This window comes from Magnolia sinica, chromosome 14 (genome assembly GCF_029962835.1).
Source record: "Magnolia sinica isolate HGM2019 chromosome 14, MsV1, whole genome shotgun sequence".
Lineage (NCBI taxonomy): Eukaryota > Viridiplantae > Streptophyta > Magnoliopsida > Magnoliales > Magnoliaceae > Magnolia > Magnolia sinica.
The window spans coordinates 25028057-25100145 of record NC_080586.1 but is presented as its reverse complement, the minus strand read 5'-3'; the positions used below and the strand labels follow the sequence as shown (position 1 = coordinate 25100145).

General features: G+C 39.7%; 1 protein-coding gene across 2 annotated transcripts; it reads right to left on the bottom strand.

The window, feature by feature from the left end:
* Positions 1-27847: 27847 nt before the first annotated feature.
* On the bottom strand, positions 27848-49522 carry LOC131225312 (vesicle transport v-SNARE 11-like). 2 transcript variants are annotated; one of them, XM_058220829.1, is made up of 6 exons: positions 49369-49522; positions 37682-37805; positions 34147-34205; positions 33854-34042; positions 30157-30327; positions 27848-28268 (listed from the first exon to the last, which is right to left on the bottom strand). In XM_058220829.1, the coding sequence occupies exons 2-6, from the start codon at positions 37773-37775 to the stop codon at positions 28047-28049; spliced, it is 735 nt and encodes a 244-aa protein (XP_058076812.1). In that variant the 5' UTR covers positions 37776-37805; positions 49369-49522; the 3' UTR covers positions 27848-28046. The 2 variants fall into 2 exon arrangements, with proteins under 2 accessions (XP_058076812.1, XP_058076813.1); XM_058220830.1 differs by having other exon boundaries at positions 27848-28199; positions 49369-49521.
* Positions 49523-72089: the final 22567 nt, after the last annotated feature.

Here is a 72089-nt window from a genome sequence, read left to right as displayed (position 1 = left end):
TGGATGGTAAGGATAAAACATATATACCATGGCGAACCGCAGCCCATGGACAGCATGCATATAAAACATACTTCAGGTGGGTCTCATCCCAACTGGACGGTGCCGATAAAATATATACACCACGGTAGGGCCCACCGTCCTACAAACGGTATAAATAATACACATACATCATATTGTGGCCCAACAAATGGGTGGCGTGGACATACAATACATACATCAATATGGGCCCCACACCACCCTGGACAGATGGATAGAGTAGATTTAGAATAAATACATCAAAGTGGGGTCCACGTCCCCAAACGGATGGACGTTGAGGATACAACACATACCTCATATGTGGGCCCCACCTGTCCAAGCAGTCCAGCACCGTCCCGCACATCTGGACGGTGTGGATGGAACAAATATATCACGGTGTGGCTCACATGGTAGGTAAAACACATACATATGCTAAGGTGGCCCCACCCTCACACGTGCCACACGTGTGAGGTGGCCCCACATCCAAGGAAATCTGGACAGAAGGTGTGGATGTACACATACATCTTGCTGGCCCACACATCAATTGGATGGCCGGTGTATATAAAGCGCATACATCAGGGTGGTGTTCCACCGTCCAGTCGCTGGACGGCGTGGATACAAAATACATACATCATGTGGGTACCACATCTCACGTGTGGTCGTGCGGCCATCACACAGCAGGTAGGTCCCATGGATGCACGGCATGGATGAAGCACATACATCACGTGGTGCCCACGTGTGGAGGGATAAAATACATAGATCAAGGTAGGGTCCACGTGCTGGACAATGCGCTCCACTTGAGATTTGAATCTACCACATTCCCAGGCCCATGGGCCTGGGATGATATGAAAGGGACGGACGGTGTGGATGGCACCCTTACATCACAGTGGAGGCCCCCACAGCTCGTCCAGATGGACGGCTAGGCATAGATACAGCAAGTTGGGCTCCCACGTGGTGTGGCCCCACCAAGATATATTATATATTATATATATAATTATTTATTATTATTTACCTGGACGAGCTCACCAAATGAATGGACGGTTGGGACATAACCCATATACATTAAGGTGGGATCCACAGATCTTGTTGATGTCATCAGCAATTGACGAGTAGGACCCACCGCATCCAGGTGGATGTCGTGGATAGAGCACATACATCAAAGTGATGTCCACTGTCCAGGTCACTAGACAGTGCGGATATAAACATAAACATCATGTGGGTTGCCACCGTCCACCGTCACATACATCACTGTGGGTCCCACATGGGGCCCACCATAACGTTATCTTCCATCCAACCCATTCATAAGGTCGCCCATACCTGGATGAAAGGGAAAAACCAATTTCATTTTGATCCAAAACTCCTGTGGACCCAATAAGGGTTTCCTGTGATGTGGGCCATCTGAGCTTTGGATGGGCCTGAGTTTTGAAGGAGGCCCACGTCAAGCAGGGGGCCACCTCATGATCGGTTTAGATGTAATACACACATCATGGTGGGCCCCACGGCTAGAGCCGTGGGTGCTGTGCTACCCGTCCGTCCGCCAGGCCTACTGCTGCCGCTGCATGTTATTTTATTTATTTATTTTTTGAAGTACATCACATGTGGGGCCTGTATCAGGTGAATCCACTCCAGCCATTGGATCCTAGGAGTCGAGACGGACCAAACAAGCCCAATATTCAATATATTTTCGGTGTATAAAACCAACAGGGTGGGTTTCAATGGTAAAAACCACCATTCGCTATGCTATGGCCTGCTAGAAGCTCGAATTGACTCCATTTTTCGGCTCAACGCCTAAAACGTGCAGGAGAGTGGAATAGACGGTGTGGATTTGACTAATACATCAAGGTGGGGCCTACATGAGGGGTCCACCCAAAATTTTAAATCAACCTTATCTTTTGCTTTGACGGACAAGACACACACTGGCCGTTCACCCATCCCTGAAGTCCAGCGTCCAGGGACGCTGGACAGGTCTTGGATACAATGTATATCTAATGTATATCTAGGTGGGCCTTACTCAGGTGGGCCACCAAATACAGGAGATGGTGTAGATGAAACATACATCAAGGTGGGGTCCATCCGAGTGGGCCACACGGCCACACCATCACAAGGAAATAAGGAAGAGAGAGAGAGAGAGAGAAAGAATCACCCACCTATCCTTCTTCTTCCTCCCTAGCCTTCCAATGCTCCAAAAGTGCTCCTTCAATGGTGGAGATGATGATCCAAGGGTGGAGATGGGAGATAGGATGATAGGGAGTGGGCCACACATGGCTCTTCTCATGGAGCATTGGGCGTGAGTTGCTTTGGGAGTAAAAAATGAGAGAGAGAAAATGGAAGAGAGAGATGAGAGAGGGATTGAAAGAGAGAGAGAGTGATGGGATGAGTGATGGGAGTGTGTAAGAGATGGGATGGGAAAGTTGACTTTGGGGATGGGGGTGTGTAAGAGATGGGATGGGAAAGTTGACTTTGGGGATGGTTTTGTGTACTTAGGGATGGGATAGGGTACTTGATTTGATGAGTTGTGTACTTTGATTAATTGATGGGATTGATTTGACATTTGGTAGAGATTCTCTCGAAGTTAGTAAAATGCGGTGTTTTCCTCGAATTGAACGCAGGCCGACATCTTCTAGCCTAGGTATCGGGTCGGTGCATGAGTCACGGCGTCGGAACCATGGCGATGGCGCGGTCGCACTGGTACAAGTCTCGGGTTGAGCCGACTCGGGTTGACGGCATGTGACGCAAGGTCGTGCGCAAATACCGGATAAGGGTCGAAGGTTGCCGAAATTCGCCGGAAAAAATCGCGGAAGTCTATGGAACGGTATGGGTTGGGATACGGGTCTTACACGTGGCCTCAACATTTTTCAACGTCAAGTACTGAAAATGAGTGTAAACAATGTCTCCATGTCCCTTTGTATCGAGAGATGCGGTGGGACATTTGATATCCAAGTTTTCGGTGGCCATTTGATTTCTCGACCTGTGCAGTGTTCGCACTCAACAGTCATGTTAGCTTCTGCGTGCATCTGACCTGTAATGGTCTTGGGTAAGGACAAGCGCTCCATAAAGGGCGATAACCTGAGTGTAGTACTCGACCACTATTTATAAAATGACACGAGTTAGCCGTGGGTAATTTCTTACTTTTACCATGGTCGTTTATCAGTGTTCCTTTACTCTTGATGCTGGCCGGCTTGATCAATAGTTGTTTTTACTTTGGTTAAAATGGTCTCCCATAATGTTGGGTATCATTTCTTTAGGAATCGTCTGTTGATTAGATTTTTATTTTCCTGACCATCCATATATTATAGAAGATATGCTCCTCCACATGAGACCTTCTTTATCTTTAGTGGTCATTTCCCATGTTGCTGACCACTTCTCATATTCTTCGTCGATTAGAATATTAGTCTTTCACACGATTTCTTATTATGTAAAGCTTTTCTTTTTAACACTCTTGTTATAAGCTTTAGCTACTTTAATCTTATGAGATTTTAAATTATTAAGGGCCTGAAGGCGCATATTGTCCAGCTCTTCTAGCTCAACAAACATGGATTCGTTGAACTCTCCTGGAGTTAACTGATGTTGATACGCTACTCTCAGGGATGAAACATTAACCTCCATTAACAAGAGTGCATCGTGCCCATAGGTTAATGTAAAAGGAGTCATCCTTGTACTTGTCCTTTGTGACATTCGGTAAGCCCAAAGTACTTCAGACAACGTTGTGTGCCACTGTCATGGGTTGTTTTCTACCATCCGTTTGAGGATATTCTTTAATATTTTGTTGGTTGACCCCGCATATCCGTTGGCCTGAGCATAATATATCCTGGAGTATATGAATTTAAATTTATACGCGATCACAAATTCTTGGATTTCTTGACTTGAGAAGGCCACTCCTCTGTTGACTGTGATTATCTTAGGGATACCAAATTGATGAATGATGTGATCCTTGATGAAGTCCATAATTTCGAATTGCTTAGTCCCCTTTATTGACCGCGCCACCCATTTAGTGAAGTAACCGGTTGCTACAAAAATGAAGTTATATAGCTTTGAGGACAATGAGTATATATGGCCTATGATATCGATTGCCCATCTTCGAAAAGGCCATGACTTCATGATCAGGTAAAGTTCTGATGTTGGGACATTCTGTAATGGGCCATGCCTTTGACGTGCTTGATATTCCTTCGCATATTTTATACATACCTTCAGACCAACCATCACATCTTTTGCCCTACCTGGTGAGCTCCACAAACACCTTCGTGAACCTCTCCCATTACTAGCATCGCTTCTCCTTTTCCTAGACATCTAAGGAGGAGACCACCATCTCCCATCCTATATAGGTCATCATCTAGGATGAGGTAGTGAAGGGATAGTTATCGCACCAATCTTTCTATCTTTGGGTTAGGCAATAACAAATATTAGGTGATGCGACAACCATATATATCCTCTAATAATGTTGTTTTGGTAGTTAGAAGCCTTTGTTGTATAGATAGTAATGAATGCTTCTAAACAATATAGAATCTTTTGGATAATCCCTCTAGGAGTCTCAATCTTGCTGCGATTTGTGCTAGCCGTTCAATCTTTAATCAAGCTTCATCTAGTCCAATCATTTGCATTGTGTCACACTCATCCCATTCATTCAACATGCCTTGCACTAAATTGGCTTGGTAGTATGCTCTATAACTTACCGATATAATTGGATGATGCCCATTAGAAACTCAGCCAATTAGTTTACACTTGCTCACAAGCATTGCATTTCATATACATCATACAACATTTGCATAGAGAACTGATCCTTAACCCTTAAGAGTAATAAAAATCATGTGAAGTAGAGACTGTAATGATTCACGTCCCGAGGAATTCTTTATGTGGTACCCATCAAATATCGCTTTATGAAGCAAAATGGATGACGTAAATACCTAGGTCCTCTCTGTGATATAGTTTTTGTCTTGCACGGGGTGATCGGCCAATAAACTGCGAACGCTTGGCCTTTCACCGTCTTCGTGACACATACTTAAAAGAGAATTTTGATAAAGATAGAATCCATTTTTCGTTCCTTCCTCGTAAGATTGGTTGCATGAGCATGTATTTGATTAGGCTGGTCGAGGAGATAACATGGACTGCTTCTTATCATTAAATATGACAAAACTTAGTTGCAACAAAGTATAACGCTAGACAGAGCCGCTCAATAGCTAGATATCTCCATTCTGTATTTGAAAGAGAATTCTAGAGATGTAATAGATAACCTTCTCCTTTCTATCATCATTTTCTCGTATGAGCAACACTCGAATAGATTCGACTCTAGTTGATATATACAGAAGAAACGACTTATCTTTTCTGAGGGGAATCAACATGGGAGGTTTTGTTGGATATTTCCTTCAATTGGTTGAAACCAGCCTGATGCTCTGGTGTCCAAACGAATTCTTGGCCAACTTTTAGTTTGATTAGTGGTGAGAAAGAGTTAATCTTCCCTATAGAATTTGAAATGAATCACCGTAAAAAATTAACATGACTGATGAACTTCCATAATTCCTTCATATTTTTAGGTTGGGCTACTTCTAGGATCACTCGAACTTTGATTTGATTAACCTCGATACCCCATTGATGAATGAGAAACCCTAAAAAGTTCCCAGTTGATACTCCGAACACACACTTCAGAGGGTTCATCTTCAGCTTGTGTCTCCTCATGCATTTGAAAGATCTTCTTAAATCAGCAAAGTATTTGCCAAGATCTATTAATTTAACCATGATGTCATCAATATATACCTCCATAATCATGTTGATCATGTTGTGGAAGATGACATTCATTACTCTCTAATAGGTTGCACCTGCGTTTCTGAGCCGAAGGGCATCGCGACCCAACAATAGGTCCCAATCGCTCCTAGGCATCAGAAAGTTGTCTTCACAACGTCTTCTTCTACGATGAAAATTTAGTTATAATCAGAATGGCCATTCATAAAGGATATGATTTGATGTCTTGTGGCCCTGTCAATCAACTGATCCACCATGGGTAGGTGGTATTTATCTTTTGGGGTTGCTAGATTTAGATTCCTGAAGCTGATGCACAACCTCAACTTCCCATTTTTCTTGATGATGGGGACTATTAGAAATCCAGTCAGCGTATTGGATCGCCTTTATGAACACAACCTTTAACAACCTTTATATTTCTTCTTTGATCTTAAGGGTAATCTCAGGGGTTCATCCTTCTCATTGATTGCTTAAATGACTTGAATCCTTCCTTGATCAAGAGGTGGTGTTCAACTATTGCTCGATCTAACCTGGGCATTCCATGATGGTCCCAAGTGAAATAATTTGCATAGTCTCCATTTGTGCATACAGATCCAACCATGCACTGATGAACATAGGGCATGAGTTGTCTTTTGTCCCAAGATTCACCTCAATCAAGGCATCTTGGACGTCAACTTTAACATCGTCCATCTTGGGCAGGGGCTAGCTCGAGTTCATGGAAGGCTATTCTATCGTCAATAACGCTGTCTTCTTTTGTTAGGCATTTTGTGATGTAGACATGATTTTTGTCCTAATTGTTGGTAGTCGTGAGATACTCTTCGAGCCTACCGATCATGGCCGTCACTTTGGCCTTCTTCTCCCTATTGTGATTGTGATCCATTATGGAACTACTTTGACAAATTATTGTGGTTGTTACTCAGAAACCGGGCTCACAGAATTCCCGATCACCGAATCCAGTGCTAACAGCCTCCGTAGTGCCCCATTCTCAGCTCCCAGCGCGCATATGTTAGATTTCAATCCTAGGATCCTACAAGGAGGATTTTTCAACGTACATTTATCTTGTAAGAAGCATAATAACAAGTTTACCCAAATCACAAAGGCAACATCATCATCACATATCCACTACTATAAACATTTAAAAACAATACTGAAAGGTAAATACATATGTAAAAATTACAGAAGTCAGCTACATACACCAAGCTCCACGCTACTGCAACCTATAATCAGCTGCACACATCTATCATGCATAAGTTTATAGAAAGCTTAGAGGGTGGTGTAAGTGTGTGCACAAGATAAGTGCTAAGTATACAATACAGTCTATAAATCATATAATATCAAAATATTGGTAAGATCATGAATCATACGATACTAGAGTAATGCGAAAGCTATGTAATGCAGAGACGTAGTAAGCCAAATATCGATACCGAGTCCACGAATACCGTTAACCTTAATCAGGTTATGCAATAGTAAACAGGTAAACCAAATGCCATGTGTTGAGGATGCAATGCAATATGCGATGCGAATGAAATGACCAAGTGGAGTGTGATGTCGGGATGATAGTATGTAGTATCGCAGTTACGGGGTCCACCACAAGGGACCTCTATCCAAACCATCCCATACCTATATTTGGATAGTCGGACTCAATGTGGTAAACTCCCGATCTCAGTTAGTCACACGCCCAACCGAAATTCTCGACCATTGCGAAGGTACACGTAATAAATAGTTACGCACCACCACCGAGTGGATAGTGAATGAATAAATGAATGAGTATGCAACTCCTACTCAATAGGTCCATATATTAGTACTGTATATCTCTGGGATCATCACCGAGGTCTACTACACTCTAAACCAGATTGTCGTCCCATCGTGCGCAATAAGGTGAGTGGAAGAGACCTTATTATCCACTTGCTAATATTGGGCCCGACTCATTGATAGCGGACCCATTCCTCGAGCTAGTCAAACTCAGCCTAGCTTTGCCCCCTCCTCTCGGGTAAGGTCGCACCCCCTTCCAACTGACCATGACATAGTGGGAGATGCTACCCTAATGCGCTCATGCATCCATTCAGTCTAGACGTTGGAGTAACATCTGAAACCAAGAGAATTTAAGGACTTTCACCCAGCGATATCTATAGCACCCCATGTGGAAAAGATTTTTGGTGTCTCATTTGGCAATCCATAACATGCCTGTGGAGGCTACGACCCTGATGTTGCTAAGGCATATGGTGGTCATGTCACACAATGTGAGATGCATGAGCCACACTATCCAGTCATGAACAATCCTGCACGTACCACGCACTCATGTGGACAACTCCTCCTATCATGGAGTCCCATAATAATTACCAAATGCATGTGCTATGATCAATCACTCCTCATATCAAGCATACATATGATGCGCATGGGCATGAATCGTGAAGCTATACTAAGCATGTTATAAGATGATGGTGTACTCTCCTCATATCAAGGATGGGCCTAGACAACCTACTCATAACAAGAATGGACCTCATAATGTGCCCAAGGGAAGGTCACAATGTGGACATCTAACCAGCATTGCCCATCAATGTGGACATTTAACCAACATCGCTCCCAAGCAGTGGCCTACATAAATATCATTACATACATTATAGTGAAATCACACATTACATCGGTCCGCACATTCATCGCATTGGGCCTCACTCAAGGGCCACATATACACCACATCGGGCCTCGCCATACAGGCCACAAATACATCACAATGGGCCACATACCTGGGCCTAATACACATCACAATGGGCCGCATGACATGGGCCTAATACACATCATAATGGCCAGCATAACATGGGCCTAATACATAGCATAATATGCTGCTCACACGGGCCTAATACATATCACAATGGGCCGCAATGGGCCTTATACATCAAGTGGGCAACATCAATGGGCCAATACACATCACAATGGGCCACGACATATGGGCCAGAAATACATTATAATGGGCCTTGGCATATGGACCATAGATACATCACCTCGGGCCATAATTCATGAGCTTCAAATACACAATAGGTGGGCCCTACACATGGGCCTCATACATGCCCAAAAATGAATTATATCGAAAGATCATCTAGTCCATACCACAAATAGCAATGGAGATAATGATTTCTACTATTAAAATCTTACAGGCCCCACCACAGAAAGCCGTGGGAGTAGCCACACCCACTGTTGAAACATTTATAGGACCCACCTTGATGTATTGTTGAGGTCCAACCTATTCATCAGTTAACATAGAGATAGCTGAAGTGAAAACAAAAATATCAGCTTGATTAGAAACTACGGTGGCCCTTAAGAAGTTTTGAACAGTGGATGTCACTGTCCCCTCTATTTTCAAGGGTGGGGTCCGCTTGAACTTCAGATCAGACTCATTCTTTCTCTCAAGCCATAAAATGATCTCTCAAAATGGTTGGACGGTATGGATACAACATGTGCATCATGGTGGGTCCCACTGTCCAAGGTTTGGACGGTGTGGACCCACACATACACCATGCATGGTCTAGGGGACCTGCTGACGCTAAAACAACAGCTCGTGCAGCTGTGTAATACGCCAGCCAATCCTCGTCCAGAAAGGGGTGGGTCCCACTTAGGGCCCAGCCAATCCTCGGCCAGAAAGGGATGGGTACCACGTAGGGCCATTGAGATTTAGATCTGCCATTAAATCTCTTAGAGCAGCTGTTGTAGGACGGTCTCAACAAAAAAAAGTGGGCAGACAGTGTGCATCACATATTACAACGGGTGGGTCCCACCCACCGTCCCATGCACTGGATGGGGGGATGCGACCAATACTTCATAGCCGGTCCACACAGGTGGACAGCTGGATATAACACATGACTTGTGATTAGGCAGGTCGTCCAGGGAATTGCTGCCGTTAATATAGCAGTAAATGTTGCTGCTTGATTTCCCACCGTCCAGATGGACAGTGGGATATCACACATGCCAAATGCTCAGATCACTGAGCTTATAGATGCCATCACACAGCTACACAGCCGTCCAGGGCTGCTAGATGCCCTAGATGGTCTGGATATGATATACATATCTATCATGGTGGTCCCATGCGGGTGTGCTACACGATTTAGATCAACTCGATATTCGTGTTTTCCTTCGTCCAAGCTCACATCTAAGCGGTCAGGATGAAATATGTCTATGATAGTTGGATGGACGACGTGGAAAATACATCAAGGTGGGTCCATGTGTACGTGGCCCACTTGATTGAATCAAATCAAAATTTATGTTTTGCCTTCATCAGGGCTTGTCCAAACGGATGGGCAGCAAGGTGGGTTGAACGGTGGAGATAAAACCCATTCATCAGGGTGGGCCACAAGCTGGGAGAGAGAGAGAGAGAGAGAGAGAGAGAGAGAGAGAAACGGCGTAGTGGAGGGACCCCACCACTATGGGCCCCTCTAAAATCTACACATACATCAAGATGGGTCCCATGCAAATGACTAAATCATGTGGACCCTACATCAAAATCAAATACTATGAAACACCCACCTTATATCTCTTCTTGGACTTCTCCTTCCACCAATGAGTTGTAGAGCTCCAAGGGATGTGATTCAACGGTTGGGATGAAGCTTGGATGGTGGAATTGGGTGGTAGGAAGGTGGGCCACACCTAGCTTCTCTTGGGGAGCTTGGACGTCTCTCCTCATGGGGTTACTTGAAAATGGAGAGAGAATGAGAGAGAGAGGAGATGGGAGAGAAGTGATAGGAGAGAGGGATGGGTGAAAGGTGATGGAGTAATGGGTGTACTTGACATGTATGGGTTGTGTAAGAGAGAGAGTTAACTTTGGGGTTGTTCTTGTACTTAACATGATGACATGAGATGATTGATTGATAGGACATGTCTCTTGGGTTTGCAAATGCACGGCATTTTTCTCGAATTAACACGGCCCACATCTCCTGGCCCGGTATCACCTCGGCGTGCGAGACATGGTGTCGGAACAGTGGTCTTCAGTAGTACCGAGATATTTCTCAAGCCTACTAATTATGGTCATGATTGTGGCCTCTTTACCCTGAAATCCATCAAAGGATCTCCTTGATGAAATATTGAGGTTATCGTCGATATAGAGTAATCACTTTTGGCTCCCTATATGCATTTGAAGTTTCTTCCAACGCGGCAATAGTTGGCTCCGTAGACTGACCCTCTAATACGGTAATAACTGGTTGGTGGGGCCAATTCTGAAAGGGTGTAGGAATTGACCAAAGTGTATAATAAAGTTATCACGTTATGGACATTGACATCTAATCCGATCTTAGTTTCAAGTAGTTCAAAATTTGCAGTGAAGGAATCTCACCACCTAACTAGGCTAATTGAAATGAGTGCATTGAGATCTTACGAAGGTTCGAATGTGGCTGTTACCCTAGATGGTCAACCATTCTTATCCCAACTAATTAAACGTAATGAACCAAACCTTTCGTTATAGAACTTCGCTTTAGTCACATTCGAATTTATGGTGTATGGTTATTTTTCGGCCCACATGATTTATGCTTTGGGTCCACCCCACAATATCAAAGATTGATGCATTGATGAGGGAACACACTTGTTGGAGTGGATCCAATCTCTCCCAAGGAGTGCGATGTAGTCAATATTTGGCTCGATGATGAAAAATGCTGCCAGGACTCTCCAAGTCCTGACTTGCAAATCAACACCAAGTATCTCTTTCATGTTGGTAACCACAATTGCAAATCCTGAGACTGTAATCTTGGTAGGCAACAAGTCCTTATCCGTCTTGTGTAGTTTCCTAACTGCCGTCATTGACACGATGTTGATTACATCCCCGTTGTTGACCATGATGCAGGACATGGGATATCTATCCATGTGTGTGGTCATATAAAAAGGTTTGAGGTGCTTGGTGAGTGCATATGGCAGTCTCATAAAGATCACCTTCTCAATGCCTCTTGAATTGTCGATATAAATTGATTCTTGATCCATGTTGTCCTCCCTAGTGATTGGGTCTTCATTTCTAATCATTGAGTGACTGACTTCGTCATGTTCCCTCTCATCACCATCTTTAGAGCATTCCCGATCCTCGACTAGTGCATTGGTCTCTACATCAAATGTCACCAAGGCTTCACTTTCATCCATGATGTCTCTAGGCATCTGGTCAGGTTGGCCTGGTTGTGCTTGGAATTTCATTGGTAGGATGAATATCATGTTGTAGGTAAATGTAAGGGGAGGGATGGTCCCAAGCGTAATTGTTATCACGAGAGTTCCCCCCTGCACGAGTCTTGTCGTCCCTAGGTTAACCCCTTGCATGAAGTCTTTTGCTCTTGGTGACCCCTGGAATGACTCGTTGTCTCTAACAAGCCATCTGTGATTAGTGCAACAGTTTGTTAGGTCATTCTTCAGGGGAGATTGTCTGAGAGGATGGGTACATGTGAATGGCGGCCCAAGCCTTTCTTTGACTATATGCGGATTTTTACGCCTGATAATAACAAGAACTCTGGTTGTTGCTCTTTGCCATTGAAGTCGATGTTTTTGAGTATGCACCAGGCCTTGAGGGAGTCGTGGGAATTTGTGATGGGTAACAATAGTCCATCAGTTGGTGAATGCCTCTGTCGGCCGGACCACTCTATTAGTTGTATTCTTTATAGTCTATAATCTTAGACCCATTTAACCTTGTGGCTTAAATTGAATTAATTAGTAAATAATTTTAAGTGGTCCTATTCACCCCCTCTAGGACTTAACCATAATTCTTTGCTCCGCAAGCTTCAGCATTGTCGTATCATGTTAGATAACCACGCAATTTTACTTGGGTCTTGACATGATGTGCTAGATTAATCATCGGTTTTGTGACAACTTCACTTCTAAACCTCCTGGTGTATAGAATGCACCTAGTGGTTTGACCTTGTTGCACTCCCTACGGTTGGGATGGGAATGGATTCTATTGATCCTTAACATTTTTGGTTGGTAAATTGGCTATTTTAATATTAATTGTGATAACATTGATTAAGGTCGTCGTTGGGAACAGATCCCAGTCTATACCCATTGCCTCCTTCTCGGGGAGCTTAAGGAGGCCCTTGTTGATATTTTCTTATACTAGGTTCTGATAAATGATGCAATTCTTAGTCGAATGGGTCCTAGCGCCATGCCACTTATAATAAATACTCTTCTTGAGCTCTTCTGCCGAAGGCATCTTCTGATAGGTAGGGAGCCTAATAAACTTGTTCTCTAATAAAGTTTCAAATATCTCGTCCAACTTAGATATATCGAAAGTATACTTCATTCGAGTCCTGGTGATTCCCTTTCCTGGGTCGGTACTAACCAGGACTCTATTCTTAACCTTCTTTAGTGTTGGACACTTGAATGGTTGTATGCCGATTATCTCGGCGACAATTGCCTCAAAGTATGCATCCTATTATTCATCATTGACCATGTGGGAACTATATCCATTGCAGCTAGATCATAGTTTCGGTCCCGATAAAAAGTTCCTTTAGATGAATTATGTAACACCCCGACCCTCCAATATTCATTTGGTAGCCCTGGTTGATAGTTCGAAGAGGTCCCCATTGTACATGCCTTCGAACTTCTTGCAAAGCTCGAAAACAGTGCCTTCCAAGGCCAACCTAATGAACTAAGCCTTTGGGAGAATGACTTGGTAGAAATTTCTAATGCCCTTAAACCAGGCAATAAATTACTCAGATGACTCTTTCGGCAGTTGCCTCACCATGAACGTAAGCCATAGATACTTCCAGCTCATCTCAATGGAATTGCATGTGAAGCAATTCTTCCATCTTGGCTCAAGTTTGGAACACATTGGCTGGTAGGTTAATATACCATGTAAATGTGGTTCTCATTAACAAGTTCCCAAACAGCCGAAGCTTTAGGAAATCACTTCAAGATGCCTTGCCACATTGCATGGTAAATCGGTCTATGTGTTCAATGGTTGAGGTTTCATTATCAATCGATCCACTCAGGATATGGTTTCTATAAGTCAGACGAGGTAATCGTAGGCCATTTGGTTGGACATCGTAATCTTGAATGAGTCATATTACATCATCAGGGCCGAGCGGCCGTTGGGGGACTGACTAATGTTACAAGGCTGGATACCTTAACAGCTGGCCAAGGTGAAAGTCATGAGCCACATACGGTGCAACCATAGGGAGTGGTGTAATTGGTGGTTGTCCGCCAGGCACATTAACCCTCCGGTAGCCATTATGGGACAAAGGCCCCCAAGTGCTTTTGTCCTACAAGTTTCTTGGTATACTGGGGCCACTGTTGAGGGTTGCCCCCGAGCGTTGCAGTCTTATACGATTCATGGTAGATCAAGGCCACGATTAAGGGCTTCCTCCCAATCCATTCAATCATGTACGGTTATTGATAAACTGGGGCTGTGGTTGAGGGTTACCCCCCAAGCGTTATGGTCTTATACGATTCATGGTAAACTGGGGCCGCGATCGAGGGCTGCCCGCTAAGCATTTCAGTCATATACAGTTCTTGATAGACCGGGGCTATAATCGAGGGCTACCCTCGAGCGCTGTGGTCATGTACAGTTCATGGTAGACTAGGGCCGCGATCGAGGGTTACCAGCAAGCGTTTCGGTCCCGTATGGTTCTTGATAGATCGGGGCCATGATCGAGGGTTCCCCCCTGAACGTTGCGGTCTTGTGATGTATAACTGTCAGGCACAAGAAATATGACAACAGTTAAAGTCTTGTCTTTTCAAAATGAATAATATCATTTAAGTCCATGTACATGTGCAAGTAACTAAGATCTTACCACTTCATATTTCCATAGAGGCTTCTGTTTACCTTCACTATCGACTATATGTATATGATTTTCATTCAACTTGTCAGACTTCATGGCCTGTCAATCCTTATGGTTCCCAGCTCCATAAGTTCGCAACACGTCAAGTTGAGTTTCCATGACTTGCTATTGATATATTGTATAGTGTTAGAAACATAAATAATTAATGCAACAAAATCAATGGGGCATGTTGGGAGGATGTTCCTGCGTCAACGTTGATGACAGGCTCATAATGCTGAGTTGGGTCTTCTTGCTCTTCCGCAGCATAGGCCATAAAACTAGCATTTTTGTAACACCCCAAATTTCAGGGGCTGAGTAAGAACTCGGCTTCCGAATTCTCGGGTGTCACGTGTGCCCTAATGAGCTTCAGATTTTTAATTACATTTGGATGATCTCATAAGCAATAATGTCCAAGTGTCTTAGAAGGTGGTGAATATGACTTTTTTAAAATTATGTATTTATAAAAAATAAACAATGCCTAACTTGAGCTAATTTATCAATCAAGCTAAGTGAGGCAAAATAACTCTAAGGCTTCCAAGCCAATAGAGGGTCTAATCACATAGGCTATACATGATTTGCAAATAGAGCAACTAGCCTATATAGTTAGTGTATGTGAGTGTGTGAGATTTAATTCCTGTCAATCTTAGAAATTCATTTAGTTATGCAAACATATAATTAAGCACTCAGAATACAACATAAATAGATAAATATAGTGGTTCGACTACGTGCCTACTCCATTCCTGGCGGACGCACTCAACCCATGAGTGTTACCGGCTTTCACTATCCAATGGTTTTTAATCAGATTAACCATAAACCTTTACAACCTACACAAGGTTAAACTAAGGAACCTACACAAGGCAACCTTAGGTGCCTACACAAGGCAACTCTATGCCCACAAAAGGAAATTTTATACTTACACAAGGCACCTATATGCCTATACAAGGCAATAGGTCCTCCATAAGGACACCAATAGGGCCTACAAAAGGCAGTACGTCTTACACAAGGACACTACACGTATTCTCCTATCGGAGGCCTATGAAAGGTCTTAGCAAGTTTGTCAACTCAAACTCTGAATCCTGATCATACACAAGGAAAGGGCTTTAGACTCAATGGACTCTAGATACTTACTTGTAAGTGAGTGAGCCCCAGCTGATGACGATCTTCTTGCCAATCAAGTGTCTTCAGCTCGCTTGAACTGCAATAGGTTGTAGATGCTCCAATCGAGGTATGAGCTTATTGGGTTAGGGTTTGTTCGATCTTCTCTAATTAATGATGTGTCTTTAAGAGCTAGAGAAGATTCCCAGAAGTTAAGCATTCAAAGATCCCAACATAATGATTTTCCGTTAAAGTGTGCTTCTGAATGATCAATGAAGGCCGGAGTTCATTTTTCAATCCAAGCTATGAATATATCAATAAATGCCTTTAAGCCATGGATTGAATGATGAACTCCTATGGGAAAGACGGCTTGAGAGGAAGGGGAATAACTCAGGTAATAACTCCCTCAAAGCTCTCTTCAATGCTTACTCAAAAAGCTAAGAAGTAACCCAAGTGATAAATAAAGTCAAATCAAATCCCAATAGTAAAAAAAGGGCAGAAATTTGTCGTTGTCGATGCCATCAAAGGATCTTCGATTTCATCGAAGTTTCCTTCGATGTCATCGAACCTTCTTCGATGCCATTGACTTCCTCCACTAAGGCTTTCAAATTAGTGCAGAACAAATTTTGTTCGATGCCATTGGGATTTTCTTTGAAAAATACACTTTGGTTGCTGGACATATTGAGCTCTTTTTTGATGCCATCGAGATTTAAATCTTGATGTCATCAAAGCCATTTCGATTGCATCGAGAATAAATAGATTTTCCTATGAAAACTCACTGGATAGTTTGGTCCATATTTCGATTCCATTGAACAACCTTTCAATGCAATCGAAATTTGATTTTTCCTATCGATGCCATCGAGAATATATGATTTTTCTTGTAAGCTTGCTAGAAAAATTGGTCCTCTTTTTGATGCTATCGAACTATATTTGATGACATTAACTAACTTACTTTGATGCCATCGAAAGTGATTCGATTGCATCGAGTATACTTGGAGTATTTCAAAGCTTGCTAGAGATATTAGGCCTTATATCGATGTCATCGAAATGCGTTCGATGCCATCGAAACTTAAGTTTCGATTGCATCGAACTGCCTTTGATTCCATTAAATGTATCCAGGATTTTCTTAGTTGGTTGGTGGACTTGTAAGGCTTTATTTTGATGCAATCAAGTAGGTGTTCGATGCCATTGAAGTTGTCTCGATTGCAATCGACAAAACATGAAATTTTCTTATTTGCTTCTATCTCCATAAACTTTAAATAAAATCTAATATAAGCTTATCAAAGGTTTTACAAAGATGGTTTTGGGCACGTTTAAAGTTATTTCAGGTAGGCCTTTTACTTGATAGGGTTTGATTTGGGAAGTGAGGCTTAATATACCCGTAAAGCGCACTCGAACTTCTTTAACTTGATGAATCTTGGTCTTGAAGTCTTCATATGGGGCTCACTTGACACTAAGACTCAACATTCACGTACATTGACAAATAAGGACACTTTCATTTGTCATATTCTCTGGCTGTAATACCCCAGTTCACGAAACCCGAGTACACTTCTCATTTTTCAAAATTTCACCCGTGCTTTAACATGGCATTCCTCAATCAGAATAGAAGATGTGCACATATCAGAATAAATGCTAGCATAAACACGATTGATATTTATTAATGTATCGACCCTATTACAACCATCATGTTTTACACTCTTATTAAAGCGAGAAGTAAGATAAATACATTATGCACATATTAAAACAAACAATCAAGGAAAATGGTCAACAGGATATGACCGGGGTATGAACAATTGAATTGTAACTCAAATGGGAATGTGGATCTAGCAATTTAAGGTTGCAAATATTTAATACACTCCTACAATAAACAAACTACAATGGGAGCCATTGGCAGTAGTAAACTAGGCTAGAAAAAGTAAAATAGGCATGAATATAAAGTAGACATGTAGATATATGTGTTTAGTACGGGGCCTCGAACTCTTCTTCAGGTGTTCCTTTTATAACTTTCTTGAGGCGGTCAAAGCCTATCACTGGGATTTTAGGTCCTTCAAGATTCTTCGTGTGTGCTTTCCGAATATGCAACATTTTCCTTAGCAAACTTGGGTTTTCTTTGGAAAGATAGAGCTCCAGACGCGCTAGCTTCTCAGATCTTCTTTTACGGAGATGTTCGTAGCCCACTAAAGAATAGGCCTGGACCACCAAAGTTTCTTAATGAAGACAACCAGGCTAAAAGTCCGAGAATCTCAGTGGTTGATCTCTCTATTGAATATAGACACTCAACATCTCTTGATGGCTTACCCCGTCCACTTTGAGGTATTGATCGGTCTGGATCAAACAACCTCTTCCATCCGAATGGTTATGGTCTAGAGTGTTGAAGGGATTTGACCCCCAATATTGATTTGTCATTTGGAAAGACCAGATCTCGCCCATTCTCTTAATTCTGATCGTATAAAGCAAGACCTAATATAGATTTAGTCGTCCCTTTATAACTCGGTTCTGGGACCATATTCGGGTTAGCTTGAATGTCGATTCAACCCCTTGGTCTTCAAAATCTTCTAGATCGCTACTAGTTCTACAAACGTATTTGAGAAATCTCCCATTTTAGAAGAATTGTGAGAAACAACCTCACATACGACATCATATCCAATTGTAAGATGAGATAAGCTCGTTCGATGGATCTTCCATAGATGTGTTATGCCTATTGCCTCATTTAATGAGAACGTTAATTGTAGCTACATGGCATGCAATGATTCAACCCCTTAAAGGGCATAATAGTAGTCCATACCATTGCATTAATTGATAGGATATATAAAATCAGAAGGAAGATGAGACACAATTCTCTTCGGGTGTTAGTATGAATTATGTATATACTAAATACATAGTGTCTTCATGTGGCATCATTCTAATAGTCCATGTTATGACACTAAAAATGAATATAAATACCCACTATTATGGCATGGGACAATTCATTCCCGTGTAGGGGCTTGATAGGATCTTCATCGTCGCAATAATAACAAAATGCATAACATTGAAAAAAAATCAGATACAGATTCCTTCAAGTGTGAGTGTGACTTTGACTACACCAAATACGTATTATCTACGCATAGCATCTTCCCGTTGGTCCATATCAGGGCGCCCAAAATGGGTGTAAACACCGTCCGTTCATTTGACATCTCATTTTAGGGCATGATAAAATTTTAAAAATAAAAATAAAAAACAATTGTTGGCCTAGTGGTAATCAATGATACAGTGGCCCCACAATATATTTATGCCCAATTTTCATCCGTGATCCGAACCATTGATGTAAAGAGGTAGTTTGCAATGCTCGTGCTGAGTGGTTGTACAATACCGTTTGGATTTTCGGTTTGTAAACGTGGGGGCCATGGTTCAGTGATCCAAACTATTGATACTATAGGTCCGTCCATGATCCCCACTGTAGATGGCCGATCCCCACAACAAAATTGAAAAAAACAAAAAAAAAAAGAAAAGGAAAGGAGAGAAGAAGAAAATTAAATAAACAGTCATGTATATCTGGATCTTCCTCCAGGCCAGGCCTATCGGTTGAAACATAATTGCATGACTAACAGGTTACGCCTTGGAGGTCTGGTTGCAAGGGAAAGTTTTGGTATCTTTGTAAGTCAAAAGTTACGAGAAAGACTTGCCAGGAAGTGAAGCCATCAGTCCAGTTACAAGGATAAATTTTCACATCCTTGTAAGTCAAGAGTGACGAGAAAGACTGCGAAAAATATAGAGTTACAAGTAAACCTGAGTTTTCATTATTTCCCATAACTCATACTGTGAAACAAATAATAATTTTAACTATTATCCACAGATAAAAGAAGGCAATCCAATCTGATGCCTTCTTACTACCATTAGAAGAACTTCCTTCAACCTTGAGCTCAAACAATAGACAAACAGATGACGCAGAGAAAGGAAAGTGGGGAGAAAGATTGAAGAGGATTTATTTTTAGGTTGGTTAGGGTGATGTAGAGAGATGGAGAGAAAAGGTAAAGAAAATGAGACTGTTAAGGAGGGAGATGGGTCTTTGTTGGAGGAGGGAATGTGATATAGGATACATGTATGGATGTCATGTTTCACAGGAGATTATTCAATGGGCAATTCAAAGCATACAGATCCTAGGACCTGTGGGTTATGGGCCAAGCCCACTAAACAATAATTGCAGCAGAACAGTTCACCAAACAGTAATTTCAGGAAGTAAAAATTCATGTCATTTTATTAGAAATCATCCCCACATGCACGCAATCATATAAAGATTAAATCGTAGGATGTCAACATTGTTAGAACAACCCCTTAGCATAGAATATTGACAAAATACTCATGGGCAGATTCATACACACACAGAATTTACCATACTCATTCACCAAATAAACTATGTTTAGAGGAGATGAAGATCACATGGGATATGAGGTGGGATAAATCTGTAATTTGGGAATTGAGGGTTGTGGGAGGAAATTGGGAGAGGGTCTAGGGTAGGTTTTTTGTGGGAGGCAGGGACATAGGGTGTTGAGGTTTTAGGCACAATAGATTGAAGAGTTTAGGCTAGATAGGATCAAAGGGGTTTTTTTTAAAGGAGTAGGAGGAGAAGGAAAGACCATACCTTACAGGAGATAAACACGTGAGCGAGTCGTACACCCATAAAAAGATGGAATCTCACCACCTTGCTCCAAGTCTCATGGAGGGTTCTTCCAAGTCGCATGTAAGAAAGAAAGACTTCTCTTTAGAAAACAAACATATACTCTTCATTGCCCTAGGGTTGGACATTTTCCCCCCTTAAATAGAGTTTTTAAATTAAAAGTAAGATGACCAACATGCCCATGTTAAAATCTAGCAAAGTAGGGGCCTACTAAGAAATCCAAACCAACCAAAATGTGTAGAAAAATAACAAAACATAAATGGACACTAAAAATTAAAAAAGGACTTGATCACATGGTGCGCCACCATGTGATTGGACACAATCCAATGGTCGGATCTTAACCAAAACTCTCAAAAACTATCCTGACACTCTAAATAATGCAACCCATGTGCATCCTCCCAGTCTGGGGCCTTCATGATGCACATCCTATGCACATGGGGTCTTCAAAGTAGCCCACGGGCCAGGCCTAAGTAGTGATCACCCAAATAAAGTGTGGGCAGGGTTGGGCCAGGGCTTGAGGCTCTCCTACGGCGACGCTAATACACTTTGATGTCCTCATCAACTCTCCTCGGCTGAGAAAGTCTCGCCGCCAGTGAGACAAAACTCTTATAACGCTCTAGTAGATTGGGGTCAAGCCGCTGGAGCTCTGTCTCTATAATCCACTTGCAGTCTGATGTAAGTCGATCCTTCCACTTGACGAGAAACTTCTGGAATCCACCGTCGCACGTAGACACATCAACTCATCCAGAATGTCCTCGATCTGCTCTCTCATGTGTACAGATGGTATGGGGGGTGCAGGCTGAGAGGAGGGCTCAGGTATAGGCCATGGGTCAGGGGACTGATCAGTGGGAGGCTCAAGGTGTGGATCATGAGGTGGGCCTCTCAGTGGCAGGAGATCTTCCATGTTGAATGTAGAGTTGATATTTAATGTAGGTGGAAGCTCGAGAACATACGCATTGGGACCCATACGGTTTAAAAATTTATATGATCCTACGTTGCGGGCATGTAATTTCTTAGCAGTTCTAGGTGGTATCCGCTCTGGCCCAATACAGACCATGACCTCATCACCCACTTGAAATTCCCTAAATCGACGGTGCATGTCTGCTTGAAGTTTATAATTTATATTACTTGAATTAATCATTTGTCTAATCTCCCTGTATAAATCATGCATGTAATGTGTAAAGGACTCAGCACACTCAGAAGGACGATGTGACACAGACATGGGAATCAAATTTATAGGTCTCTTAGGCTTATAACGAAGAACAATCTCAAACGTACTCTTACCCGTAGACCTATTTACTGAACTATTATATGCGAACTCTGTAGTTGGCAAGATTGCGTCCCAAGTCCTAATATGATCACCAACCAGATATCTCAACAAGTCGCCTAGGCTCCTATTTACCACCTCAGTCTGGCCATTAGTCTGAGGATGGTATGCCGAAGAAAACTGTAGACGAGTTCCCATAATATGCCATAGTGTCTTCTAAAAATAGCTCACAAACTTGACATCCTAGTCAGACACTATGGTTTTTGGCAAACCATGCAATCGAACAACCTCATCAAAGAAGATCCGAGCAATGTGTGAGGCATCCGACGTCTTGGAGCATGCAATGAAGTGGGCCATTTTCGAAAAACAGTCCACCACAACAAAGATGGAATCGTGCTTCTTGATAGTCTTAGGAAGCCCCAACACAAAATCCATGCTAAGATCATCCCAAGGGGCATATGGCACAAGCAAGGGAGTATATAATCCTGTGTTCTATTTCTTTTGCTTTGCTAGCGGACAAGTACGACATTGCACTACAATTCTAGCCACATCTCGCTTGAGACTTGGCCAGTAAAATCGGTCTTTAACAAGGGTTATCATTTTATCCCTTCCAAAATGGCCAGCTACACCACCTGCATGTAGCTCCCATATCAGGAAATCCCGTAGGGACATGCGAAGAATGCAGAGCCGATCTCCACGAAACAGGTAATAATCATGAATGACAAACTCACTGTCTGTCCTCGTGGGATCCTCTAGAAGTGACACATTTCTCTCTCCAAAGTCCGGGCACTCAAGATATTCGTCTTTTAACCGCTCAAAACCCGTAACCTCTACTCTCAGACAATGGAGAGTCACAAACCTACGACTAAAGGCATCCACAGGTTTGTTCTTGACTCCGGCCTTGTGCTTGAGAACAAAAAAAGTACTCTTAAAGAAATTCGATCCATTTGGCATGCCTAAGATTCAATTTCTTCTGAGAGCCTAAATATCACAAGGTCTCGTGGTTAGAGAACAAAATGAACTCATGCAGGAGTAAATAATGGCGCCAATGCCTCAATGACTACACCGCATAATTTTTTTTTGTCATAAGTGGAGTATTTCTGTTTTGCTTCATTCAGTTTCTCACTAAAATAGGCAACTAGGTGTCCCTCCTGACTTAGTACTCTCCCTATTCCCACACCTGAGGCGTCACATGCCACTTCAAAGACTTGGAAGTCACATGACAGGGGCCTCAACCATCTTGCCCTTTATGTCTTTAAAGGCCTTAGAGGCTGCACTGGTCTACTAGAACTCCCCTTTTTTGATGCAATCAGTAATGAGAGCCATAATGGAACTAAAGCTTTTAATGAACCGACGATAAAAGGTAGCTAAGCCGTGGAAGTTATGCACCTCATGAATGTTTTGTGGTTCTGGCCAACTCACTATGGCCTGAACCTTTTTAGGATCCGCACGCATACCCTCGGATGACACTATGAACCCTAAGAAGATAACTCGATCTAACATAAAAGCGCACTTCTTCAGGTTCGCATATAATTGCTCCGTCCTAAGGATCTCATAGACTTGCCTTAAATGGTGGAGATATTGTTCCTTAGTGGTATTATAAATGAGAATATTGTCAAAATAAACCACCAGGAACTTGCCCATGAAGGGCCTCAACACTTGGGTTATTACTCACATAAAAGTACTTGGGGCATTAATCAACCCATAGGACATGACCAACCATTTATACAACCCATACTTCGTCTTGAAAGCTGTCTTCCATTCATCACCTGGGTGAATGCGAATTTGGTGATACCCACTCTTGAGGTCAATCTTCGAGAAAATCGTGGCACTGGCCATCATGTCGAGCATATCATCAAGCCTCGGTATAGGAAACCGATACTTGATTGTAATCTTGTTAATTGCTTGGCTGTCCACGCACATGCGCCACGTGCCATCCTTCTTAGATGTGAGGAGTGTAGGCACAACACATGGACTCAAACTCTCTCGAATGAACCATTTTCTTAACAACTCATCAACTTGCCTTTTCAACTCGGCATGCTCGGTCGAGTTCATTCGGTAGTGAGGAAAGTTCGGGAGAGTAGACCCAAGGAATAAGTCAATGACATGCTGGATGTCCCTCATGGGTGGAAGTTCATTTGGTAAGTCCTCAGGAAAAACATCACTAAACTCCTCTAGAACTAGACTCACCCTAGACGGGATCTCTGCCTTAACCTCTGGTGTAACCTTTCTTGCCACTGGGGCATACACCTCCAAACTCTCTGTAGCCTCTTTCTCAAATTCTTTCGTATTAATAATGTGAAGAGACTTAGTTTGGGATTTCCTCACTTCTTTTCCATCACCCTTCTTGATGTCTCCCCTTTTAGCCTGGGTGTTCTTGGGAGGCAGAGGCTTCAGAATAATCTTTCTACCTTCGTGTAAGAATGTACACGCATTTGAACGACCATATATCGTGACATCCTTATCAAAGAGCCAAAGCCGACCCAAGATGATGTGTCCCACATTCATGGGCAAAACATCACAACACAGTGTGTCTTTATAGGAACTAAACTCCAAAGGCACCAGACACTGAGACACTGGCATGGAAGAGTTGTCATCCCAAGAGACTTTATAGGGTTGAGGGTGGGGAGTGGGCTTCAGGCCTAAACGATCCAAGGTGTTAGCGGAGATCACATTTGCACAACTTCCACTGTTGACAATGACTTTGCAATTCTTTTCCCCACTTTTGCCGTAAGTATGGAAAATAGTAGAACAACGCCAGTCATCCTGGTCCTTAGCCTGAGTTAGGATACGTCTGACTATAGCAAGTGGGATAGTCTCCTCATCATCTTCATCACTAGCACCAACATCAGGGTGATACTCTTCTTCTTCATAGTCACCTGGTCATTATGATCTTCCCCTTGATCTTTAATCAGGAGGGCCTTTCCTCGCGCCTTTTGGGGACACTCACGTGCGAAATGACCCATTTTGCCGCACTGGTAGCATTCTGTAGGCTCACCTCCTCTTGAGCTAGATCTCTCAATGGCCTTACCCTTGAAATTTCTAGGATTGGGTCGGCTAGAGGAGGATGGTTTGGATTGAGTCCCATAATTAGGTCTCATACCCTGAGATGGAGCCCTAGAACTGGGATCTCGATAATCCATACGTCGAGAACGTTGGAGTGCTACATACCGCTCTAACTCAGGCACCAATTGGTAGGCATGATCCAAGGTACCAACATCGCGAGTGAGCAGCTCGTGCTGAAGATCAGGTCGGAGCCCCATCCTAAATCTAGAAAGTGTCGCAATGGGGTCTTCCTGGATGTCACACCGTAACATATGCTCATCAAATTTGACATGTTCCCCTGGCGAATGGACTGCCACTAATCCATGAGCTTCTGTTGGTATGATAGGGGAAGATACTTCTCCCTCAGGGCCTCTTTCATCTCGGCCCATAGTGTGATGGGAGGTTGCCTAAGCCTCTCAAGTCGGCGCTCATAGTTCAGCCAAAAAGACTTATCCTGACTAACAAGCTCAATCTTGGCGAACTGCACTCGACGGTCATCAGGCATGTCATGCCACTCGAAAAAGTGATCCATGTCTGCCAACCAGTTGACAAAGACTTTGGGGTCCGGTTGACCATCAAAGCTCGGTGCATCGACTTTCACACCTCTTATGACACGATCTTCAACATCATGTCGGTCATGGTACTCAAACCGGGGTGGCTGAGGACGCACCCCTGCACGACCAACTACTGGGCCATGCCCCCTCGCATAATCCCTAACAGGCTCTCTCTAAAGGGTATGATGTGCTATAGGAGCCTTAGCTGGCTCTACTGGGGTTGTGGGATCCCTCCTAGCACCACGCTCTAATACCTCAGCCTGCGACTCATGCTTGTCACCAGGATCCTCAAAGTTAGCAAGGCGCCGCTTATTGGATTATGTTAGTGTGCACTGCTTCTTAACGGCTGTTTCAAGAAGATCTAGCCTATACGTGATGGCTTGTAATTGTGCTAGGATCTGTTGAGATAACGAGTCGGGATCACGACTATTACTTGCGGTAGCCATACTGCGACACACCTAAGACAATTTTAATGTATGGACTCACTCAAAAGGAAGAAACTAATTCTACGACTGACACGAAAATTGATTGGATGGGGCACGGGGTGTACCCAATGTGACCCTAGACTTTAGTTCAGATTTACTATCCTAATGGTGTGGCCTAAACACTATATGAGATGCAATCTCAACCTATATGCATGCATACAAAAGACCCTAACTTTATATGGGACTCACAAATACTCTACGCTAAACCCTCTCTCTGATACCAAAAATGTAGGATACATGTATGGATGTCATGTTTCATAGGAGATAATTCAAAGGACAATTCAAAGGATACAAATCCTAAGACCTGTGGGTTATAGGCCAAGCCCACCAAACAATAATTTAAGCAGAACAATTCACCAAACAGTAATTTCAGCAAGCAAAAATTCATGTCATTTCATTAGAAATCATCCCCACATGCACACAATCATATAAAAATTAAATCGCAGGATGTCAAGGTTGTTAGAACAACTCCTTAGCACAGAATATCAACAAAATACTCATGTGCAGATTCATACACACATAGAATTTACCATACTCATTCACCAAATAAACTATGTTTAGAGGAGATGAAGATCACGTGGGATATGGAGTGGGATAAATCTGTAATTTGAGAATTGAGGATTGTAGGAGGAAATTGGGAGAGGGTCTAGGGTAGGTTTTATGTGAGAGATAGGGATATAAAGTGTTGAGGTTTTGGGCGCAATGGATTGAAGGGTTTAGACTAGATAGGATCAAAAAAGTTTTTTTCTAAAGGATTAGAAGGAGAAGGAAAGACCATACCTTGCAGAAGATAAACACGTGAGCGAATCGCACGCCCACAAAAAGATGGAATCTCACCACCTTGCTCTAAGTCTCATGAAGGGTTCTTCCAAGTCGCATGGAAGAAAGAAAGGCTTATCTTTAGAAAACAAACATGTACTCTTCATTGCCCTAGGGTTGGACGTTTCCTCACCTTAAATAGAGTTTTTACATTAAAAGTAAAATGACTAACATGCCCCTTTTAAAATCTAGCAAAGTAGGGGCCCACTAAGAAATCCAAACCAACCTAAATGTGTAGAAAAATAACAAAACATAAATGGACACTAAAACTGAAAAAGGACTTGATCACATGGTGGGCCACCATGTCATCGGATGCGATCCAACGGTCGGATCTCAACCAAACTCTCAAAAGCTATCCTGGCACTCTACATGATGTAGACCATGTGCATTCTCTCAGATTGAGGCCTTCATGATGCACATCCTATGCACATGGGGTCTTCAAAGTGGCCCACGGGCCAGGCCCAAGTAGTGATCACCCAAATAAAGTTTGCGTAGGGTTGGGCTAGGGCCTGGGGCTCTCCTACGGCGATGTCGGTACACTTTGATATCCGAGTCAGAATGTCTAATAAGAGGAAAACGAGGAAAACAAAAGAGACATTTCAAATTACCTCATGCAAGAGACACCTGCAGGCAACAGGTAGCTCATCTTATATGGAAGCTTGCACCAAACCCCTCAAAGACTTTTCAATGAGTCAGTCTTTTGAGCGTATGAGGTTGGATATTTTTGTGTAACATGATTTACCGGATGTCAGGTTTGAAGCATCCAACAAAGACATTGGAGAGGTGCACAAATACAGGTAAATGAGCTGCAAGTTGTACGGTTATGGTCCACCTAGTGCATCAGTGACAATGTGTAGTGTGACTATGTGCTTTCTATCTATCATGGTGGGGCCAAACTTTTGGATGGGTTTGGTGTAGGTACCGATGCAAAAAGTTGGCATTTATTCACTAGTTGGACCATTACTCAGGCGTTATATTAGTTCTATGTGAGCATTTCACACGCGCGCGCACACACATTTGAAATGGTTAGGATTATGCAATCCCTGTCAATTTTCGCTTATGACCTATTCATGGATGTCCCCAACAAATGAACAGTTGGGATCAACACACTAGTCACAGTATAAAACATGGGAAGATGAAAAGGTAAATCAAAGGGATTTCTCTTTATTTTTCCTTTCTGAAAAAATATTACTAGAACCTGAGCATGCATCCCCCGTACCTACATCAATCCAAACCATACAACCATGGATCCACCCATTGATATGACACAGCCAACAATCACAACGATCAGATGATTGTCACTGTCCATATTAAAAAGCAATTGAAAAAGGTGGGGGGTGGGTGTGACGACGAACATCAATCCATCAAATGAAGGGGAAAAATGATACATGTAGCTCATACATCAAAAGGAGATGGATAAGAAACCAATGCAAATGGATGCACCTTTGACCATTCCAACCCAAACTCAAGTCAATGAGACAAGCCCAGACATATATGTAGAATCTTGCTACACACATGGCAAGCATGATAAAGTATAATTGAGATACAACTTGAAATATAAACACTCAAACCAATCAGAAAACACCAATCGTGAAGTTGTCTGACGAATGGCTGCTAATGAGAAAGCTTAAAGTAGAGGATTAAGATGATTGCAATGACTAGCGCCGCAACGATAGACCCAATAATGCACTTGTTCCGGTTCATCGTTCTTGACATAGCAGTGAGGATTTTCTTACTCTTGCCGATGTTGTCATCCACCCCATGAAGCTGCAAATGAAGACAAGACACAGTGAGGATTTTCTTACTCTTGCCGATGTTGTCATCTACCCCATGAAGCTGCAAATGAAGACAGTGTGGCCTAAGAATAGATATTTTCCACCGGGTAGAAAGGATTCATTCAATCAAAGCCTTCAACTCCCATGATTTTTTTTTTGAAAGGTAACAGTATCAGGGATTGAACCCTGGATCAATCACACACACTGAACTTGTCTCTACCAGCTCATCTAATGAGCAGGAGAGTCAACTGACTCAATTCCCTTGATTGTTGTTAATGGATAGAAATAAGAGGTTGGTTCCTCTACTTGCAACTTTGCTGCTTGTGGGGCAGACCATATGAGTAAGTTCTAGGTGCATATAAATATGTTTTACAAGCATATGAATAAGTTGTAGGTTAAGCTTAATCTACAACAGTTTGCACAGCAGCTGGTGTCAAGAAAGAAATACAAGCCACGATATATTTCAAAAAGAATTTGTTTCGAGGCAGACAAATTCCTTTGAATGGCTCCAACCAAGGAAGAAATCCTTAAATCAATTACCTTGTAACTGCAGCTTTGGCTGCTAATCTTTTCGTTTAATAGTTTTGTTGTTTTCGGCTAGTATTCGTTTCTCACTTTGTTGGGAGCTTCGTAATAAATTTGTTGTTCTCTCTCTCTCTCTCTAATAAATAAATAAATGCTAGGCTATTATATTCACATCCACCACAAAGAATGTGAGGGAAAAAGCATCACAGATCAACTACTTAATTTTGGGTTAATTGGAAGCTTTTGTCTTTTGTTTTAAGTCATTATTTCCATAGTCTCTCCTCTTTACCCTATTTCTTTTGATAGATAGCTTACACATTTTGTAAAGTTTGGTTGAAAGAACAAATAGAAAAATGCAAGGGATTTTTATCAAAAAAGGAAAAGTACTAAAGAAACCAGAGTTTATGAAAAAGTCCTCAACCATTTTGAATTTTCAAAGAATCACTTGACCATCTGGATGGATGGAAAAATGACCAAAATGTCCTTGGTTATTATTATTTATTAAAAAGGTGGTATGGTGAGCATTGTGGGGCTGACAAGTTTGTGTATGACATCCTGGCCATCCAGAAGTTGCACCCCACTGTGATGATCAAATGCCCCAAAAATTAGGCTGATCCAATTATCAGGTGGGCCACACGTGGAATTGGGGATTTTTGGGAGATGAATGTTGTTTTCTATGATGTGGCCCACCTGATGATTGGATTGGCCTGATTTTTGGTCATATGATTATCATGGTAGGCACCACCTTTTTGATGGGTTGGATGTGACGAACACATCACACGGGCACCGCAATGCTCGGCTCTACCACATTTCTCAAAAGAAATAAACAAAGGGTATTTTGCTCAATTTTCCCTCCAATATCCTTCTGAAAATTGAAAATAGTTAAGGCTTTTTCTTCCATAAATTTTCAGATTTTTCTGAGGATTTTTCATTAAAAAAGAAGAAATAGATCATAAACGGGAAGGAACTCTTTAATTTTTTTTGGAAGAATACATTTCAAAAGAGAAATCATTGAATGAAACCAACAGGTTCAGAGATGACAACATGAAAAAGAGAGAAGTAATGAATGATGGTGCTAAGAAACCATATTGTAAAAGAGCCTTTGACTGTAAGGATGTACCGTGTTATGGGCATGCAAGAGAGATTGGCGTTGTCCCTCCAATATCCTTCTGAAAATTGAAAATAGTTGAGGCTTTTTCTTCCATAAATTTTCAGATTTTTCTGAGGATTTTTCATTAAAAAAGAAGAAATAGATCATAAACGGGAAGGAACTCTTTAATTTTTTTTGGAAGGATACATTTCAAAAGAGAAATCATTGAATGAAACCAACAGGTTCAGAGATGACAACATGAAAAAGAGAGAAGTAATGAATGATGGTGCTAAGAAACCATATTGTAAAAGAGCCTTTGACTGTAAGGATGTACCGTGTTATGGGCATGCAAGAGAGATTGGCGTTGTTGATGCAAGTCTTGAAGAATTGAGACACCAAGCTCTTCTGTTTCCAGCATGGTTCTTCTACTCTCCTTAACTCTCTCACTAGATTGATTCAATCTGTCTGTTGACATCAATAACCTTCCTCTTTGATCAGCAGAAACCTGCACCATCCCATCAGTGGCCAGATATTTTGCTTCCAGCTAAATGAAGAAAGATAAGCATTCCTAAAATGCGAAGAGATTCTAATAATCCACAATCACTCTATAAAAGAAAAGGGTTGGCAGGCTTTATTCATTATGCGGTGTGGCATCTACAATGCATTTGTATTATACAGAAAAACCCTTCCTAAATATCTTAGGCCAACTCCAATATTTAAGCTCCATAGAAGTTATAATTATTATTCTTATTCTAGCTGTTGTTCTTCTTATTCATGTTGTCACTGTTGTTGTTGTTGTTGTTTTGAGAGATGATACAGTTAAGCTGAAATAACTGGAATTAGGTAGAGCCTTCTTTCCACAGTACACGTAGCACAATGATGCATCAATCAGATCAGCCATTAGTTAGCCCTGCTCTTGATGGTAAATGGTTGAAAATACACATGGATCGGACGATCGTAGGAATCTGATTGGTGGTCCTCAAAGTCATGGTAATAAAAGGAAATGTTTACTGGTCAAATTTTCAGTGGAGAAAATTGAAGTGATCAATAGGATCGCATACTAGGTGAGATTTTGAAATACAAACCATCCAAGATAGGGCCCTATGTAAGAATGGAGACCCAATTGATACATCAACTGCATAGAGATGGCTATGCCATATTCCAGTTCTTCCAGCTCTACCATATCATCTCCTTTTTTTCCCTTCTCTCTTTACTGTTTTGGACATGAAGTGTCCACAAAATGGACCCAACATTTGATCTGATCATGGCCCATCCTAGGCTGCAAAACAAAAGAAGGTTTACATTTTTAACCGGATCAACGAGCTGGGACCGATTACTTGTACGCTATCAACAACCATAGAAATCACATCCTCATTCGGCATTGTAGCAATGGGTTGAGTAAATATTTAAGCAATTGATGAAATTTCTTCTTATTTTCGTATTTTCTTAGTGACTCTAGGCTTTGTAAAAAATGATATTATCAAACATCTACTCATAATTAATAAAGACCTGCTGAAGAGAAGAAGATTCAGAGAAAAGCAGCTGAGATGCACTCTCTGCCTTTTCCATCTTTTATGGGACCTCATTAAACTAAGCAGTTCTTGAGAAACTGATGCAGGACGGAATGATCTAACCTAATATGATGTCATGGAATTAAAATAAAGATTAACTAGAGCAATATAATGATAAAAAAAAGCTAATTTACCATAAATTCAGAAATTTCATATTCATGACATGTCCAAATTCAAACCTACGACAGTCCCGCATTGCAAATCTCATAAATTATTGATTAACCGGGACCTATGGGAGATAGAACCCCCATCCTAGCATAGTGTTAAATCTGAATTCAATGGAAATCATGTGTCTTGTAAGGGTTTCGATGTGTTAGGGTTATTTAAAGGCTAGGGAATGTGGGAAATGTGTTTGAGGTATCTAGGCTTAGAGAAATTAGGGTTGAGGTTTTAGGAGATTTCAGATTAGGATATCAAATTTTGGGTTTAAGGGATTTATGATTTGGCCAAGGGATTTTCATATTTTTGGGATTGGATATCTAGGGTTTTGATATTCAAGGGGTGAAGAATTAGAATTTTGAAAATTAAGTTTTGTCGATTAGGGGTTGGAATAATTGAGGATTTTGGAATTTGGAAATTTTAGGGTTAGGGTTTGGTTGGGTAGGGATTTGGATGGGTTAAGGTTTGATTGAATGTGGGTTCTAGGAAGACGAGAAAAATCAAAGAAGAGAGAGATTGGGGAAAGTAGAGAGAGAAAAGAAAAGAGAAGAAAGAAGATACATTGATGAGAAGAGAGAAAAGTAGAAAAGATAACTAGGGAATCTCTCCTCGTGGCTTCACACCACTAATTCAATCATAGGATAAAATTTTGCCCAATCTCAAAGCAAAATGAGAGAAATCTCTTTCATTCATAACATGCATAATGGTTAGGGTAGGGAGGTCCAACCCTTTATAGTCTAAAAAAAGACCCTTTACAAAAAGACGCTCTCAGATAAGATTCTCAACATAAAGATGCTTAAAGAATTAAAAGTTGTTCCTAACTCCCTAAGCTCAACACAAATATGAGCCATACAAAAAATAATGAAACATGTAAACAAACTAAACAACTAAACTATTTCTTAGCACATGGAGGTCCACGATCAAGATGTTTGGTGATGATGATCTAACGGTACGATCATCGTGTCCACTCGATCCAACAGTCCAATGTGTCCATCAAGCACCTATATGCAGCTCATGTGCATCTTCCCGGTGTGGGGTCTTCAAAGATGCACGAACATGCATGTGAGGTCTTCAACGTGGCTAGGAATGTGAATTGAGCTAAGTGGGCCTCATGTAATGGTCGTCTGGCCATAAGGAGACTGGCTTAGCCCTCCTCTGGTATGGTGCTAAGATGTCCTCATCAGAAACCCAATTAATTGCATACGTACATGGGACACCATCTCCATGTTTGCCATACATAAGACTCCCTAGATATTCCCTAGTTGCAATTGCATCGCGAAAGCTAATTGGTCAATTTCATTTCTGTCTCGCCAAAACTTTTTGTTTTGGCCTGTCAGTTCCAATTCTGGAATCAAACATTCCTTTAGGTTGGCCATAGTTTCAGCTGCTATCAGTAACAAAACATGTCTATTCTGGTCAAAACCAACCCCGATTTCAGATCGAAAAGTAGCAAATCCTTTTCCAGCCATTTTGGCCAAAAGTTTTCAAGGGTATTCTGGTGACTTAATCTAAAGATCCCACCCCATTAGTTTGCAGGGACTTGAAAGACGGAATCTCAGTTTTGCTGCTTTCTCTTTTGGACCAAAACCCTAATCAGGGTAGTTCTGTCTTCAATCTGTCCATTTTCTCCCTGGGAGGTGTGGTACAGTGGTGTCATATAGCTAAAGGCCATTCCTTTTCCTCATCTTGATCTTTGGTGTGAGAAGCATGGTTCCAACACCCATGTGAAATATCCTTCAAGTGCCTCTTTTCAATTCCTATTACACAATCTCTCCCTTGCAACCTTGCCGTGACTTATCCATATTGTCAGTTTTTTACCGGATAGAAGTCATCCACATTTAGCTCTTGAAACCAGCCCTTGATACAAGTGCAACCAGCTCAACATGCAAAAATGTCTCATTTTCAGGATTTACATGCCTCAAGAGAAAGAAGAAGAAGAAGAAGAAGAAGAACTGATTAAAATTTGTCATATTCAAATTTCTTACACCCTGTTGGGCCAACATGGTAGAGGAAAAACAGATTCCGCCTAACTAGTGGATCAGCAGAGAAACATCTAAAATGACGAGCCCCAGGTTGGAAGTGACATTGAATCAAAAAAGAAAGGCAGGCAATATTGTTACAACTAGAAGCATCAGGTAGATACACAGTTCTTCAAATTAATATGGAGTGCATAGGGGTCTTCACGTCAATGTCCCCGAATTACTTTCTAATCAATGCAACAAAATAATCAAATGTTCTCATCAGAGACATATAGTGAATAATATTGGGATGAAAATGAAGAATGAGAAATGGCATACATACCATCAGCGTGTCTGCCATTCCAGACTCCAACAACTCGTCTCTAGCAGCCTGATTAGCATTAGCTGATGTGATTCTTTTAACTTCACTTTTCAAATTGTTCAGATCAGATTTATACTCCCTTAACTTGGCTAGCAGCATGGCCTTTACATTTGGTTGCAAACTTCTAGCTTCAAGGTCCATTTTCCGTATCTAGAAAAATTCAGGCAAAGATCGTAAGTACAAATTTGTTAAAAATAGATACGAGAATGAGAAATACCTCTATAATGAGAATTTAAAACAAAAGTACACCGTACCAAAGCTTCAGCATCATCCAATCCACCTTTTATTTCTGAAACTTTCTGCTTCTTCTGCTCTGTAAAATTAAACAGAAGGAGAGGAATGTTGGGAAAAGACCAAGTTAGCAAGGAATTGATTATTTCTGTTAGTCTTTGATGTCCGTGCATTGCAGTATATTTGAGTGTTAGATTACGCATATTCAATAGTCATGTGGTACACCATATCCTTAGAGATGATCGTATCTTTTCTGATTTTATTTTATTTAATGAGTTATCTCTTGTAGCTGTATCATTATAAATAAAGGATTCTGGAGGGAAAAAAAAGTTCTCTTCTTCATCCTATTTCTACAATGTCCATGCATCACCTGTCCACATGTACAAGTCAAAATCCTATTGCAAGAGCAAATCAAATTCCACTATAATCAACAACCATATGCCAAAATTCCTCTAGAATGTACAAGCATGCGCAAAACTAAGGTGGATACCATTCCTTCCCTCCTTCCATACACCAAAATTCCAATAGAATCTACAACCATATGCCGAACCAAGCTGGACATTGCTTCTGTTGGAGTTACGTGCACCCTTCTAAGCCAATTCGACTCATTTGATTGTTTTGAAGATTCAAACTTGGTCACTAGTGACCTCTTTTGGTGAATGGAACAGGGTCATAAATGACCCACTTTTCTATGTGCTGTGTATCACTAATTGTGATTGGAAACTTGGACAAATTAATGGGTTATAAAGATTTCTTTTGAAATTCATTTTTGCCTGAGGAAAGAATGCAATGAACATAACAGCTCAAATGGGGTAGCGGCGAGTTGATAATCCATGCTCTCAAGTACACGAAATTCTACATGACCATCTCAGCCAGGCTAGGCAACCCGTGATCAGTTTACGGTCATCCTGTGTAAAATTAACTGATGACAAGTCAGGATGGATTTGCTTCATCATCAGGCATCCAGTTGTCATCACCCTTCACACATGGAAGTAAAGATGTTCATTTGTTCATCAGGATCCAGTTCTAAACTCGGTTGAATATCTGTATTGGATGGATCGTGTCAAGTGTCCTAACAAAGAGTACCCATCACATGGTGTGCTGTAACAGTTGTTACGTAAAGGTAGTGGTGGCAACCGTTACACGTTATGGGAAAAATGACCCGTAATGGTCTGTTACAACCACCATAAAGGCTGTAATAGCTCCATAACAGTCCATTATGGAGTCGATACAGTTTTTTTGGGTTTTTGTCGATTAAAAAAAGAGAGAGAGACCGTAACAGTCATTACGGCCTGTATTGTAAAGATAATGGTGGTGGTCGTTATGGCCACTACTATTGTTACGAAATACCTTGACCCATCATGCTTGGATTGGATCACTTGATCATGCATGAACTTAAAACTAAGGGCTCGTTTGGCATCTCTATTCTAATTCAATAAGAGCTAATCTTAGGCGGTTGGTCTTAGTAGAAGTTACATTGCCTTTCAAGGAAAAAAAATGATCGGATCCCAAAAAACGAGTCTCCTAATGAAAGCCTACGGTAGGAAAAGGTAAGTTTTACCTCTCTCTCTCTCTCTCTCTCTCTCTCTCTCTCTCTCTCTCTCTCATGCCATGGCGGTTTTGCTGAAATTAACTTTCGAGCAAGAGATGGTTTCAAAACACCTCAAAACAATGGTACACTAAAATGGTTACGGCCGTTACATAACGGTAACGGTGGTAAACATTACATGTTTAGAGGCCGAAACAAGCGTTATGGGGGGCATAATGGCTGTTACAGCCCGTATTGTAACGATAATGGCGGTAGCCATTACAACCACCATTACCATTATGGAACACCTTGCTCAAGACACCTTTGATATTTTTGATGCATCAGACAAGGTGAGGGTGTTATCATTAGGAAAACTGTAAATGCAATACAACAATCCCTATGGTGCCCACAAAGATTTTAGAGAGAAGACCCAGCTTTCACACCTCGTGAGGATACTTGAACTTTTTGCTGCAATGGAGAAAGTGATGTAGATAAGGATCGCCTTGATGAAGACCTCTAGTGCTTTCGAAGTACCCTATCGGACTCCAGTCACCTAAACGGAAAACTCCATTATAAATATATATTCTTTTATCCATCCAATCCATCCCATCCCAAATAACATCCTGATCAGGGAGTAGAATAGATCCCAACTGATGTAGTTGTGCGCCTTTTCCATGTAATTGTCATCAACCCATGGTTCTAAGAATTGGAATTGGGGCGTATTGACCCAGCCAAAAAACGATATGATATAGGCGTCGGGTTTCGGTATTGGCCCATATTGGTCAATTTTTTAAGCCAAATAATTAAGGAAAAATATCAGGAAAAAGGGAAAAATGAAATATTCAAGAATCTATCCTCTTTTTTCTTTTCTTTTTTTGACATGCATATAATGGTGTATCACACCATTCTTTGAAAAGAATGTTGTTTGTCAATTTGACCTGTTTAAGGTCAACCAAATAGATCCTAATTGAACACAAATCAAGCATGATTTGGTAAATTAGGGCCCATTACATTGAAATACAACAAAAAGAAGATGAAAACATCAAAAGGAAAGTGATGGTTTACCCTTCTGTTTATTTTTCCTATAATTGTCCATTCCACTTCGATTTGTCGAATCCCACTCAAATCATTTGTATTTAATTCCAAAATAAGTCTAGATCTAGCCATGGTTTAAATGAAAAAAGAAGAGAAAAAAAATGGCTGAAATTTTGAAAAGGAAATTTCAAAATTGGGCCTTATGAGCGTATCGGCCCGTACAGTCGATACAATCCATTTTTTTATAGGCTGGGCCAACCTCGTATCGCGCATCGTATCAAGCCAATGGGCTGATCCCTTTTTTTTAAAAGGTTGGGCCGATTCGGTCTCGTATTGTGTATCATATTAGGCCGATACAGATACGAATTGCTATACCGATACAATATTGGTATTGAAAACCTTGGTTATACCATTTTGGAAGTTGACCTATGATTCATCGGGAGAAAATCCTAGGCCTTAAAGAATCGAAAGTGGCCTTAGAGACAAATTTGGGATAATTTGCATGGAATGTTTGGGCAACTTACTTCAAACTAACTTGGTGCGATAGAGCCAAGGCACTTTAGGAAGGTTTAGAACCAAACAGTAGTGTCTAATCTGGCATTATGATGATAAAAGGTAATTTAAGACCATGGGTGCTTGGGTTACCAATAGGAGAGATTCCAGCCATGGAATATGTCTTTATCATAGGTGAAATCCATGAGTTAAGCCTTTAGGCGAGACATTTGTTTGCTATGTAGGTTGAGAGGCAAATAATATGGCTAATCCTTTGGCCAAGGAAGGATTGAACCATTCTATGCTTTGTATTGGGGTTTATAGCCCTCTTTCTTAATGAACCTTTATGTTTTTCAGCACAGTTCCATCTCTTAAAAAAAAAAAAAAAACATTAATAATAAGAAGAAGATGAAGAAAGAAAGAAAGAAAGAAAGAATGAATGAAATGAAGTCTGAAAAAATTAAAGTCTTTACAGGTGACAAGCAGAGTGTAGAATCTCTTACCTCCATCAAGAAGACAAGCAGATGCACACTTTCTAGAGAGACTTGATGAAAGCTCACAGTACTGGCGCTCATATCCTTCAAATACTTCACTCATTGTGGTTAAGACTATTTACAGTATCAATTCCTGTATGCCAGATGAATTCATAACATCTGTCAGTCAAGCCATATGAAACTAACTTTCAGACAGTCAGTAACAGCCACTGAGGTGAAATGATCCCAAAAAAGTACACACATCAAAGACAGGTAGACTGATAATTCTGAACATATTTAGTTTGAATATAACAAAAAGAAAGAGAAATTGTATTTCCATAACAATGACAAGTAGACTAATATTCCAAACATACATTCTATGTTTCAAAAGAGAGAGGACTACTGGAAGGAGATAGTTTACTGTGCCTTTGTGTAAGAAAACACTCTGCTTGGCCAAATATCACAAGATAACACTTAACTGGAAGTTGGAGCACAGGCCACTCTGGTACAGTATGGAAATGGGACATTGGCAGGCTACTTGGTCAAGTATGCAGTACACTAGGGGTACATCCAGGTCACTATAGTAAGAATGACTAAGTATGTGCAATCTGACTACATAAACAAATTGTTCCCTTTTTTTCTTTTTCTTTTTTGAAAAGGCAAATTGCTCCGTAATTTATACATGAAATTGTATAACATTACTACAAATATCACAAGCATAGCATGACATGATATAATGTAATACAAGGAATGATCCAGCACCGGAGTAAAATATGAAACTAATTTTGCATGCCATATTCACAGGAGATGAGACATTGCAACTTGATGAATGGTGATGAACCTCTGAAGTGCCAGAAATTTTCTGTTTTGATTTGATGGCAGGCATGATGCTGATGTCATGCTCTAGTATGGGCTGTATCTGTGCCATTTTTCAAATCAAGGGTGGAGATGAGGTAGGTTTCATTTATTATTCAAGCATTCATAGTGGACCGTTCCTCCTATTATATGATAGTTGTAGAAGCTACTAAAATGCATTGATAACAATGCACCGTGTCATATGTGCATATTAGTAAAAGTTTCTAGATTCTAAATCGAGATTATGACTTAACATTAATAGTATAGGACCACGAAGTAACGATCCGGATGACAAATGGCCCACGAACTGGATGTGGTGACCTGGATTTAAAAATTAAAAAAAAAAAACATAGGGTGGTTGTCAAACTAGGTGACATTGGATCATGGAGGAATGTATGATACACAGATACAGACGCTAATATAGAAGTAGATAAAAGAACAGCATATGCCTCTGCACTTTGCTAAACCGAAGACACGAATGAGAAACTGAGTACCCCATGCATAATATGCAATTCATATTTAGTTTATAGTTTTTACTTGGAATCAGTGTTTTACATAGCTTCTCTACATAGCATGTAGCTTGCACTATATAGCCTTGCTTAGCCTTAACGCCACGTAGCTCAGGAAAATAGCTTAGGCCACATGTAGCTTACGCTACATGCTAATGTTTCATATGCTAAACGCTACATAGCCGAGGGTAGACACTATGTAGCTTATGCTACAAGTAATTTTTCACTAAAACATTAAAATCAATTAATTTTTTTCATTTATTTGTTACAATTTCATTTTTAAATAGAAGTTAGTCAATCTTTTAGTGATTTAGTAAAATAATATAAGCAATAGTACTAAATCAGTTAGATTGCTCTTTCTTTACCTTTATACTTAATCTTTACCTATTTTTCCTATTATTTTAGGTTGTGTTTGGTTGCACCAAATGTCATTAAATTCCAGACTAATCTGGTGCAAAATATCATAAATTTTCGTGATATTTGGTGCAACCAAGCACAGCCTTAATTAAAAACCTCGACGTAACGATGTAGTTTACGCCTCACTCTCTAGAGGCATGAACACTACGCTACCCGCTATCACTACTTAAAACACTGCTTGGAACATTTGGCCCATTTCAATGATTCTTAGTTTTGTTACTCAAGGCAACGTTCTTTACTCTCTAGCATGCTGAACTCAAGTGTAACTATTACGTAAGGGTTTCTCTGGTAGTCACCTAAAAATGAGTTGATCTCATTTTAATTGATTGTAATTATGTATTAGAGATCATATTTCTTTTTGGCAAAGATTGAAAGTAATCATGATAACCAACAATCATGATCTCTAATAACTACAATTAATTAAAATGAGATGAAAACATTTTTAAACGTCTACCAAACAGGCCCTGAGTTTTTAACATAAGATATTTAAAACATGACAATAACATGAGGAACTATGAGACTTCAAAAATAACAAACTAAATACAATAGGATTTGTTCTGTATGTACGTGCTTACTTATGCATGCATGTCTACAGAGACAAAAATTGATATTTGGAGTTCATAGTTCATGACCTAGACAATGATTTGGAAACACTTTGAACAGCCCATGCCCCAAAAATCTCTGTAGTTGACAATTCTATTCCCCGAGAAATGCCAAAGATCATATGGGTAGGATCTGCCAATCTGGGAGGTTTCCAGTGCATGGCACTGTTGGAGATTATTTCCCAAAAATAATTTGGAAACCAAAAAAAAATAAAAAATATTACACTAGGCTGAAGCACGTAAATGATACACTATCCTTAAAGGTTAATTTACCTCCTCTCCTATTGATTTGAGATTGCTAATAGGATTACAGGCGAATTGCTTCCAAGATACGACAAGCCTCCGTAAGGTCCTACGTGCGGCAATCATGAAGGGACCTCCACAGGGACTTGATTAACCTAGTTCACGTCTTTGGCAAACTTGTGGAGTGCTCGAACTCGGTGACTCAGAATTCGAGCAACTCAGCTTATTCTTGAATTTTTCTTAAAAAGAAAATGGTTTGGAGAGCTTCAGATCGGATTCTGATTGAACTTGGATGTGTTGGATGGTTTTTGGACCTAGAGGGTCTAATTTATATATCATTTGGGGTGTGGACTATTGCTAGGTGGTCATCAATGGTTTAGAATGTTTGTGAAACATTTCTGACCATTGGCACTAAATTCTGAATGTTTCAGACCGTTAGATCAATGATTTGACCGTTGGATCATCATTGGCCATCCGTTTTCGGACCGTTTTGGGTATTAATGCTACTAGCCGATATTAGAAACGGTCGACGGTTTCTTATCATTGATCTAACTGTTTCCAGCAGCCTATAAAGCCATGCCACTATTCACTCTTCGCACCTCTCTTGTGATGATTCGCGTAAGGTCGCAGGGAGTGACCACTCCGCGAAGTGCAAAGTGCGCCAACTATCGCTACTATAACCACACTACCTCACTGCCCATGCCCTCGCTTGTACTCGAGCCTGAGCCCTTGAGCATCTCTCTCCATTTCTCTAAGTAAGAATACTTAACACTTAAGATTTTATAAACCAAAAGTTTTTTCCCATTCTATCCAATGTGGGACTAAACAAAAATTACTTTTTTCTTTGTTTTTTCAAATTCGTTCTGGAGCAAGGTATCCTATATCGGTATCGGTTAGCGTAACGATGCCCTCCAATACCGATACGGATACGGGGGTATAACGGCGATACAGGGGCGTAACGGCCCATAACGGTACAATTTTTTTTTTACTAAAAAAATATGAATTAAATCCGGAATATTCTAAGCATTCCAAATATGCATTCATTTATAAATTGGAACATGTTTATGGTGGTGTAACGGTCTACTTTTTGGTGAGAAATTGTATAGGATTGTCTGATGAATTTATGAACAAGATAACCTGAATTTGACTACAAAATTCATATATTTAATTTTCTAAATATATAATTTATACACATAACTATTTGATATCATTTCTCCCAATAATTCTTTAAAAAAATGAAATTAAATTTAGGTAGACGGCGTTGCCAAATTGGGGCTGACTTGGAGGACCAATCCATGCCCCAAATCAACCTTAAATTCATGCGATTTATTGGCATTATCCCACTTATGATTGGTGGACATTTATTGGATAGTGAATCATGAAAAAAATCAAAAGGCCCTATTTTAAAAAATAAGCGTCCACAAATTAACAATTAAAACTATTCAAACAATTTGATTTTGGCATTGTGAGTTAGCAACTACAATTCATAATTTAATTGGTAAATTTTAACTTAATACGTCTCGTGTACAATTTTATAAGGGCCTGAATTAGGCGGGACTTGGATTGTGAAGTGTAACACACGAGTGTCAAAGTTTTTTGGGCCCCACCGTGATGAATGTGTTACATCCACACCGTCTATCCATTTTCCCAAATAATTTTAGGGCATGAGCCCAAAAATGAGGCAGATCCAAAGCTCAGGTGGACCGCATCATAAGAAACAACAATAATTAAACGTCCACCATTAAAAATTTATTGGGGGCTACAAAAGTTTTAGATCAAGCTAACATGTGTGTTTTCCCTTCATCCACGTCAGTGTGACCCAATTAATAGGTCAGATGGAAAATAAACGTTACAGCGGACCCACGTAACAAAACAATGCAAGTGCACCGCAGAACACATCCATTCCGTTTTCGATACCGAAATGAAAAAGAAGAGAGAGAGAGAGAGAGAGAGGGAGAGAGAGAGAGAGAGAGAGGGAAACAAAAAGAAAAGAGGGAAAGAAGAGAGAGAAAGAGTGAGAGAGAGAGAAGAAGAAGAAGAAGAAGAAGAAGAAGAATCCGCAACCGAAGCAGGGCCGCAACCGTAGCAGTCCGAAAAGAAGAAGAAGAAGAAGGAGAAGGAGGGGGAGAAGAAGAAAAGAAAGAAAAAAAAGTTTTTTTTTCTTTCTATTTTCTTTCGGCCCATGACAGCCGTTACGGTCAGAGAATCGGGGGGGGAACAAAATTTTCAAAATTTTATTTATTTTTCATTTTATTTTTAAACAAAAAATCTCAACAATCCCCCACTTGGTTTTAAAATAAATAGAGAAAATTCTGCTAGAGATAAGAGATAACTCTTATGCATAGCGAAAGATATCTTCATGATTTGAATATTTCCTTAGTGCAAGTATCTTAAAGTTTTGTTGAAATTTCTAGTAGCCGCGACTTTGAACCAATTAGTCCAAAATGACACAACTGAAGATACCACACACACAATAACATCTGCGTTATATAAGTTTACTAATATTACTCGCTTAACACTTTTAATCGTCATGTGCTTATCCTATTTCATGAACGATCTTACTCTCATGAGAGGCGGCACCACCTCTACATTCACATAGGTGAAATCCTTCCAAATGTTTTTGTTAAACTTATTCTTTAAATTGGATTTCATTAAGAGTTCCAATACTCAGCCCTCTATCTGTAATGATCAACACTATTAATCTGGATGAGGTTCTTTATGGTTTTAGTGTTGAAGCTTTCTACATATCGGTGACCTGTTCTTACCCATTAAACCCAAACTTAGAGATTTTCTAATTTTGTATTGGGTTTCCATCACTGGTGGAACTTTAGTTGAAGATTTTTAACCCTATCCCTCTAGATGTTGTCCTGACTACTTCTCTTGTTAGAGGTTTAGTAAAAAAATCAACCAAGTTATTACTTGACTTCACATATGAGATCGTAATGATTCCATCTTGAATCAACTGCCTTACATAATCATGTCCCGGACTTATGTGTCTGAATTTCCCATTATACGTGCCGTTGTAAACTCTCATTAGAGTAGCTTTACTATCACAATGAAATGAAGCAATCGATATAAGCTTCGCACATAATGTGATTTCTAACAGAAGATCCCTTAGCCACTCAACCTCTTTGCTAGTTGCAGACAGGGCTATGAACTCAGATTCCATCGTCCAATGCATTATGCAGGTTTGTTTCTTGAATCGTCAAGAGATAGCTGCACCTCTTAAGGTGAATATCCACCCTGTTGTGGACTTGTTGTCTCCTGCACTCAATATCCAACTCACATCAATATTTCCTTCCAATACGGCCAGAAACTCTGAGCAGAATAGTCCTAGTTATTTGGTTTCCTTTAGGTAACCTAGAACCCTACTAATAGCTTTCTTGTATTCTACACTATGATTACTAGTAAACTTACTCAGTTTACTCATAACGTATGATATATCCAGTCGTATGCATTGCACAACATGCATAAGACTGCCTATAGCACTAGCATACTCTAATTGTGCAACTTCTCTTGCACCGTTTTCTTTTAAATTGATACTTGGATCAAATGAGATTTTTGCCTCTTTGATTTTCAAATGGTTAAACTTGTTTAGTATCTTCTCAATGTAATGAGATTGACACCAATGTTGTTGAATCGCATATGCACATAAGCATATGCGACCATATATATATATATATATATATATATATATATATATATATATAGAGTCATGCTCCCCTACGCACGTGCGCACCTTTGCACACGTGTCATGGGTGTCTAATCTGAACGGTCCATGTGATGCGGAATTCCATGAAACTCTATGTGACAAATTTTCACCCTGATCTAAAATTCTGTTGGGCCATAGCAAAGAGAAATACAAATCAAGGGAGAAAAATGTTTTCATTTTTCATGGGCCATCAAAGTTTTAGATCAAAGTAAAACTTGGTCCCGGGGGGTTTCACGAGGTGCTGCTTCACATGAACGGTTCAACTTTTGGATCCCCATCACGTATGATGGGTTCTCGAATCGCAGGTGGGCATTTCCATGTATATATATATATATATATATATATATATATATATATATATATATAGAAAAGTTAAAAAAGGGAAAAATTCAACAAAAAAAAAGTAAAAAAAATATAAGAATCTAAGGGGAACTTTCCTAAATTAATAGATAACTAATTTTACATATTTAAAATACATTTGAGAGAAATAAAATCAATTAAACAATGAATTCAACATAAAGCCATCAACATTCAACAATACAGTTAACAAGTAAGAAGTAACAACAAAATCAACAAGCTACTTATTTATTATTGTAGAAAATCAACAAGCTATCTTCCTTAAAACGTGAAAGTGCTTAAATCTTGATCTTCCAACTTCCAAGAGAAAGGGAATGCAGGAGAGAGAAAGAGAGATTAAGATCACTTGAAAGTAGGAAATTTACGAGAGAGAGAGAGAGAGAGAGAGAGAGAGAGAGAGAGTGATTAAGACCACTTGGAATTAAGAAATGTAAGAGAAGAAGAGAGTAAGAGAGTTTTGGGGTGAGAATATTGCAAATGGAGGAGGTTTGGAAGCGCCTTTTTATAGGCAAAAAGTTATTTTCTTTTGCAAAAAATAAAAATATAAAATTTAATGTGACATGGCCAATATGCGATCGCATATTTTTCACTTATGCCACATATGCAATTGCGTATGTGCCATGATTGAATATGCAATCTGCATATGGATAAGCGCATATGCGGTCACACATAATAACACTGATTGACACATCGCATAACCCCCACTATGCTTTTTTATTTTGATATCTAGTATGCTATCCACTTGTCTAAAATCCTTCATTTTGAAAACGAGGGATAGAAACCTCTTCGTTTCAGTTATACCTTTCATTTTGTTGCTGATAATTAACACGTCATCTATATATAAACATATAATCATTACACACTTTAAAGCATTTGCATTTATCAACTATGTTATATATAAAACCATGAGATATCACATTTGAATCAAACTTTTCATGCCACTATTTGTGTGCTTGTTTTAATCCATACAGAGATTTAATGAGTCTGCATACTTTATTCCCATTTTCTAGCAGAACAAACCCTTCTGGTTATTCTATGTATACCTCCTCATCGAGGTCACCATTTAAGAATATTGTCTTTACATCCATTTGATGGATATGAATATGATATGTAGATGCTAATGCGAACAAAATCATAATCGATGTTATTCTCTTCACTGGTGAATGTGTCAAAACAATCCATTCATTCTTTTTTATGGAATCCCTTAGCTATTAATCTAACCTTAAAGGTTTGAATTGTATCATCAATGTGGTATTTCTTTTTGAATATCCACTTACACCCTATAGGTTTAGAACCCGGAGGTAGATCTACCAATTCCCACATTTGATTTGAAACAATTAAGTCAATCTCATCATTCATGACCTCTTTCAAAAAAACGAAGTCTCTTGAAGTCATAGCTTCACTAAAAGTTTTAGGTTCATCTTCTAAAATCAAAACTATAGGTATTTTCCTAATGACCTTTTCTCTATCACTCTCAACTAGATGAAATGGGGGATGTTGAGAGTCTATCTACCCTTGCTCTCTGGCTCCTACGAGGTTCGTTGGGTTTTTCAACTTCTTATTGAGTTTCTTTTATCATTTTATCACTAGGAGTTAGGATTTCAGAATCCTTTGTCTCAATGGATAGTGAGTTCTCAAAGAACTCTATATCTATAGATTCTATGATCACATTGAATTCTAAGTCCAAGAGTCTACAGGCTTTATTGTTTTGTGCATACCCTATAAAGGCGCACTTTACATCTCTTGGTCCCAACTTGGTTCTTTTAAGGTCGGGAGCTCTGCAATATGCGAGAAACCCCCACACTCTAAGATATCCTAGGTTTGGTTTTCTTCCATTTCATATCTCATATGGAGAGGTCTTGATTTTCTTAAATGAGATCCTATTTAGGACATGGCATGCTACTAGTTGTGTTTCTCCCCATAGGTTTAATGGCAACTTTGCTTGTATTAGCATTAAGTTGACCATTTCAACTAAAATCCTATTTTTTCGCTCGGCCACACCATTCTGTTGTGGTGTGTAAGGTGTTGTGCACTGGTGTATTATGCCGTGTTCTTCACAATAGCTAGAAAATTCATTAAATAAGTATTCTCCTCCTCTGTCACCGTGGATGATTTTTATCTTTTTAATTAATTGAATTTCTACTTCAGATTTGTAGGTCTTGAATGCATTAAAGACTTGTAGGTCTTGAATGCATTAAATGCCTCATCTTTAGATTTTCGCAGGTACACATACACATATCTTGAACTATCATCTATGAATGTTACGAAGTACCTTTTGCCTGCTCGAGTAAGAATGTTATTCAGTTCACATATGTTAATGTGTACTAGGTCTAGCATTTGACACGATCTCTCAACACTAGAAAACAGTTTTTTAGTCATTTTTTTACCGTACGCACACTTCGCATTTATCGTTCTCATTTCCATTGTATGAGATTAAGACATTCTTAGCCATGAGTCTTATGGTATTATAACCTATATGTGCTAATCTACCATGCCATAAGGTTACAGACTCAACCATATAAGCAGAAGAATTATTTTTATTCAATGAAAACTTAATCATCCCATTACAAGCATATCCATTTCCTACAAAGTTCCCTTTTTTGGATAAGATCAACTTGTTGGATTCATACAGAACCCTGATCCCAGGTTTGTCCAAAAGATCCCCTGAGACTAAGTTCCTCCTTATGTCTAGTATGTGTAGCACGTTGGTCAAGATTACATTCTTTCCAGAAGTAAATATCAGTTCCATGGTTCCTTTGCCGACGACCTTCGACCAACCTTCATTCTCCATTTGAACCTGTTGATTGTTGGTCACATTTTCATATGTTTTAAAGGCAGATCTGTCGTAGCATACATGAACTATGACACCTGTATCATACCACCAACCGGGGACTTTCCCTTTAACTATGTTCACTTCCGTGATCATTGCTACGATGTCATCATCTACTTCATTAACCTCTTTCTTAGGCTTCTCGCGATCCCTACAGACTCGGGCAAAGTGTCCGGTCTTCCCACAGACATAGCACGGACCCTTGGGTATGTCGTTCCTTTTCTTTTGGGTCTTCTTGAATTTCCCTTGAGCTTTGTTGGGTTTTAGAGATTCATTCTTTTCAGAGTTACAGGTTTGGGATGGTTTTTCTACTGAGTTCACCTTGAATAAGGATGCACCATTGGCGTCATCTTTTTTATCTCGGTTGCGAGATTCTTCCTCAATTCGAAGATGTTTTTGGATTTGTTCTAAGGTGAACTCTTGTTATTTATGCAGTAACTTTTTCCTGTAGTCTTTCCAACTTGGAGGCAGTTTGGCTATAATAGCCCTGACTTGGAAAGATTCAGGTAAGTCGATTTTTAATGCCTTCATTTTGTTTACGATTAACTGCAACTCATGAATTTGAGCCAGTAGAGGCTTATTGTCTATCATTGTGAAATCAAAATACTCGGTGATTAGAAAATTTTGTGTTCCATCTTCTTCGGCCTTGTACTTGTATTCCAACGCAGTCCATATTTCTTTTGCTGAAGTTGTTTCCATGTACAGGTTGTACAACCGATTGGACAGAGCATTCAAGATGTGACCGCTACACATTAGTTCGTCTTCTTGTCGTTTGACTCTAGCAGTGATCTATTCTGGAGTGTCGATGTCAGTCGCCGCTGGTAGTGGTTGTAGATTGGGATCCAAAATGTAAAATATTTTCAATGCGGTGAGAAGAAATTTTAACTTATCTTGCCACCGGGTGAAGTTTATACCGTCGAAACGGTCCAGTCTTATCATGTCTTACTTCATTAGTTTTACTGATGCAACACTTTCGATATCCATAAATTAAGCTTTAAGATTGTTGGAGATTATTCCCCATAAATAATTTGGAAACTGAAAATAAAAAAATAAAATATTATACCAGGCTGAAGCACGTAAATGATATACTATCCTTAAAGCTTAATTCGGCCCCTCTCCTGTTGATTTGAGATCGTTGATAGGGTTACATGAGATTCACTTTCAGGATACAACAAGCCTTCGTAAGGTCCTATGTGCATTGATCACGAAGGGACCTCCACAGGGACTCAATTAACGCAGTTCACGTCTCAGGCAGACTTGTGGAGTGCTCGAACTTAGTTACTCACAATTCGAGCAACTCAGCTTGTTCTTGAGTTTTTCTTAAAAAGAAAATGGTTTTAAGAGCTTCAGATTGGATTCTGATTGAACTTGAATGTGTTGGATGGTTTCTAAACATGGAGGGTCCAGTTTCTAAACATGGAGGGAACATGCAACCGGAGCATCTCTCTCTCCATTTCTCCAAGTAAGAATACTCAACACATTTCTCCAAGTAAGAATACTCAACACCAAAGGCTTTATAAACCAAAAGTTTTCTCACACCATCCGATGTGGAACTAAACGAAAGCAACTTTTTTCTTTGTTTTTTCAAATTCGTTTTCGAGGGAAATGAAATTTTAAAAAAATTATTTATTTTTCATTTTATTTTAAAACCAAGAATCTCGACAGGCGCATCACTGTTGGGGCCCACCAAATGAATCGTCATGATACCAGATCACGGGTCCTAGCACAAACCCATGATTTCCCCAAACCAAAAACAGGTAACAAGTCTGATCCGAAACCTTGGAAATCTGATGAAATGCCTCAGCGGGAAAAAAAAAATCTACGCTTTTTCTTTCTCCATCTTTCTCCTTTTCACAGAAGTGGATAATTTTCAGTTTAAAAAGAAAAAGAAAAAAAAAAAGGAGGAAAGGAATCCAAGATTCCGGGCCTCGAACTACACAACCACCATCGAAAGAAATCGAAATCTCAAATGCATTGAATTGAAGCCAAAATCAAGGATATTGAAGAGATCAGACCAAACTGAATCCGAGCGCACGATAGAGCAATCCTACCTAGCAATACAAGATCGAAATTCCGACAAAAAGAACAAAGAAGAGATCCGTTCATTGAAATGAAAGACGATCCGATTACCGAAATCGTATAAGGTAAGCCACTGGAATTCAGAGAGAGAGAGAGAGAGAGAGAGCGCATACCTCGTTGATGAGAAGGAGAGTTTCTTTTGCTTCTCTGGAAATCAAACAAACCCCAACTGAACTGAAATCCAAAGACATAAATGAAGAGGCTTTCTAGAATACATCCCGACATATAAGAATAGGATACGTCGCGACTTTAGCCTTTGGATTTAGGGTCATCTATCGATGATCGATCCCATCTATATGATGGATTTCCCCTTTGATTGGGATAACCAAACGATCGGATATTTTAATTATAACCCTTTGATGATTCTAATTTTTTCCATCGAAGATAGACGGTTCATTTGAGATTGGAATAATCAAAGGGATGAGATACATCAATACAATTTTTTTTTTTCTGCGTGCTTCTTTTGATGGTGAGGACCATCGTATGAACGATTTGGATCATTGAAAAGGACACCGATCCAACGGTTAAGGTCACAAATATTTGTATTGCAATACGTTGGGATGTACAAGCGGATTGCGTCCTGCCCCCATTGGACAGAAATCGGTCCAGGCAGGGGGTCTGTGGAGCCCATCATGATGTATGGATTTTATCCACGCCGTTCATCAATTTTTCCCAGATCATTTTATTATGGGGTACAAAAATGAAGAATATGAAAGGCTCAATTTAACCACACCAAAGGAATCAATGGTAACAATGATGCCCACCGTTGAAACATTCTTAGGGCCACGCTGACGTTTATTTTCCATCCAAACTGTTCATAAGGTCACACAAACCTGTGTGATGGGAATCACAAATTTCATCTTGATCCAAAGCATCCGTGGCCCCAAGAATTTTTCAACGGTATTCATTCAATCCCCATATGTGGTCCGCTTGACCCTTGGATCTGCCTCATTTTTAGATTCATATAGTAAAATGATCTGGAAAAATGGATGAATGGAGTGGATATAACTGATACATCATGATAATATCCACAGAGCCCTTGCCTGGATCGTTTGGTCCGCGGGAGGGAAGACTCAATCCGCTTCCCGAGGGGGAAACGGATTGGCTGCTCCCCTGCCACGGCTAATGGTCGGTGCTCTGTGTGCTCCACCATAATGTATGTCTTTTATCCATGCTGTCCATATGTTTTTCCAGATAATTTTATAGTATAAAAACAAAAATGAGGTATATCCTAATCTCCTGTGGACCACATTATAAGAAACAGCTTTCAACGAGCGTCCACCATTAAAAACCTTTTGGTCGCCATAAAAGTTTTGGATCAAGTGGATATTTGTTTTTTTCCCTTCATCTGAGACTTTATTAGCTAATCAACAGATTGGAAGTTATATAAACAGTACATTAGGCCTTAGGAGGATTTTAATGGTGGATATCCAATCACTATTGTTTTCCTGTGGTACGGTACACATGAGATTTATATCCCTCTCATTTTTGGGATCAACCCCTGAAATGATCCGTAAAAATGGATGAAACACGTACAACATGTTGAGGCCCACGGAGCACCGACCACCAGCCACCGGGGGAGTAGCGCCATCGGTATGCAGTACACGTGGCAGGAATTTGTATCAATTGCGTCCATCCATTTACAGGGCCCGACAATGGATGACTGACGTTTTCGAACAGGAAATCAATTAGAAAAATTCTATTAATCAATTTCTTCATTTTACGTCGGTGGATTTTTTGGCGTTACCTATTTTGTTTCTACCGTTTATTTGAGGGCCACCGATCAAATGGATAAAGATTGTCTAATGGTTATGATATCTGAAACATAAGCCATCCATGCTAGGGACCGTTACATCTATGGATCTAGTTGATAAATCCATCTGCCGCGTATGCTGAGTACAAAGGGAAGTTGGTTTCTTAGCCTTACACGCAATTTTACACGTGGGGATTTATTTGATACTCTGGCGGTGTGATAGTTGATACGCATGCACTAAATTTTTTACACGTGGCATACATTACCTTAAGATAAACGGTCCATGTTCCGGGATCATGCTAAAATGTTCTCTGCACGTATCGCACGTGAAAGGTCAAGTGTGGAGTGTGCACATCGAACCATGATTAGGTTGGGCTCTCCGTCAGAATGAATGGATGGTCAAATAAAAGCTGTCAACCGTCCAAATTCATTGTACATGTGTGTCGAACCTGATCGGCAGAGAGACGTGATTTCCGTCTCAGATAAAACGATGGTGGGGTCCATGCTATGGACCGCCAAGATGTAATACACGTGTGGTGCCTGGCAAGTGCATGTTTCACATGGGCCACCCCTGTAAATCCAGTCCGTTGACCGGGTTCAGCCCATCCATTCAAGTAATGTACCATTAACGGCGTACATTTCACAATATAACACTCAGGAGACAACCCCTGGCCTACTGAGTTGGTGCCCTTAGTCATCAAACGGACGCTTTAGACGAAAAGTGATAATAATCCACTATCTCCAGTGCTATCATGAGCTCACGGCACTGCATTTCTATCCCGTTAGTTTCATCTTTCATGTGTAGGACATCAGGACCGTTCAAAGGGTTTTAATCATCGTGAAAATTGCCTCTAACTAGGATTAGGCTAATATAAGAAGTCTGTGGGTCGTACTATTGAAATGAGTTAACAGCCACAAAATCCGGCCCAACATATAGGTTTGGCCTGCATCATAAATAAAATAGTCATATTTTGATGTTAGGTGCTCCTCATGACGAGATAATCTTTTGAACGGTTCGGATTTTCTGAGCATGCAACACATTCGTGTAAAAAGCATGAGCAGTAGCGTAAGTCTGCGGTGCTGGGAGCCTGGGACAGTACCTCATGATTTCTTACGAAAAAAGGGATCTACCCAAATAGCTGGTAAAAAAAAAAAAAACACAAAAGGATTCCGGGCCTTGCCCTTTACTGGTGTAAATGGGTTGCAGCAAAAATGTGTTCCATTGCTCAGGTCAACCCAACGTCTGCTGTAAGTCCCAAGATAATATCATTTTTAATAACTTATTTTATAAAAAAATTACAACTTTGTGGCGCATTTTTTTTTTAAAAAAATGCCCCTCCGTCAAGCCTCATTTGATCTGCGTCTCTCTTTACTATAGCCCGCCGGACTTTTAGATTAGGGTGAAAATTGGTCCTCAGGATTTCATGAGATGTCTCATTTGTTTGTGTGTGTGTATAGAATAATGGTCTCCTGCAAACCATCCCGCAGGCTACCTTAGTGCGGTCTAATTCCCAACGCAAAGAGGAAATCAGATTGCGTTCTAAGTAAACTCTATTGGGCCCCGTGTGAATGGATGTGGTCTATTCATGCCATCCATCCGTTTTTCAAGCACATTTTAATAGTTGAGACAAAAATTGAATCATTTCCAATGCTCGAGTGGACCATAGAACAAGAAACATTGGGAATAATAATTTTCACCGTTGAAACCTTTTTAGGGTCTATAGTGATGTTTATTTGTCATCTGACCTGTTCGTGAGATCACACAGAAATGGATGAAAGGAAAACACAAATATTAGAGTGATCCAAAACTTGTGGACCTCAAGAAAATTTTCAACGATTGACATTCAATTCACACTGTTTCTTGTGGTGTGTCCCACTTGAGCTTTGGATATACTTCATTTTTGGGCTTAAGCCTTAAAATTATTTATTAAAATGTATGCAGGAGTGGATGGAATATATAAATCACGGAAGGCCACACAGAGTTTACTCAGTACGCAGTCTGCTTGCTCGCAGGAGACTTGGGTGCGGATTGGCTATTGACAGGTTGAGAAGTGACGTCACCAAATTTTGTAGCCCCACCATGATATATGTTTTGTATCCACACCATCCATCCATCTTGATAGATCATTTTAGGGTAATATCCAAAGAATGAATCACATCCAAAGCTCCAGTGGACCCCACCATAGAAAACAGTGGCGAGAGTGACACCATCGTTAAAAAATTCTAAAGGCCGCCAAAGTTTTCGATCAAGCTTATATTTGTATTTTCCCTTCTTTAATGTCTTTGTTAACTTTTGAACAGGTTGGATTTCGAAAAAACATCATGGTGGGCCTTAGAAAGGTTTCAACGGTGGCCATCAATCTTCCCGCTGTTTTCTATGGTGGGGTCCACTAAGGCTTTGGATCTGCCTCATTCTTTGGCTCATGGCTTAAAATAATATTTCCAAATGGATGGACGTTGTAGATACAACACATACATCATGGGGGGTCCACAGAACTTGGTAGCCTGCTGTAGGAATTGGACCGCACCAAGGTAGCCTGTAGGATGGTTCGTAGGAGACCATTACTCTCTCTCTCTCTCTCTCTCTCTCTCTCTCTCTCTCTCTCTCTATATATATATATATATATATATATATATATATATATATATATATGGCCGAATACTCGGCTAGTGCCACACGGAACTCATGCAAACATTTTTGAGAACTCATCATATGTGATTTAACTCCAAAATCTGAACGGTCCACATGGAGCAACACCTCATGAAACACCCTGGGCCCAATTTTTACTTTGATCCAAAACTTTGGTGGGCCATGAAAAATGAAAACAGTTTCCTCCTCTAATTTGCATTTCTCTTTGCTATGGCCCACCAGAATTTTAGATCATGGTGAAAATTTATCCCTTAGGGTTTCATGGGATTCCGCATTACATGGACCGTTTGGATTAGATGCCCATGACACGTGTGCAAAGGTGCACATGTGCGCAGGTGCACAGGTGAGCATGACTCTCTCTCTCTCTCTCTCTCTCTCTCTCTCTCTCTCTCTCTCTCTCTCTCTACACACACACACACACAGACACACGTGGACTTCTAAAATTTTCCTTTAGTCATCCAAACTGTTCAAAAAGTCTTGCGGGCCTAGATGGTGGGAAAACGTAAATTTTAGTTAGAGAAAGATCCTTCGTGACTATGAAGAAATCTTCTTTGGCAATTATTCAATTCACACTTTTTTATAGTGAGGTCCACATATGGATTAGATGTGACTTATTGTTTGGCTCATGACCTAACTTCAAAAGTTTAAGCAAATGGACGGCATGAATTGGACACATACCTCACAATAGGGCACACAATTGAACGATAAAAGATGTATGGTAGGCCCCAAGAACAATGATTGGCCCCACAATATACCTTTTTAACTTTTGCGAGGAAAAACTAAATGATTACACCTATGTTGCTTGTGTCATGTTTGCTTGCACCTAGCACATCAAATGATTGGCCTATCTTCTTTGATCTTTTAGTTGTCATTCTTTATTTTATTTTATTTTACATACAACACTCTTATTTCATCCGGTATATCCCATTGATTTTTGTCGAGCATCAAGTAAGTTGATTCGTGGAATATACTTCAGTAATTTTCTGCCTTGTAGTAAGAAGAACATTAGTAAAGTACAATATTGTACTTATCATAGGCTGTGATTACATGCATATAAGGTAATAACATCATACCGAACTCACAACATGTACAAGCCATTTTACTCAGCCTAACTGTGTCTTTGAACCCCCTGTGACTTGAAACTCATCCTGAGAAATTGTATTATACGGTGTTGCGCACTTCTAGAAAAAGAAATTTTAGTATATTATCTGTCTATGGAGTCAATCTTCTTTAGAAAGTTGTAGCTTCTTTTCTTGTATAGAACATGTGCTGAATTTTGTATCTCACCACATCCATGAGCCTAGTGACGAGGCATTCTCTTGTTTCTTTCAACAATGCGTTAACGCTCTCCGTTATGTCTGTGATTACGATACTATACTTTTTGTCCAGAAAGAAGGAATATGCTCATCTTTCGTTACCTATTACAACAAACCATTCATGTGCAGGTGCTCCTCAAATTTAGCTTGCCAAAATTTCTTAACAATTGATCAATAATACTTACCTAATGTTCCATCATTGATTGCTACTAACATATTTGTGTAAATATAGTACATGCATCAGCCATGGATTATATCTCTCAAACTAATTTGTTTGTTCGTTTACAAACACCTCCATCATTATCCTCAAGTTTGTCTTCTTCAGCTTACGAAAATAGGTTGAGAGCTCGGCATATGAATTTTCATAAAATCCCATTATCTATTTTATTTTAATTTTTTTACTCGTTCATGCTTTCTTATAACTGATATCAATACCATAATTTATAAATATTTCACGCACAATATCTCTTACTTTACATTTCAGGCTCGACTTTAGATGACTGCAACCATGCACACTGCTTATCTTATTGCTTGCTTAGTGATGAGATCTCGCCTTCTCCTCAGAAGTTAATTGGCCATGAGTTACCCCCTCAAAAGACAAGTTGTATGTGTGTTCGAACCTGTATGTCTTTATTTTGAAAACCTCTCGATACATGACCTTCCCATTATAATTTTAAAAATAACATTTGACTATGTATCTATACTTGTTTAAATACAAAACATTGTACTAGAAGTAGTTTTGTATCGCATACTCACTCAGAATATTCTATAGCTAGCTCTTGTTCATGTACATTTGATCGACAAATATTTCATTGGAGTCATCCATCATATAGATGGATATCCTAAAAGATCTACATTAACATATGTAGCATCATCCAAACTTGTATATTAATCATCGGTTGGCAAGTTAGAAGATGGTGTGACCATGATATCCTATGGAGTATGTCTCGTTGAAAATATTGATGGGTCAATGATATTTACACATTCCTGATTGCTCGGTGGATCATGTATTAATGGAAAGGATAATAGCGCAATAAAGTCGACCAATGGATAATGTCTCGATGGAGATGTTGGGATCTTGTCTTATGTAATGGGATATGGCTAATCTTAACTATCCAACAAGCAAAAAAATTGAGATTTTGTCCCATGAGGTGGCATAGACAGATCCCAGCCCGAGATCAGTATCCACTATTAGCACCTGCTCATTTAACCTTACGAACACATATTTAGAATGGGTTCAAGGAAAATTTGATAAACAGGCTCAATATATTAATGCACAGTGTTAGAAGGACTATGCAGGTGGCTAGAGGATGTGCTCCTCTCTTGGACAATAGTTATAAACCTCACTTTCTCAATGAATAATGGTATAAAAACTTTTGAATTCTGTTTGTTGAAATGGAAGAATGCCAAGACCTATTCGTTGTTTGTGATACTGATTAGAGGGAGTGATTCACAACCATGTTAAGGGTAATCGACATTGCTTTCGATATCATATTCTTTTGCTATTGTCATTGTAATCTTATGAATCTTAGGTATGAGCTTTTGTTATGTAATTGTGTTGCTGATAAGGATACATTTTGGATCCCACCCCTCATACAAGAATATCTCATTTTCAAATACCCACTTCCCATTATAAAAGCATACGATAATTGAAAGAGTCATGATGTGCAAATATAGACATACTTGCACAATAAATGAATTTATTATTCATTAAAAGATATAAAAAATAAAAGAGCATATAAAATAAAAATGATAATCGTGGTTTGAACTAATGAGTGATCATGGTTCTCATGAGAGAGTGATTACGGTTTTGATGAGTAAATAATCGTTGTTAGTGCATTTAAGCGATCACTCTTAGTACAAGTAATTGATCACTCTTGGTGCAAATAGTCGATCATTGTTGGTATATTGAAGTGACCGTTGTTTGTACAAGACAACGATTATAGTTTTAACAACTTATATATTATTATATTCAACGACTAAGTGATTGGTGTTTGAACGAGTGAGTAATCTTTATTTGTATGAGTAAGCAATCGTTGTTGGACATAGGTGTCACGATGTTTTGATTTTTTCTGTTGTTTTCAATAACCTCCACTACAATAAATTTACAATTATCAATGTTCCTACTTGTTATGTCAATAAAGTATGTGTTTGTTGGTGAGTAGTCGAACTGAGTATAGAAAAATTTAACTATTATTTTATCGAAGAAGAGAATGTTTGAGTGTGAGCGCACAAGAGAATAATGGTCGGAGTTAGTATACTAAAGAAAGTTGTTAAAACTGTCATCCGGGCCCATTGAGAGAACTTTGATGAAGATCTCACATTTTTCCCTCCTAAAAGTAAAAAATGGCACGTTGGGGTTGATCGTTGTCCGTAGGGTCTACTATACATCTTTCATCAAACAACTATAGGAGCCCACCACGAGGTATGTATTTGATCTATGTCATCCATCCATTTTAACTTTTAAAGTTAGAACATGAGCAAAAAAAAGGATCATATCCAATTCACAAGTGGACTACATCACATGAAACAATATGGATTGAATGATTGCCGTTGAGGGCTTTTTCGATGCCACAGAGGGTTTGGATTAGGTTGAAATTTGTGTTTTCCCACCTTTCAGGTCTGTGGGGCCTTTTGAATGGTTTGGATGGCTCCAAACGTGGGCCAAAGAAAGGTTTTAACAGTTCACATATTATTTCATGTGTGTCCCACTAATCATCTTTGCACACAATGGACATTAAAGCCATGAGACTCAAAGGTAGGGGCATTTTCATCCAAAAAAGTGCAAAAAAGTTCTTAGAGGTTTAATAAAATAAACTTTTAAAAGGATGTGTTATTTTAAGGCTCCTAGTAAACCTCATCTCTACTTAAAGAAAAAACCATCAGGTAAATGGTTAAGCAAAAATGTATTAAGCTTGGCATGTAACAACACCTACCAAAAGCCAATTAGTTATTATTATTAGTGCACTTATTTTTGTATCTTGTTTGTCAATCATGTGAGTCCATGTGTCAGAGACTCGGTTGAGTCCTTGGACGTGGAAGACCAAAGACACAAGATGATATGAAACATTAAATAAGTGGAGAACAAGTATACAAGGTGCCTTGGTGACCCTAACTTTGACCCAAAACAACATTAACCTCTAGATGATTTTAACCTTGATAGGAAAACTTTGTTTGATCATCGCATAGCCATAAGTGTCCTTATTGAACTTATTTAAATAGGCATTAGAGGTCCCGAGTTGTTAGTACACAAACCGCCCAAAACCAACTAACTCAGGAGAGTTCAATTAATTGATCGAGTGATCCTCGATCAATCTCAAGTGATTGGGCTCAATCAATCGAACATGACTGAAACTATCTAACAAGTTCATTGAATTATTTCTGGCGGAGCTTGATCGATTGAGGGCCTGGCTCGATTGATCAAGCTTAGCCGTTTCTGCCATTATGTGATCATTTGAACTCATTTCTTATAAATTGACATTCGGTTTTCGAGCTTTCGGATGGATTTTTGGTGTAATAAAAGCATATGTGATTCCACATTCGTATCCCTCATTCTAAGCCTCTAAACCAATGAGTTCCAAGTCATATTCCTTGATCGATTGAGGGCCTGGCTCGATTGATCAAGCTTAGCCGTTTCTGCCATTATGTGACCATTTGAACTCATTTCTTATAAATTGACATTCGGTTTTCGAGCTTTCGGATGGATTTTTGGTGTAATAAAAGCATATGTGATTCCACATTCGTATCCCTCATTCTAAGCCTCTAAACCAATGAGTTCCAAGTCATATTCCTTGAGATTATCACTCTAATGAGGATTTCAACCTCTACCTTGAAGATAAACTTGAACTCTACCATTTTCTAGAGATTAGACCCAACCCTATTGGCAAATCCATTATCTAAATTCTCTAGAAGACCCATCTAGGTGAATCCATTTGGAATGCAACTATTTTCTTACTTGTAGGAGATTCTACCATCCTCCCACTACTTTGGTCACCTCATTGGGGTATCATATGTAAGATGGTTGATCATAGGAACTGAAACATCGACATTAGTGATCGGGGGAGCAATTGAGGAGTGGGTTCAAGCATGGGAGAGCTTTGAAGAAGCAACTCAAATAAGGCGCGACAAATAGGCTCAATTTGATAAGTTAGTGTCAAGTATGAGTCCATACATTATTTCCTTGTGTAGGATTGAGTGTATGAGTTTGGGTCAGAAACTCAAATAGGCTCTTGTGTAGGACCTAAGCTCTTATATAAGGCCGAATTCACCAGACATGGGTGTTTACTTGTTAGTCTCCATGTGTGTACATGTTAGTCTCCATGGGAGCCTCTGGTAGGAGTAAACATAAGTCTTTGGACTATGACTGAAATTGTTGGTTAGCTGATAAAAAACAAACCAAGCCTTTGATAAGAATGTACTTATAAGTCCTTGCGTAGGGTAGTAAAGGTTAGGGGTGAACCTATTAAAAATCTCTGATCGTGAATACCGGTATACTCGAGGAGAGTGAGTTTATCGGGAGTGGAGTAGGGAAATTGAACCACTATACATGATAATGTTTGGAATTATTTTTTGAGTACATTTCTAATTGTGCTTGTGTATTTAATTTGTTGAAATATATGTATGTATGATTAGATTAATGTTATAAATTAAATAGTTAGTACATCCCACACACATGTACACAATCTTATTTATATAGTAGTTGCTTCTTTAATGCATCATTTGTAGTCTATGTGATTGGTGTAAGTGTTATGGTTTCCTACACCTTTAGTTATCAAATTTTGTGGTGCCAAAAACACAATCTGTATCTTGTGTAGCATGTTGATTTATATGTTCAAGAATGCATCACAATGCTTCAAGTTAGGAATGGTGATTTATTTCAAGAAATGCAAGGTCATGTACTTTATCCACTCCTGTAAGCTTCAAAGTTCAAAGTCTTTCAAGAGCTACATCAAAAGGCAAGTTCTTATTCAAGACTCAAGTACAACTCAAGACTAAAGTACAACTCAATATAAAGTACAAGATGAAGTATAATTCAAGCTTTAGAAGATCTCAAGTTCAAGCTACATCTTATAGAGATCTCAAAGTTTCATAATCTTCAAAGGTCAACTATCATTTGAAGAAATGAAGATTCAATCTCCTTATTTCACATTTTAAGTATGAATGACCTTAAATTAACCTTAGGGTAGGTCATTTTGTATACATAATTCAAATTAAATCATTTTATAAATGTTTGGTCTGTTCTAAGACTAGTACTAGACCTTGTTCAGCTAGTCCTAGAGCTACCTCGACCAGTCCAAGAAATTCCAAGACCAGTTCTAAGGTTGTTGCAAAATTTTAAAATTTTTTGGTTGAGCTACGACCAATCCTGGACTCTATTCGACCGGTCATGTGAACAGTGGACGATGCGTCCTACGACCAGTCCAGGATCTACGACTCAAACTATAGCGAACAAACCTGGTGCCTCACGACTAGTCGTAGGATGGTCATGACCAGTTGTGGAGGTGTCACGACTGGTCATGAACATCCTACGACCAGTCGTGGAACTGTTTTATCCGATAGTGCTCAAAATTTCAAAATGCAGTTCGTCCTACGACCAGTCGTATTGTCCATAGGACCAGTCGTATATGCGATTTCTACAACTATAAATAGAACATGAATTTTAGAGTTTGATAATCTAATTCAAGTAAAATTAAGGCATCACTCTAAGAGATAAGTTTTTGTTCTTCTTTAAGCTACATTGTGCATGTTTAAAATTCTCTTTTGTTAGTTTTTCTTATTTGATTTTGTTTCTGCATTCCAATCTAATTTGAAAGAGGAATTGGGATATTCCACTTCTTGGAATCAAAATCAAATAGAGCTAGCCCAACTTGATTTAATTTAAAATCAATTAGAACTTGGAACCATTTCAAAGTGAGTATTGGACAATTGAACTTCTATATTCGAACTTCTACTCCGATTGGTTCTTCCGAGTTGCTACAAAAGGAGAAATCTAGGTATTTAACATTATTGTAAATTTCCTTCTTTTTAGTTTTATTTAAGATTAAGCCAGAAAAATATCAATTTGTTGGTTATTTGATCAGGAGAGCCAGAAAACTCAGAAGTGGGGTTTTTGGATTGTGTAAGCCCATTTGAAAGACACAATTGTGAAGGTTTTGGGTGAACCTAAGAAAAACCTATTTTTGATAGTGAACACTAATATCCCCTGTGTGAGGATATTAGGAGTGGAGTAACAATTTGTGTGGATATTGTTTAACAGTTGGTGTACACACAGGCGAACCATTATAATTCTTTGTGTATTGTGATTTGAATGTTTGTGTAATTTCTATATCTTTTATCATTCAAGTTTGTGGGATGTATGTGTGAATGTGAATGTTGTAATATTTACATTTCAAGCATTGTGGGGAATCTTGTAATAATTTAGAATTTATTTCTTGCTATTTCTTTTATTTCCTTTCAGTTTGAGTTTTTGATATTCCAATTGTTCTAGTAAGGTTGTCCTGCCAAAAACCCTTGGTTTTTATAGTGTAAGGTTGTCCTTAGAACAACTTTAGTATCAACCTCTCTGTTATAGTATTTGAAGGTTGCTTTACATTTTTGTACTGTGATTTGTTTAAAGTGTTATCTTTACTTTATTCATTTAAATTCTGTTATTAAAGTTTTAATTTTACATAGTCCTATTCACCCCTCCCCTCCCCTACCCCCCCCCCCCCCCCTTTAGGACATATAGTTAGGCCTTTTCAATTGGACCCACTTTGGCTTGGTAACTGAAGTGTTAATTGGCTTAATTAGTTTATTAAAGGCAATTGTGTTTTAATGGCATAATTTTTAATTGGTCATATTCACCCTCCTCTAAGACAACTATCATTCTATAGCTCTGCTAAGCTTCAACACGCGTATGCCGTGGTAGACTTATACCCCACCATGGGCAATTTCAATTACATGTCCCTATTCAATAAGGCTATCAATAGGCTAGGCTGGCCTTTTAGGCTTTAGTACTTGGCTCGCCAAGCAAGGTTGAGCTAAAGTATCAGGCATGAGGTTCAAGCTTAGGCTTAATATTCAGGCCTATTTCTAAATCAAGTTGGGTTGGGAATGTGACACAACAACCCGAATTTGTCCTAACCCATCCTATGGGTTTGTAAGGGGCAATTTTGTAATATATACAATATGTAAAAATCCTCATTTGTTGTTCATGTTATTGCTCCAACCCAGGGCCCTCTCTCTCTCTCTCTCTCTCTCTCTCTCTCTCTCTCTCTATACGTACTAACGATGTGGCTTGGGTTCGGATTAAACTATTTTAGCTTGTTATGAACCCAAGCTAAGCTCAAACCTACGTTTAACAATGTGATTTTTGACTTAACCGGTGTGTTGACAACCATGCTATTCAAGGATGGTTGGGGGAATCCAGCACCAAATTAATTTTTGGATTGTCAAAACTCCCTTTGAAATATGTGTTCAGGTCTGCTTTAATTGGCTATTGCTCTCCAACGTTATTTTGATGGTTAAAACGGTGATTAAATGACATTTTTGAGGTTGAATGATGGGAAACTATTGAGGGTCAAATATTGAATATTATCCCCCATTTATATCTTAGTTTTATAAACATGATAATGCTTAATGTTCTATTTTACTCATGTTTGTGTTGCAAGGTGAATTTAAGAGCTTAGATTGAAAACAATGCTAAAAGCATAGAATTAATGTTCAAAAGTCATCAAGGCAAGAGATGAATTTTAGGAGACCAAGATTGAAGAATTCACATGGCAAAGATCCAAGAAAACCAAGTGATGAAGGAAGAGAATCGAAGATTTGAAGCGAAGAAAATGAATCCTGAAAATTGTCCTGAAAACAGATTCCGGGACTAGAAAAGTCTAATTCTGAAAAACTACCAAAATAGACTTCGATTCTATCGAAGACTATTAGATAGTATCAAAGAAACTGCGATAGAATCGAAAATTTCATGATTTCAGGACAAACTCACTAGACAGTTCTAGACTAATCTTCGATTCAATCGAAGACTGTTCGATAGAATTGAAGGACATATCGAAGACACTTCGATAGAATCGAAACTGCGTAAATTTGAGGCGGTTTCTAGATTTTTCCAAGTCGGTGCGAAAGAAGGTGTTGCACAACTATAAATAGGAATCTCCAGGGCATCCCTGGGCATCATCTAGGGTTTGGAGGAGTGAAGCACAAGGGCGGAGAGTCATCGCCAAGTGTTTTTCTTCTCTTTCTCTTTAGTTTTTCATGCTTTCTTCTAGAGTTTTAAATCTAATCATGCCTATAGTTGGCTAAACCTTTTAGCTAGGGCTAAGAGGTGAAGCTTGTAGCGTAATGGGTTATTTCTATTGCTTTGATTCATATTTATGATGAAACTTTGTGGATTCTAATTTGATATTTAAGGAATATTTTCAATTTTTGTTGGTTTATTATGACTCAAATTACGGTAGATCTGTAATAGCTTCAAGTATCTTCTTTTCCTGCTTTGATATTGTGAATTTAGTAAGTCTTGTTGTTCACCATCGTCCTTTGGGCATGGTAGGGTGATGGAATCCTTCTTAATCTTCACAATTCTCCTACTATGAGATTATGAGATTAGTAAATCCTGTTGTTTGCCATTGCCTCCTAGGCATGGTTTGGTGATGGAATCCCTACCAATTATCATAGTTCTCCTTCATTGAGAATTAGGTCAATGGAAGTTCAGATTGATTTAATTATTATATCCTCCAATTGGATAGGATAGAACTCTAATTCCAATTATGTGACTTGAATCAAGTAAGAGGGCTCCCTGATTGCTACCAGTGGATCCTTGTAAACCCTAGTTCCCACTTTTAAATTTATTGTGGACCCCCACCATGATGTGTTTGTCTGCACCGTCCAGCTGGGGCGGTGTTGCACGTGTTGGGCATGCTGGACATGCTGTACGTGACACGTGGGACCCACTTGTATGTGTTGTATGCACAGCCGTCCACACGTGGGGTCCACATTCATCTGTTGCATCCACGCCACCCATATGCTGGATCCACCCTATCCGCATGTGTGTTGTATCCAGCACATGGATCCCACCCTCGTGGCCCACCTTGAATGATGTATTCTATATCCCAGCCGTCCAGCAGCTGCTGGGCGGTGGGTACCTTTCATGACGTGTGTGAGGTTGATTGACGAATTTTAATTATCGAGACCTATATGGTGTATATGCGACTCATAGTTGAGACCCTTTGTGATGTATTTTAGGCCCATGTGAAAGGCCCATCGTGATGTGTATTAAGCTCTTAAGTGAGGCCCATGGTGTTGTATATTTGACCCTTATGTGAGATCATGGGTCCATTATATGTTAGGATCTATGAGGGTCATTCTTGAGCGATGTTTGTTAAATGTCCATTGTTGAGGTTGATTGTCGATGCCGGTCATTGAGGCCGATTATGAGTATGTGATTGCATAGCATTATGATACATGCCCATACACATCATCTGCGTGTTTGTTATGAGATGTGGTTGACCATTGCATATTTCATTAGGCGGATTGTTATGAGATTCCTTGATAGGTGGAGGTTATCTCACATGAGCGCACGGTATGCGCATGGTTGATGCATGGTGGATTGTATGACTCATGCATCTTGCATTGTGTGCCCTAGTGACATCATGTAGCCTCCACGGGCATATCGTAGATGGCCAGACGGACACAGAAAATCTATTCTACATGGGGTCTTATAGATATCCCTAGGTGAAAGTCCCTAAACCCTCTTGGTTCCGGAGGTTGCTCTAACGTCTAGATCAGTGGATGCATGAGCGCATGAGGTCGTATACCATTAGGCCGCGTCTTCCACGTGTCGTGGTCGGTTGGAAGGAGGTGCGGCCTTACCCGCCCGGGGAGTAGGCGATGTTAGGCTGAGTCTGACCGGCTCGAGGAATGGGTCCGCTTTCTACGAGGCCCGATATTTGCGGGCGGATAGTGAGGTCTCTTCCACTCACCATGTTGCGCGCGATGGGGCGACAATCCGGTTTAGAGTGTAATAGACCCGGTGATTTTCCAGAGAGTAATCATAGTGGACTTATTGAGCAGGGATTGCATATTCATTCATTCATTCATTCACTATCCACTCGGTGTGGGTGTGTAACTATTTATTACGTGTACCTTCGCATGGCGAGGACTTCGGTTGGGCGCGCGACAACCTGGTGAGTTTACCACATTGAGTCGACTATCCAAATTTAGGTATGGGGTGGTTTGGATAGAAGTCCCTTGTGGTGGACCGCGTAGCCTGCTCTACGTATTATCATCCCGACTTCATACTCGGCATGGTCATTTCATTCGCACCGCATATCACATTGCATCCGCAGTACTTAGCATTTTGCGTTACTATGTTTCTGCACTTATATGGCCTAGACGGACTTAGCAGGATTTACATATTGCATTTGCACCCTTGGCATTTGATATTTGACTCTTTTTGACTCCTCATTTGTATAGTTGATCTGTACTGCGTACTCTGATATTGTATGACTCGTGGACTTACCAGTGTAATTCCGCTTACTCTGATATTTTATCTTGTCTGTATTTCTATTTATTCCATTGTATGATTTATGGCATTGTATTGTATACTTGGCACTTTCCTTGTACACACACTTACACTACCCTCTAAGCTTTCTATAAGCTTATGCACGATAGATGCGTGCAGGTGATGTTAGGTTGCAGCAGTGTTGAGCTTGGAACGTGCAGCGGTCTTCTGGAGCTTGATTTTTTTTATTGATGTATTTTCCTTTCAGCATTGTACTCAAATGATTATATTAGTGGATATGTGATAATAATGTTGCCTTTGTGAATTGGGTAATCTTGTGGTTATGCTTATTATGAGTTAAATGTACGTTGGAAAACCCTCCTTGTAGGATCCCAGGATTGGAATCTGGCGTATGGATGCTAGGAGCTGAGAATGGGGTACTACGGAGGTTGTCGGCACTAAATTCAGCAATTGAGATTCCTGTGAATCCGATTTCTGGGTTTGGGGCGTGATACCATCACTGGTGGAACTTTGGTTGAAGAGTTTCAACCCCATCCATATAGATGTAGCCTTTACTACCTCTATCGGTAGAGGTTTAGTGAAAGGATCTGCAAGGTTATTGCTTAATTTTACATAAGATACATTATTGTAAATTTTTTTCTTTTGGTTTTATTTGAGATTAAGCCAAAAAAATCTCAATTTGTTGGTTATCTGAGGAGAGCCAGAAAACTCAGAAGTGGGGTTTTTGGATTGTGTAAGCCCATTTAAAAGACACAATTGTGAAGGTTTTGGGTGAACCTGAGAAAAACCTATTTTTAATAGTGAACGCTAATATCCCCTGTGTGAGGATATTAGTAGTGGAGTAGCAATCTGTGTGGCTGTTGTGAAACAGTTGGTGTACACACAGGCGAACCATTATAATTCTTTGTCTTGTGATTTGATTGCTTGCTTAAGTTTTTATATCTTTTATCATTTAAGTTTGTGGGATGTATGTGTGGATGTGAATGTTGTAATATTTACATTTCAAGCATTGTTAGGAATGTTGTAATAGTTTAGAATTTCATTCTTGCTATTTCCTTTTTATTCCTCTTTAGTTTGAGTTTTTGATACACAAATTGTTCTAGTAAGGTTGTCCTGCCATAAAACCCTTGGTTTTTATAGTGTAAGGTTGTCCTTAGAACAACATTGGTATCAACCTCTCAATACTAGAATTTTAAGGTTGCTTTACATTTCCGTATTGTGATTGTTTAAAGTGCTATCTTTCCTTTATTCATTTAAATTCTGTTTTAAAGTTTTAATTTAGCATAGTCCTATTCATTCTTGCTTCTTTAATGCATCATTTGTAGTCTGTGTGATTGGATCCAATTTGGCTTGGTAGCCTAAGTGTTAATTGGCTTAATTAGTTTATTAAAGGCAACTGTGTTTTAATGGCATAATTTTTAATTGGTCATATTCACCCTCCTCTAAGACAACCATCATTCTATAGTTCTGCCAAGCTTCTACATGCGTATGCCGTGGTAGACTTATACCCTACCACGGGCAATTTCAATTACACATCCCTATTCAATAAGGCCATCAATAGGCTAGGTTGGCCTTTTAGGCTTTATTGCTTGGCTCGCCAAGCAAGGTTGAGCTAAGGTATCAGGCATGAGGTGCAAGCTTGGGCTTAAAATTCAGGCCTATTTCTCAATCAAGTTGGGTTAGGACTGTGCCACAACAGCCCAAATTTGCCTTAACCCATCCTATGGGTTTGTAAGGGCAATTTTGTAATATATACAATATGTAAAAATCCTCATTTATTGTTCATGTTATTGCTCCAACCCAGGGCCCCATCTCTCTCTCTCTCTCTCTCTCTCTCTCTCTCTCTCTCTCTCTCTCTATACGCACTAACAATGTGGCTTGGGTTCGGATTAAACTATTTTAGCTTGTCATGAACCCAAGGTAGGCTCAAACCTACATTTAACAATGTGGGTTTTGACTCACTTGGTGCGTTGACAACCATGTTGTTCAAGGATGGTTGGGGGAATCCAGCGCCAACTTAATTTTTGGATTGTCAAAACTCCCTTTGAAATGTGTGTCCAGGTTTGCTTTAATTGCCTATTGCTCTCCACCGTCATTTTAATAGTTAAAATGGTGATTAAATGACATTTTTGGGGTTGAATGATGGGAAACTGTTGAGGGTCAAATATTGCATATTATCCCCAATTTATATCTTGGTTTTATGAACTTGATAATGCTTAATGTTCTATTTTACTCACGTTTGAGTTGCAAGGTGAATTTAAGAGCTTAGATTGAAAATAATGCTAAAAGCATGGAATTAATGTTCAAAAGTCACCAAGGCAAGGGATGGATTTTAGGAGACCAAGATTGAAGAATTTACATGCCAAAGATCTAAGGAAACCAAGTGATGAAGGAAGAGAATCGAAGACTTGAAGTGAAGAAAATGAATCTTGAAAATTGTCCTAAAAACAGATTCCGAGACCAGAAAAGTCTAATTATGAAAAAAATGTTAAAATAGACTTCGATTCTATCGAAGACTATTAGATAGTATCGAAGAAACTTTGATAGAATCGAAAATTTCATGATTTCAGGACAAACTCACTAGACAGTTTTGGACTAATCTTCGATATATCGACTGTTTAATAGAATCGAAGGACATATTTTTTTTTTTTTTTTTTTTTTTTTTTTTTTTTTTTTTTTTTTTTTTTTTTTTTTTTTTTTTTTTTTTTTTTTTTTTTTTTTTTTTTTTTTTTTTTTTTGTTTTTTTTTTTTTTTGTAAACTTTCAGTTTAGTCAGAGATAGTGTCTGGAATCCCCAATTAAGTGTGTCTGGATTCCAATTGTAAGGAATTATTATTTAATTATTTAATCTCTATGATTGATTCATAGATTTATTTACCACCTTTAAATTTATTAGTTTCAATTACTTTAAACCCATTACTCCCTTTATTTAAATCTACTTTTATTATTCCATTTACTTCATTAATTTAAAAAGTTTAATCTTTTTGATTCTACTAGTTATTTTAAAACATCGACCCCTTGGGTTGAATGAAATTACACTTAACCCTTTTAAGTTTGAAAAACATATTAAAGCTTAAATGGAAGATATTATTAAAATTTCCTTTATAAATAGCTATAAAGTTTTATTCTTGAAATTTTTAGTGGGAAAAAACTTTGAGTCTCTTCATCCCAATTGGAAATGGGTCAAAATTTTCATCCCGAATCGCCAACCTCCATAACCCATTTTCATTTGGGCATGGAAATTGCGATTTCCAAATTGGATGCACAAATTTTAATATCGTTTATTAAATAAGTATACCAAACATACCAAACCAACCAAAAACCCATAATTTTACATATCAAAAACAAAGTAAAAAATAGAGGTAAATGATGTAAAAGCCCAAATGATCAATAAATCCTTGACTGGGTTGCTAACCAAGCACCAAACGGCCAAATTATTGGAAATTTTGAGATTGGTGTAAATTATGTCTTGTATTAAATGCATATATAAAATATGTTAAATTTTTTCTATATTGGTATTGGTATGCTTTTATCAATAATATTGGATAAAGGCCATTTTTTAATGCAACTGCATGTAAATTTTCATTTCCAATTATCAATAATTTCACTGGAAATATCGGGTTTTGTATACAAGGATTTTGGATGGGGTAAGGTGGTGGAAAGATATATGGAATATGGTTGGTTATTTCTTAGAACCATTTTTAGGCCCTTAAATAAACATATTTGTTCTTCTTTTTACCGACCCTTCAAATCAGAATATAAAACCGAAGTTAATTCACTTTCTCATCCACTTTTTTTTCGATTTAACGGTTGGATCAATTTGGTACCATGGGTTTAGGGAACTTTCATCCGGGAAACTTAACACCCATAAGCAAGACAATATTGAACCATTGATACCTGACCTATTGATGTGGTGGCGTGAACTCGATCTTTTTGGGCATATACAATCGGAAAAAATGGGGATTGGTGATATGCCCATTAGGGCACTTTTCCGGGCCAAAACAAGGAAGGTTTTTGGTTCTAAGTGGTTCAATTTTAATATTCTAAATAGCATATGTAATATTAACTTTAACATTTATATTAATAGGTTCATAAGAAGATGGGCTTACCGCTAACTTCATGTACCCTATCTTGGCCCTAGGAGTCATAAGGGACTTTAACCAAATTATTCAATTACTTAAACAAATTATCCAGCATAACCTGTAAACTATTACATAAACATGTGGGATCACATTGAGGACCTAATACATATGGGCCTTCAATCATCAAAGGGCCGAACATGACTTAATAAAAGGGGAAAGGGCCACCAAGGGCCTTAATGTCATTGTAGCCATGCCCAGGCCTTTGTAAAATCACAATGGGCCCATAAAATTGGCCTTATTGATAATGGGAAAATTGGGCCCAAGAATAAAGGGCCTCAAAAAAGCCCAATACAAAGGGAAAACCCATCCCTAACCTTCCAAGGGCCTTGCAACATGCCAAGGTGGGGTCCACTTGGACTATGGATCTGGCTCATTCTTATTGCCCATGCCATAAAATAAACTTTTAAAATGATTGGGTGGATGGGATGCAGCACATGCGTCATGGTGGGTCTCACTGTCATTGGATAGTATGAATGAAACACCTACATCACTGTGGACTCCACTGTCCACTGGACGGTGTGAATAAAATGTATACATCATGGTGGGTTCCACCGTCCACAGCCGTGGACGGTATGGTAACACATACAACAATGGTGGGTTCCACGTGTGTGGCCCACCATAATGTTTTCCCACCATCCAACCTGCTACAAGGTCACACGGACCTGAGTGAAAGGAAAAAACACAAATTTCATCTTGATCCAAAACTTCTGTGGACCCAAAAAAATGGGTTTCAATGGCAGCCACTCAATCCCACTATTTCCTACGGTGTGGGCCAACTGAGCTCTAGATCCGGCTGATTTTTGGAGTGGCCCACCCAATGAACGGTGTGGATATTAAAAAATACATCATGGTGGGGCCCACAGCAGGGCCGTGGGTTGCTGCCCGTCCGCCCATCCGCAGGCAGCGCTTGCTGCCTTTTGACAACAGCAGCAGCTGCTGCATCTTTAGTTTATATATATATATATATTATTTTTCCACAGTATTTCACATGTGGGGCCCACGTTAGGTCAATCCACCCCGTCCAATGGCACCTCATGGCTCATGACAAGCAAAACAAGTCCAATATTGAGCATATTTTGGTGTATAGAACATTGGAGGGTGTTTCAACGATAAATACGTTGTTTACTATGCCATAGCCCGCCTGAAAGTTGAATTGGGCCCATCTTTCGACTCAACGCCTAAAATGAGCTTGGGAAAGGAATAGACGATGTGGATTGAATACATACCTCAAGGTGAGGCTTACATGAATGGATCACCCCATTTGAAAACAAGCCAATACTTGTGTTTTCCCTTTTTGTCCAGCGTCCCTGGACGCTGGACGGTTTGGCCTTGCACATGCATTTAAAGTGGGCCACCTCATGGAGGATGGTGTGGGTACAATACATATAAGGTGGGCTCCACTTGAAGATGGTTTGGATAAAATACATGTTTCAGGGTGGGGTCCATCCAAGTGGGCCATACAACCATGTTATGATCACATAAAGGAAAAAAATGAAATAGAGAGGGAAAGAGAGAGATAGAGAATGGGACACGCATGATGGAGGGACCCCGTCACTATGGGCCCTCCCTTCAATGATCTACAACATAAATCAAGTGGGTCCCATTACATGCGGGCCCATTAAATCGAAATCCAACGGTGGAGATCCCTTCTCCACTAAAATAGACCGTCTAGATGACCCTAAGTATGCAAGGAAAATAAACATCATGATGGGGTCCATGGAGAATGGCCCCATCATGGAATGATCATGATGATCTAAGTGGGCCATCGGCCACATCTTAGGGTCCAAAGTGAGATCCAAATAATTGATTGGTTGTCCTCACTTGGCCCATCATAAACACATGAAAATCTAGCCTATGACACACCCACCGCTTGATCTTCTTGCTCCCTTGGCTTTCTTTGCTCCTTAGCTACGATTCCAACGGAGGGGATGGAGTTTGGATGGTTGAGATGGGAGATGAGAGGGTGGGAAAGGTGGGCCACACTTGTTGCTTGGAAGAGTTGGAGAGGCTTGGGACGTGTGGATTTTCTCTTGCTTGGGAGAGTGGTTTGAGAATGAATGAGAGAGAGAGTTGTAAAGGGAGAAAGAGAGTGATGGGTGATGGAGTGATGGATGGGGTGAGTGATGGGTGTAAGAGATTTCTTTGACTTTTGTGGCAAATGGTGTAAGAAAGGTATGGGCTTGAAAGAACTTTTTCACTTTTGTGGTTGCTTGGGAATGAGTGAAAGGTGATGTGTACTTGACATGATGGGATTGATGGATTGATTGATTGATGTGACATCTCGTAGAGATTTTCTCGGAATTCGCACGCGCGGCGTTTTTCTCGCACCGAACGCTGGCCCACATCCCCCGACCAGGGTATCGCCTTGGCACGCGATTCGCGGCATCGGAACCGCGGTGACGGTGTGGTCGCTAAGGTACAAGTCTTGGGTTGAGTTGACTCGGGTTGACGGCGTGTGAATCAG

Excerpts from the sequence above, each read along its gene's own strand:
- LOC131225312 (XM_058220829.1), bottom strand. The coding sequence starts at position 37,775 with ATGAGTGAAGTATTTGAAGGATATGAGCGCCAGTACTGTGAGCTTTCA. Across the intron at positions 34,206-37,681 it reads TGCTTGTCTTCTTGATGGAG|AGCAGAAGAAGCAGAAAGTT; the intron begins GTAAGAGATTCT and ends TTAATTTTACAG. Across the intron at positions 30,328-33,853 it reads GAATGGCAGACACGCTGATG|GTTTCTGCTGATCAAAGAGG; the intron begins GTATGTATGCCA and ends GGGATGGTGCAG.